The following is a 56,145-nucleotide window of genomic DNA, read 5'->3' as shown; positions in this document are numbered from 1 at the left end:
ATGAGTTCGATGAGGTCAAGGTAGCAATAATATATTCTGGAAGCTAAAATAAATCCAAAATCGAATTCTACAGGGCAATATCAAAGTGAACTAAAGCATACTTACAGTTACAGATGTGCTATAAGTTATCACTAAATCATCAAAACTTGAGATAAAGCCTAATATGTTATCACTGAATTATCAGAACTTGATATACTATATTCGATAAGGATGAAAATTCTGAATGACAGCTTTCATTACATAATTCTAGCCTGCAAACCAATTTGAAACTGATCACATATGGTCCAGCAGGGTAGTATAGATTATTTTTTCTGCTTCGTTTCAAAAATTGAATTGGTTATTCTGTAATAAGCGTTGTGTACCCAGGCAGAAAGCTCAGCTAAAAAAGAGGGGTAAGCTAAATACAAGAAAAAAAGTAATAATCGTATGAAGGACAATAATTTTTCAACTAGAAGAATTAAACCCCATAAGGAAATTATAGAACTACTGCACTTCTCATCTAATTAATGATTTTTAGATAGCTGCATACAGCTAAAGCGTCAAAGACTCAAAGCATTATGTAAATATGTAAACTAATATTATAGTAGAAAATTTAGGGAAGGTATTTAGGATTTACATAGATATGTCTTTGAACAAGCGAACCAGATGTTGAGGGGTGACGGGTGTCAGGAACAAAATGGCACAGAGCATCAAACCATTTACAATACAACTAGAACAGCTGATCTCAAGTACATCATTATTTGGCTTCTTGATGCCAACAACTTTAGCAGCTTGGAAAGTCTTGATTGAGTGTACATGATCATGACTGCAAAAAAGCATAACTGCATTCATTTTAGTTGTTCATAAATGAAGAAAATACAGCTCTGTACCAAATTTTATTCATCAACCCTGAGCAAAAACAATGCAGAACAATATTCACTTTGCCTCAATTTGTGACTGTTGCGGAAGTGTTACTGTTAAGATGTCAAAAAGGTAACACGGAAATTTTAATAGCTTAAAATGTGTGGCAAAAATCTGCTACATTGATTTTGTGAACTTCCTCATGAAAATTAGCATATAAACTCATAAAACTAAAAGTAATTAAGCACTCAATCCAAGATGAAAATTAGCATATGAACTCATAAAAAGTTAATTACATACTCAGTTTGCTTCATATAGGAGTATTAACAGCACATAGGAGTATTAACAGCACACTACAGTATACTAAGTTTGTGATATCTTATCATTTGAATATAAAAATTTAAGACACTGTGTTTTCTATAATCTAATAGGAGCAAAGGACCTGGAAGTGTTTGATATGTTTATAGACTATTTTGGGTACGGCTAAATTCAGTGTATTATCCTTAATTCAAGACCAATTTCTGTTATAGGACGAAAATGCCTTCCATATAATTTTGCTCTGGAAATGAACCAGTCAAAATACTAAAAATTGCTCAGTGACGATCACCTTGTGCTCCATTTCTACCAAGATCATATATGTGTGTTTGTTGAGTACTGGAGTGCAAATTTAATGCATTTCTTGCAGCAAGTCATAAGGTATTCTAATAAATAATAATAAGATCAACATGAACACGGTCTTTCCATATACCTGGAGTAATTTCAGCTGTATCAATCTTTATCAAATTCATTTCCATCAATTCTGTGAGTACAATATGAAACCTATGTGTAACGAATAGTTACTACTCTTGTGTGGCATTTACATCATCGAGATTTATCTAATCTGAATTAGAGTGATCATGTGTTTTATCTAGAAATAAGATTCAGAGAGCCACATCATACTGTCTATAATCATGATGCACACTGAGCATTAGAAACATCCCATAAGTTATCGTCTATGAAACAACTGTTGCCCTAATCTAATCAAACACCAAACTAGTACTTAGCATATAACAAAAGCATTGGAGCATACTGATTAATAAGTATATGTAAAATGGCATTCAAGTAGAAATAACTGAAGAAATGTATTTACATAGGCAAGTCTTAAGAAACGAACCTGATACAAAGGAGTCAGGTACAAATGGGGCATTGCACCAAACCATTCTCATTACAATCAGAACACCTGACCACAACTACATTATTATTCAATTGCTTTTTGAACCCAAGACCAACAACTTTAGCTTCATCATTCTCCTGATTAACTTGCTTAACCATCTTGCAACTCCCATTACACCGAAAACAAGGCAAGAACCTAACCCCACCACACATATCACAAACATACCCACATAACCTATTGTTCAATCTAGGCAACCCTTGAACCAATTCCGCAAACTTCCCTTCTTCAAGAATCCTCAACACTTCTTGAGCTCCACCGACATATCTCCCTTTTATAAAAACTTTCGGAGGCAAAGAATCCTCTTTCCCCTTCATAAGATCTCTTAGCTCCTCTTTAAACCCTCTATCCATTGAGATATCTCTCTCGCAAATACTAACCCCGTGTCCTTCAAATGCTGCCCTAACCGCATTACACTCCTCAAAAGTCTTCCTCACCCCTCTCAGGGTTGTCGTATAAACGACAACCCTACTACCCCCATTAGGCGGGCACAACTTTTCATAACAATTGTGCCCGCCTAATGAATCAGGGGTAGTTCTAACAACATTGTTAGAATTAGAATTCTCAAGATCTCTAAGCGGAACACGCTTAGAGGGTTGAGGAGGGGGAAGAGGAGAGATCCGAAAGCGAGAGCTACTACTAGTAGTTGTAACCTCATTCTCAATTAGGCCAGCCATGAGCTCCCAGGAATTAATAACTTCAGGTGAAGATGGTGGATCATCTTTCTTTGAAAGCACGGGACTGAGTGTGATTCGAGGAGGGGGCGTGGTGGTCGGATCAAGATTGAGAAGGCCATAGGTAGTGGAAGTGAGAGACACAATGTGGTGGCCAATCCCAATGGGGTTTAATTCATCGTTTTCATTGAGTAAATTTGTTGAAACGCAACCTCCCATTACAAATGGATATGTGAGGAGATTCAGGGAGAGGTGAACAAGAAAAGAATACAGAGAAACTGACAACTTATTTGAATAAAAGTACAACCAATGTATTGACTATATTTGTTTATTGAGTTGTGTAATAACTTTTCATTCAATTTTCGAATCTCTTGTCTGTTTGAATTTTTGGTTTTACCGCTCAAATTTTTTAAACACATTAATCTCTCTGTAAATTCTAAATTAGGATTTGTTATATCTCTATGGCTTTTTTATAAATATTTTATATTTCACTGAAAAATTAAATTCATATAAAATATGATAGGGATATACATTCTCATCGACATGGTCAAATTAAATCCGAAGCCGGACATTTTAAATTACATGTTTATTTTTTAAAATAAAAAATATTTCAACTTAGTTGTTCACTACAAGTTCCAATATAATGTTTTAAGATCAACTTTTTACCACATATTCATAAGATTTAATGATCTTTTGACCTTAACATTTGAAAGTGTACATCATTCAATCAATGTTTTAACGGGTACCTTTTAGGTTTTAATATATTGATTATATAAAATATTCCTCATATTTATCCAATGGGCAGGTAAAATTCACATTTCACATTAACGTAAAAATTACAAATCTGTTTTTAACTCCAAAAATGTAAAAAAACTCTATCATATCATTATTACCACTTAAAACACAAAAACAAGCTGCTACGAAAAGTATCTAGAATATGGGTGTAATCGAGCTGAGTCAAGTCGAGTCGAACACTGTCAAACTTGATTCGAGCTTGATTGAATTATCATTTTTTGCGGTGCGGCGATGCGCTTGCATGTGGTTTGGTGATAGGTTATACTCAATTCTACTCCCTCCATCTCAATTTAGATGGTCCTTTTGATAAAAAAAAATTATCTCAAAATTATTGAACCCCACTCTTTTCAATGCATATTTATCAACAATCTTCAATTCTTACCCTTGTTTATTTATCATTTCGAATGTACCATCAAGCTAATATTATAAAAAGTCAAGATAATAAATAAGGGTAGAAATGGAAAAAGATACAATCATTTAATATTTCTTAAGAGCATCTCCAACGGCGTTAGGTATAATCGTTGGCTAAATTGAACCTGTAAGACATTATGTAAAATTTGCTGAATCTGTAAGACATTGTACTTCAATGGTATTGGTTATATTGGTCGGCTATAATTTAAAAATAGAATGTTATTAATATTTTAGTTTGTTAAAATAGAATATATCAGTTTAATATGGTATTAAATGATGTGCAATCATCCTACAGATTTCTTACAGATATGTAGAGGTTCGACAAATATAGCCATTTATAGGAGGTTGGCTAAAATTATAGACAACAGGTTCATACGGTTGGAGTATGATTTTTTCAACATGTTGGCTAAATTTTTTATATTTAAAATGTCAACTTAATTTTTAGCTAAGAGGTTTGTATGGTGTGAAATGAAAAAAAAAAAAAAAACACTATCTAAGTCCGGATGAAAGGAGTATTTTTCTTTATTGGGCTTTGATTCGGAATCGGGGCCAATATGGCCTTCGGCGGGTTAAGGAGCCTGACTTGCAATTTGCAAGTTGCATCTCATACATCATTTTTATCAAATTTGTAAGTCTAACTTCTAACTTAAGAATTCTAACAAGAGAAGTTGAAAAATTCAACTTTTTTTTATTTATATTAGTTTTAAAAGACAACTCCTATTATTTTTTTGATATAATATTAATTTATATATTTAATAAATTCCTTATTATAAAATAATTATCCAACAAAATAAATTAAAAAAAATTTTCCATTTATAAATATTTTTTTTACTTAAAAGCAATACACAACCTTTTTTAAATTAAGTCAAATGACAAATATTACGCTAAATAATTTTTTGCAAATTTAAATTTAGTTTCTATTTATTAAAAAAAATAAAAAATTGATAATGAATAGTGTGAGGAGGAACCATGCCCATGCTGCATATGTGAAATTGTGAAGTGGATTTCAACAAACACACCGTCCCAACTCCCAACTCCCAAGCCCCCAACATGTTATTGTTTCAATAAATGTCGTTATGCTGCATCATCAAACACATGCATGCCTTAATATTCGGGATCCTTTAGCCTCATCATAAATATTTTTTTAATATAATTTAAACAAGAAGCAAAAATCAACAATAAAATTCAAATATGTTATTGAAACGAAATCAAGTGGCCGAGTTACAAATTTTTCACGGAAAGATGATTATAAATGGACATATACAAGTTAGTTAGATTTTTTTTAATATATTTGTGTACACAAAGCTGTCATTTTTTGTATTATTGTAGGTAAGCCACACATTTTTTTTTTTTGAATAAGCCACACATTTCAATTAGCTCTTTATGTAATTTTGTCATAATTTCAGTTAGCACTTTATGTAATTTCACCATGATTGGAATGCATTATTATTTATATATTTAGGCAATAAATATTATTTTGGAGTCAAAGGAAGTTTATAAAAATATCTAATCTATATATTTTTAGAATATAATATGTTTAGTAAAGTATAGTCCAAAAGAAGTACTAAATAAAAACAATTTCCAAATAATTAATGCTGGCAGGACTTGTAACAGTACTGGCTGCTAATGCTGCACTAAGCGCAGGAGATTTAAGACAAATTTGACTAGACCAAGTTTGGTCAAACATGAGTCTAACAAAAGTCCAAAGTTTCTGTTGATGCTAACAAGAAGAGCGTCAAACACAAAATATGCTCCAGAGTTGATACACATGATATGATAATACAGCTAAGCTGGAGCGTTACAACAAAACACTCATCTCAGACATACAATTATACAAATAATGTTGAGCCTGAGTTGATATAGTATAGTACATTAGTATTGCTGCCTCCTGAACACAACACGTGAAGGATGTAAAAGCTGCTCAGCATACTACTTATATTATATACGACCAAAACGGATTTTTTAGAAATATGTATCATAAATTAAAAAAATCAATCTATTTGAATATTTGTTTTTTACTTTGAATTGGAGATTTGATAGTAGCTTTTTAACTTTACAATTTTTTTTGATGTAACATATGATATAAATGAGACATAAATGAAACAAATTTATTTTGTTAATAATATAAGATTTAAAAAATTCTAAAATGATTTAGAAATTACACGAAATAAACGTTTCATACCAAATGTTGTGTTAATATAGGAGTATAATATTTACACTATTTTTGCATTGGTTCGAAATAGTTTGCATATCAAAAATTACGGTGGGAACTGCTCCTTATAAATTGTTCTTATTAAACATGAGACTGAGTGCTGACATAGTAACTCTCTCACAAAACTACCCACAATGTATATGTACTACCATGTATTCTGTTAACTTTGGATTCTGGTCTTGATGCACTCGTTTGTGTGTCCAATATTTTATTTGTACAATATTGAGCAAACGTTGTTTAACTCTATTTGCAGCTGTTCCTGGGACCAACTCCACTATTCCCCACAAGCACTCCAAATAAACAAAAGCAACTAAAGTTACTAGAGGATTTCTTTGATTTGCAAGACTTTGATACCTATGTCATGCACTCATGCTTATATTTTCATTAATGCGCTGCTTTCCTCCAAAATCATTTGACATGAAATTGGAGAATCGGCTGTGTTAGTGAGATGGTATCCAACTTTTAGAGCAAGTTCAACAGTGTCCTAACAAGTGTCCTGTAAATATAATAAAAAATAGTGTCCTAGCAATTTAGGACATTTTTTTGATACATGAACTCCAATAACATGTTTTATATGTGTGCCCTTATTATTAAACTAATAATTTATTTGAATTATAATTGGAGGGAAGTGTAAAAGTAAGAGGAGAGAAATGCATTGAAATGGTGGGAAGTTAATATTTTAATGAGAAAATTAGTTTAGGACATGTTTAGAAGTGCCCCAAAAATGAGGCACTTGTTGGATGTCCTAGTGGTTTAAGGCACCACTAGGACATTGTTGGAGTACATATTTCATCTATTTGCCTTATATTTTAACTTAGGAGACATTGTTGGACTTGACGCAACTAGTAACAAATTTTATGAATCTAGGCAGGGTTTCAAAGACAGACCCAAAGACTATGTTAATTTAACCAATCTACTTATCATTATAAGATGTCCGAAATGCTTGTTATTATAAGTTCTAAACTTGACTGTGACTAGCTATTTAGTGTGTCTGTACGGGTGTTGTTTTCTCTCTCTCTCTGCCTGATAATAACTAGTACTGCCCTTCTTTCTTTGTGTTTCCCACTCATTTCTCAAGTGTCCAAGCTGCATAGGTTTCTAACTTCTCCTCTTCTCTTGCCTTTCACCCCAAACTCCTTTTCTTTCCCTTTGTAACCAGTTCTTACCACTTACACATAACACATCACTCTCCCCATGGGGAAAAAAGGAGCTTCTTCATGGTTCTCTGCAGTCAAAAGAGCCTTCATGTCTCCAACCAAGGAGAATACCAAGAATTCCAAGAGAAGAGAGTCCGAGGAACCTAACCAAGAAGATGAACAAAAGGTTAGTTACCTTATTTCACTCTTGCCTTACCTACTAGTATTGCTTTGTTTTTATGTCTCAGTTGTACACCACACTTCATTATATGCTTAACATTTTTTTCCATCTGCAGAAGAAAGACAAGCGGAGATGGTTATTTCGAATACCTACTCAAAACGCTCAGCAAAGCCAAACCAAGACCGCAGCAATTAACATTCCACCAGCGAATCTCTCCTCATTCAATGCGGACCATAAGCATGCCATTGCAATTGCACTAGCACAAGCTCACGAAGCCAAAGCTGCCGCGGCATCCGTCCAGGCCCCCGTTGAATACATTACACTCACAAGGCCACCCTCGTATTCCCTTAAGCATCACTATGCTGCTATTATCATTCAAACAGCTTTCAGGCGATACCTGGTGAGTTATAATTTCTTTTTTAGTACCATAAATACTGTGTTCCATAAATTCATCAAAGTAAGATGTACGCAAACTTTACTTCTGCTCCCCCGAGAGACCCTCGGGTTTGATAGCGCAATAAGAATAATGAAACACACACAAAAGGTCAAATGAGGCAATAGCAGTGATAACTAACCGTTAAAGTTAAGGGAGAATTTAAGATTATTGTTTCTTACTGGTTTTAATGGTTGAAAAGGCAAGAAAAGCTCGACGTGCGCTTCAGGGAATTGTTATGCTTCAAGCATTGATTAGAGGACAGAACGTTCGTAAACAAGCAAAGATGACACTGAGATGTATGACGGCTCTTCTTCGAGTCCAGGCTCGGGTTCGTGATCACAGAGCAAGGCATTCACATGATGCAGGCAGAAATTCTATGTTTGCCGAGACAAACAGCTTGTGGGAGTCTGGATATCTACAAGATATCCGAGCAAGGAAGTCCCAAGTAAGTACTTTACAAATTACAAGTTAAGTGCTACGTATCCCAAATTATGTCCCGTAATTTTTTCTCCAAATAATGAGCTAGAGAGAAGACTAATTTTAATTGGATAGTTAATATGCATATAGGAGATTACATTATTATTAGTGTGGGTGGAACCAATCATACATTGCCAATTAGATTTGGGAAAAAAATTTGGAACACTTTTTGGGTACCTAGCATTTTCCTTATTATAATCTACACATCACAAATTATTGAATTACTTGGTATATTTCAGTCTAGAGAAGGAAGTAGCATAGTGGATAGCTGGGATGAAAGACCACATACAGTTCAAGAGCTTGAAGCTATATTGCATAGCAGAAAGGAAGCTGCTTTTATGCGTGACACTTCTATGTCTAGTTCTTTCTCTCAACAGGTACTTGAGCCCTTTGAGTTGATGCATAGGAACTTAAATCTTGTCTTAAATGTTAATATACTTGCACATTGCCTGACTATGAAGTTCTGGCAGTCTAGAAGGAACACGAGTATTGATGAGAAAGACGCGGGGGACAGAACAAAATGGCTCGAACAATGGATGGCAAAAAAGCAATGGGAGCTTAACAACAGAGCTTCCGCAGAAAGAAGAGAAGCCACAAGGACTACAGAAGTTGACACATGCAGGGCTTATTCTTACTCAGCTTCAAATGGACTCCAAGCCCAGTATATGGATCAATATCAAAGGCAGCCAAGCTCATGTCCCGTGGCTTCACCGCGCTATAGGGAGCCTTACAGTCCCTCTCATCATCTGCCTGTCACTCCTTCATCTAAAACCAAGTCATTGCAGGTGCGTTCAGCAAGCCCTCATCGCACAAAAGAGGACAGGAGGTACTCCACAGCAAATACCCCGAATTTATATTTCACGCCTCGTGCCAGTTTTGGTGCAGCTAGATACAGCACTTGTGGAAATGATGGTCCAGTTAGTGCTCCAGTGCCCAATTATATGGCTGCCACTGAGTCAGCAAAAGCACGAGCCCGATCACTTAGTGCACCAAGGCAGAGTCGCCCATCAACACCAGAAAGGGATCAACGAGGGGCAGCCAAGAAACGGCTATCATATCCAGTTGTTGATCCATGTATAAATGCTGGCATTGGAACAAGTTATAGTCAAAACTTAAGAAGTCCGAGTTTCAAAAGCGTTCAAGCTGGATACGTTGGAATGGGGCAGCAATCATGTTATACAGACAGCACTGGTGGAGAGATTTCCCCATGTTCAACTACTGACCTGAGAAGGTGGTTCAGATGAAGCTTACTGACTGTAGTAATTAGCATGTCGAAGTTAGTGATTTTGAAAGGGGTGAACCTAGTTTCACATTGCCTTAATTTTGCACTTAGGACTTATAGGTAGATGATATTTTGTTGTGCAAAGTGATAGTAGAGGCATTTGTGGGATGAATTGAGGTTTTGTATGTGGAATGTTTTTCTGCCTAAAACTCTTTTGACATGTTTCATGGCCTCTTCAAGTCGAAACTATACTTTTATTTGTTACAGTTTTGTGTTTTGTTAAGCCCTGATTTCATTAATAAAGATCCTCGGATATACACAAGCAATAGTATATAAGGCCCCAGGATAAAAACTTTTATAGCTACCCAAAAAAGATTATAATACCTACAGCTACAAGGGACTAAAGGAAGGATTTAAACAAGGACAAGGGAGTTCAGAACTTTTCTATTGGATTACCACATGACATCGTCGAGTATTTTAAAAATCACGGGAACCTTGGAGGCGTACTTCTCAGCTCTGCTCTTCAGATGTCAATAAGCTCGATCCCCTTCAGGTGCATGCCCATCTGGATGATATTGGTTGATTTTCATCGACGAGTTGAAGAAACAGTCCTGGGATAGGCTTCAGCACGTACGCTCATGGATACATTTAAAAAGGCATCTAAGATCGAACATATATAACTAGTATATATGGGAAGTTTTATACATGTTCTGTTCTGTGTGTGAGAATTAAGAACTGGATTGATAAAAGTTGATTGTATATAGTAGTAACCTCCTCAAATCTGTTAAAATTATCAGAAAAAAATAATTACATAAGTGAATTCAGTACTAGCCACATTTCAACAGAGCAAGTTTGGTTACAATGCAACACTTGACGTTTATAGACTCACTGATCTCCAAAGCAAACAAAAATAATGAAAAAGAAAAGGAATTGCACGTAAATCCTATCGTAGAAACTCAACACTTACAAACTCAACAATCTATACCTACCACTGCAACAAATTTCTGGGCAGTGATGACTGATGATCATATCTAAGCAACAGTTATTAGCGATAGAGGCCATCTTTAGCAACCTAGCTTGCTTTACAAAGAAAACACACATTATAAGGAGCTTTCCAACAATGAAATATCCAGTTTGATTCAATATGTCAACTCATAATTAGGTTGTTGGATCGGATTATACTCTTCTGCTTAAGTAGTATCATGAGCTGAGACTTCTGGCACTCCAGCTTTGTCCCAATTTGCCTACTCTTGGATCCAATTGCTCGAACCACTTTAGGAAATTCAACAAAACCTCTGATCCCTCGTTTGATATGTGGATTCTCTGCCTCCCCGCTTGAAGCTCCTCGTTGCACCCATTGCACCGCCTCACTCCCCCCTGGCTTATCATAATCACAACCGAGAGCATCTCTAGCAGTGCATTGACTAGTCGATTCTCCATAAAAAGTGTGAGTCACTTCAGTTATCTGATGCACATCTTCTTCTGCATACATTGGTGGACTCCTAGAAGGAGACTTTGTTTGTAGTCTCTTGATAGCTTCTAACTCAAGAAGTTTCTCTTCCAAAATGAACTTAGCATCAGCTAGTTTCATTTGCACCCTCTCTTCTCTCAAAACCTCAGCAACACGTAGCATCTTCCTCTCCTCCTGCAATTCCAGCTTAGCGCGACTAATCTCTTCTTTATTCAACGCCATCTCCTTACATACCTCAGAACAAACTCTCTCAGCTTCTTCTCTTCCTTTCTTCATCTCACACAGTTCCTTCACCAGCTTTTTATTGATTGACTCCACTTTCTTACGAGCCTTGCGCTCACGCTCCACATTAGCCTTAAGTTCCATGATCTGGGCTCGAGCAACATCAAGCTCGGATTCCATGAATGGTTTTATGAAGGTGAGATCCCAGAATGCAGAAGCAATTTTACGCGTTGAGATAGGGAGGTTTATACGATGACTATTGGGAGGCTTTTGAGTATGCGCTTCTATTTGTTCTTTCGGATGCTTATGTTGCTCAAGTTTAGAACTATAATAAGGGTTCTCGTACAATTTCCAGGTTGGGCTAGTGGAAAGCTCATCACTCGAACTTTCTTTGCTTCTGATCATCATCATTATCATCAAACTCTCCACTATTAGCCTTTCATTCTCAATATATGCTTTTATATCAATCTAATAAGACTTTTCTTGAGTGACTATGGAGCAAGCTTGGAATTTTGCATTCGCTTTTTCTTTTTCTTTATCTTTTCAGTTTCGTGTAGGTCCGATTATTATTTGCTGTCGTCCCAAGTGCTTGTAGATTGTAAAGGTTAAATGCAGCATGTGAACCATTTAATTCTCCGTGTATTATTTATTATCTGCGGTAAATGATAGAGGTAGCCTGTGATGAGTCTCTGTTTCTCTTAATCTGCGACTGCTGCAGCTAATAAAAAGCTTAAGATATCAGTAATCCTTAAGTAGCTATAGTTCGAGAGGGTAAGATGCACGCAACCTAGTTATAACAAGGCTAAAATCGACTTGAGACGGAACAGGTATGTAGAAGAGTAAACTAAGATGTGACAGACTAGCAACCTCTTTTGATGTTTTCAATCCCAATGTGAATCAGTCATTTTAGAAACATATAACCAGAGAGGATGACTCAAACTTAACATCATCTTTTTAGAACATTGTGGGCTCTGAGACCATTATACAAGAGTTTCTTTTATGTAATAATGCAATACAACTTTCTTTTATGTAATCATGAACATATTATTTAAAATTCACAAGGCTCTCACATACCAAGGTTTACTCATCTTCTCAATATAGAGGTTCTTTTAAGTTCGAAAAACAAGTAGACATTTGTCTGTCACGCCATACTGTAAACCTAAAATGATAATCTTCTAGCAATTAGACAATTAAGAAGTAATTATGATCTATCCTTCTAGCATTAAGAAAATTAAGATGTTATTAAATTAACTATATTATCTGTCATTTCGAAACCATATCCAGCTCAGAGTGCCTGTTCCTGGAGAAGACACCATAGGATATAGTTTACGATTTTCACATGTATGGTCTCTTATAAGCTACTTTTCCTGTCCCCACTGAGTTGAGGGCTTGCTCGTCACATCATTACTAACGCTAATCGCCAAGGCTATTACAATTGCATGCGCAATTTTCTAAATAACAAGATAAGATAAGATATTAACGAACAGTACAGCACTTATATGAGTAAATGTAAGGTCAGTCATCCGGTGATTAATTCTGTATACAATGCCTGTAAAACAGATAGATTGGACCATCAAAATGGACCACAGGTTCAAACATGGCCAGTCCTGCAATAATAATGGGTTCTGGGAAACAAAGAAGTAAAGAACTGACCAGCATTAGTCATTGCTCAACATATTTGCAACAAAAACCGAAATGCAGCTCTGGAAGCTGGTAGATCCATCAATCAAAGCCGCAACCTCAAGCAGCACCGACTACACGATATCAATCCGGTTTAGTATAATTAGTTACTCTGCAGATGAAATTTATAAAATTCACGTTCTGGATAAACTTACAACCTTTAATAACATCGTGTAATATGAAAAAGCAGAAATCATATGATGCATATTCTAAAGTTGCATACCTACAACTTTATAATAAAATCATACATATCAACAAACAACCTAACTAATGGATCACCAACATTGCCATTATAGAATGTTACTAATACCTGATAGCCTGGTGCATATCATGTTAATCATGATTCAAGTGAATGTTAGAGGTAATATTATACCAGACCAAAACAGATTTCTCAAATTCTGTCAAGGGCTTATAATTTTAATAGATGGCTACTGTTTTTACCGGAATTTAACTGATCAATTATAAAGATAGTCGAGTTTAACAGACAGAGGGCTTAGTCCTTACCAATGCAAAAGACTCTGTCAGCATTAGTAAGGGGATAAATTTATACATATATGAACTGATCTTTTAGGATATGGCTCTTGAAAAACAGAGCTGGACATTTCGAGCAAACCTCTTGAAAAATAAATTTTTTGTGGTATATAAAGAATTATTTGCAGACAAGAGTACTTGTAATCAACGTGTTGACTTAGATACTGCAGGAATACAAATTTATTTAAGAATAATAATTTATATTATGTTGCAAATCCTGCTACACAAGAGGACAATATCTTTACAATCTTCTGATAATTTGCTAACAAAAGTTAAGTTGTTGATGAAAAATAAGCAAGAGCTCCAACAAAGGGAGCGTTGATATATGTTGCAGGCTCACTCTGTTGATAATTATTTCGATCATCATTGAAGTTGTCATTATTATCAGGACCGCCAACAATAGCACCAACATGGATATTTTGATTTGGGGAGGAAGAGTAGAAGTACTGGAATCCATCACCGCAAGAAATGTGACCAGGCTTTGCGTATACTGATGGTAAGGAAGATCCCCTGTGGTGGACTTTCTGTGGATAATTATTTCCAAATCCAACCATGTACGACTTTTTTTGTGGATTATTGCCTAGTATGTAATCAACCTGCTGCTTTGCCAATGCGCGGAGCTTGTCTGCTGCAAATGTTGCTGATCCACAATGGGCAACACCGTGGCTTGTATCCAGATACTTGGCATATGTCAAAAGAAGTAAAGACGAGGCTGTAACATATTGAAGATTGCTCCCTTGCCCTTTGTATAGAAGTCCCCCTGAAAGCCAGATGGATATTATGAGCTCTGTATTACTAAACGTTCATAGATATATGGTCATAGTAGCAAATAATAAGAAATTAATGTGAAAGTAGCTCACCTGGGGTATACTGGGCCTGGAAATTAGGCGATCCTGGAATCAAAGAACAGATATAATTGTCGGAGTGTGTTTTGTATAGCTCTAGGCCTTCTATTCCTGTCTCTAGAAAATTCTGCGTGATAGCCAAGAAAATAAATTATTCACAAGGTTTGTTCTGAGCTTAGAGATTTAATAGAAAAACTTTGTTGCTTAAACAATACCTTTGAAAGAAGAATCTTGGTTCCAGGTCGCTTGTCATCCCAACTGAACGAATAATCATCATCATCAGCACCTTCAACATGTCCGTTGTACTGAATGTAACTCAAATATGTTGGATTCTGTGTAGCTTGATAAATCCATGATGCTCCCCATAATAGCTCATCCTATTTGAAAACCAAAAATAGATCAATAACTTTATTTGACAGTCAATTGTAAAAAAGTTACTAGTTGATCTTTACTTGAAATCCAGAGTATGAGCAGTAAAATGGACAGACTACTGAACTCAGTGAGCCACTATACGATCCCCTATATTTGTCTGCAAATTGAAAGACCTGCATGTAAAAAGAATGCAACTCTGTCATGACGATCAGATAAGAAAACTTCAAATATCAAGTGTGGTTTTGAAGAGAAATTACCTTTATGGCAGTCTGAAGTAATTTTTCTGAATACGAAGGATCAGATTGTTTAAACACTATCGATGAGGCTGCCAATGCAGCAGCTGTTTCTGCAGCAACATCAGATCCTGGATTACTAGAAGACACCTTATAAACATCTCGTGATGTATCCATGTCCTCAGGTCTCTCCCAACACGAGTGATCATGATAAGGATTACCCACCTGTTCATATTTTTAGTAAAGTCTAAAATTAATAAACTCTTCAGCTTCAAAATGAATGAAGCTATTCACCTATTGGATACATGCTGATGTTGATGTTTTCTAAATTAACTGTAGTTAAACTAAAAAGCCCAAAACTTCATTAGTGTAAATGATCCGTGTCATTAGTTGAAATACATGCTGAAAAGTAAAAATTTCTGACCCCCAACTTGATTTTCAATGCAATTACACAATTGACAAGTCATGACTTGATTAACCCGCATATTATCCAAAATGACACTACATTAAGTTTTGGCACTACACAATTGAAAAGTCATGACTTGATAGAACCGTTTTACGAAGACCACCAGAAACCCAAAATTGTTACGATGACATGAGATTTTTTGATGCTCAAGTCTAACCAGGTAAAAATATAATAATTTGAAGTATGAGTTAGCTCTTACTTGAACATAGAGTGTATCAGGAGTCGCAGTAGCTGCTTTCAAAAGATAGTCCGAGCCCCAACGGACCGCAGCTCTAGCATTTTCGAGTTGATTCTGCATGGAGCTCCCAAACTCTATTACACTCCAAGCCAACAACGTTGTTGTAAAGGCCATTGGCAAACCAAACTTCAGATTATCACCAGCATCATAATATCCTCCAACAAGGTTCACCTTCAAAAGATTCACAGCCAAATGAAAATACCATACAATAGTGTGCAAAAATATACTATGCATGGGTAGTTAGTGTGTGTTTTTATATTACATTAGCAGCAGAACCATCAGACAATCCTGAATCAGCCCGCCATTTTACGCGCTGGTTTGGAGGCAGTTTCCCTGACCTCTGGCCTTCGAAGAACAACAATGATTTTTCGAGAGCACTAGAATAATCTTGAGGACTGAAGCCAGATTTTTCCTGGGCACTAGAAAAATAATAATCTTGTGGAGTGAAGGCAGATGAAAAGGCCAATGAATACAAGAGCATGGAAAACATGATTAGAGGACAAAGATGCAAAGTGGCCATTCTTTTTCAAATGTTAATGTGAAGTAGATTATTGCAATGGCTAGTAGGAGGCTCAAATGGTGATAGTATTACTTTGGTGGCATTGCGGAATTTATAGAAGGGATGAGGTGAATCACGGGTGTTGGAGATGCACCAAATCACATACGTTCACATTTTTTCCCTAAAATTGTGCACATTGCTTGAATTAGTGAATTTTAATTATTTTGTTTCCATATACAATTCACCTGCTTAAATTAATCATTTGAAAAAGTACAATCTACTTGTATCCGTTTGGGGTTTTAATAGACTATTTTGTATTCATGAAATTCGAGAATATTCGTTTGAGATTGTTTAAAATTCATTAAAATTTTGGAATATTCAATTGAGATTTTATATCATGCTACAAAATCTGGTGGTATTTAATCGGAAATTTAAATTATGTTTTTAAATCCGATGGTATTCAATTGAGATTGCTTAAAATCCATTAAAATCTGATGGTATTCAAATGTTAAAATCCATTTAAACCACACTTTTAAACAAAATCTTAGCGATTATAAAAAATGAAATATTATCACAATAAATAGTAATGTAATTTTTTTGAAAGTACAACTAAACTAATTTAACGAACACTATATTTAAATTGTAGTAAAACACATAAGGGGTACGTAATATGAATCACAGACACCAAACCATGGCTACTCAATTTCCTCTTGCAATTGTTCATTACATGAATTTTTTTGAGAACACACATTACATGAATTATATACATGATAAAGTGAGACACGTTAAATGTGTTTCGATTTCACATGTTTAAATTATTTTACTTAGTAATGCCTTACCTTTTGGTTTTAGCAATATTTTATATTTAATACATGGTAGTCTGTATATGACTAACGTTTTACTATTAAATAATGAGATTTTCACTTATAAAAAAGTAAAAAAAAGAAACAATGATATCACCTATTAGTTTAGCGAATGAGCTATACTAACCGCATTTTGATATTGAGGAAAAAAACATAAAAAAGATTGCAAAAAAAAAAAGTTTACGCTTTTCTATTTATTAATTAAAGAGACACATAATATTAAAAAAATAAAGGAAGCTTTGCTAAAGTAGAATTTTGGTTATATTTATTGTCTATCTGTACAAGTTGAATAAATGAGTGATTAAAGTTACAACCGAATTAGTTTAATTAGTTTGTGGTGGTAACAAAGAATGAGCTTCACGGGATCAACGACCCAAACTAGTTGCTCTGTTGGAAGTTTAATTACTCAGCCAATGGGTTCTGTTATATCTGTTATACCATCACATGCAGAGTCAAACAAATGCAAGAAATAAAACTAATATTCTTAGTTATTTTCTTCGAAGAATGAACGCTGGCGTAATTAGAGGATGTGATTAGTAATTAGATGATGTGATTAGCTCACGAGTTTAATTATGCACCAATTTGTCATAAACGGAGATGACAAATTTGGAGGCGACTTTGAATAATTTGGAAATCCTAAATTCTTCTTATTAATATATAGATTATATTAACCGAATGTGATGAAGATTTTCTAAACTTTATGTGCATGGATTGAGTGTTTTCAAAGACATTCCAAATTAGTTGCTTTTTTGAAAATGGAAACAAATTTTGTTGGACTTGGAACAAAACTTTGGCAGACAATCACCCAATTGTTTGATAGTTCTGTTATGCAACATCACGGTTTGGCGCCTCTAAATTTTTAGCATTGACGTTCCAACAGTGAAAAGATTTTTCTGTATTATGATATAAATGTACACGTATAAATAGTTTTTACCTGTAATTACTATTTTTTACTTTAGAAGCTGTTCAGTCACTGGATTCATGTCATTCATAGTTTGTTGAAAGCTTTAAGAAACAATCGACTTCTTTATCCTGTAATTTTTGGCAATTTTTTTTCATCGGCAGATTGTGTTTTAATTTACTACGGATTGGTTATGAATTATGAATCAACTCCAAGATTACTGACAAGTTATAATCAGTTCCATTTAAGTTAAGATTTGAGTAGTATAGATCAAATTTATTAAATGTCTGGATTTCATTTTTATAAACTATTGTTGAGTATTGGTAGATAACCCGAATTTTGTCCCAATTTTTCTCTGCTAAATCACACGATAATCACGAGTCTTGTTATTACTAATTGTGAGTAAAACCAATTATATATAGCCACCTAAGATTTGAAGAAAAAAAACTAAACACAATTGGATAGCTCAAGTGGTTAGGGTTTATCCTCTGCTATAAACCATATTTGTAAAAAAAAAAAAAAAAAAAATTTGAGTGCTTAACATTTCCCTGAACGAGGGTTGTTGAGAGCCGCTGACAAATGCCAAAAGACGGAATACAGATCCCAAGATTTTGGTGTAGATGCCAAATTTTATTAAAAACTATAATATGTTTGAATCCGAATTATGTCTCGATTTTTTTTTCAAATGACGTGGTTGAGTGATTTATGTGAGATGTTTTCGAACCAATCAATACATTTTCACAAGTTGTGAATAATTTTTTGGGCATTTAGCATTTTTTTTGAAAGAACTTAAAACAAAGAGAGACAGAATATAGATATTGATATCGAATAATGTTGATCTTTTAAGACTAGCTAGAGTCATTTCGAACAATTTCTTGAGTCTTTCCTTACAGGACTTCGGACATTGGACACAAACACATTCTCTGGTAAGTCTCTGGAATTATCGTTCTTCTGACTACCAATAGCTGTGTTGTTTACGTTTGTACAACATTCATTCCATAAATCAAGCAGCAAAAATGGCTCACATATATGCAGATAGTCTGCTTCTTTACGGTATAATAACGTAACGTACATGTATTATGTATTGTACCAAGCGTATACATACCAGCAACAGTTTCTGGCCTCGGGGCCTCGCCTCAGGGGTTGTTCAAGTGAACAAGGAACAACATTTTGTGCAACTCTGTTGATCAAGCTCTATTGTCAAGCTGTGTAATTGACAGGTCCTCTTGCCAGTTGCATATTAACTTTTACCGTATGATGTGTAATAGGTTTTTACAGCTCGGATGACTGTCGTCGAACAAGAGGTTCTTCTTAACCTTGTAATTTTGGACAGACAGGGGAGTTGACATTCGCAACTGGACCTGCAATATCTTGTCATAGTTAATCACAGATATTTCCAAAAATATTTTGTTGAGTAAACCGATCAACAATTACGACAAACTGAATTCACATGTACCAAAGACCTTCTGGTCGTGAGGTATCGTTCTCACTTCCCATACAGAGCCTTGTCGAAGGCAAAATGGGTGCAAGTGTGTGCTCAATTTTTTAAATAAAAAACTCACATATATCAGCGAAACATGGTTGTTGGGCCACTGGATCCTCTTCAAATGGAGGCGGGACTTGGCCATACACCATCTCGCAGCTCATATCTTCAAAATCTGCACACAGGATTGTTGTTAGACTTCCTATAGGGATTGAGCTTTATTGTTCATTAAGTTTGTTATGTGTTTTTTGTGCACTGTGTTTTTTGTTTTTGGGCTTGTAATTATGTTTTCAATCAATGATTATGTAACAGATAAAGATGCACGATATCTTTTCCAGTAATATCAGCCACTGACAAACAATAGAAAAGCATGGCGGGTTCTTACTTGGTATCATAGTTAAAGGAAGCCCAAATTCGTTGGTGAAGAAATCTTGAGTCGGAATCTTGCACATGTTCACACACTGTCCTACACATCCGCTATTTTCCAAGTATCTTCATAGATAGATGTCAAATTTCAATAATCAGTCTTCGGAAGCTTGTATCAGACATAAAAGGCATAGCAACATTTTGCTAAGACTCATTCATGGTCGAACTTACAAATCTAAAAGCATTTGCTAAAGACTAAAGTACCTGCATTTCTTTATAAGCACTCCGCTTCTTTGCTTCATCCCATTAATCTCAACTTCTACAACCTAATATATTATCTCTATTAGCAGCGAGGCCAAGCATTATACGATACAAAAGGAAAAAACTGCTACAATTCAAAGTACAAGAAATTCCAGTGATTTGGCAATTTAGGTATTTCCATGCTGTTCTTTAAATTCATCAGCTTGACTATCATATCAGTGGAGGAGTGAAAAACTAAGTTATAAAGAAGCAAGTTTTTACTTCTAATGTCTATTGGACCATCCCGAATCTCCTAAACAGATATATGGATTACAGAGATACCTTATTTATATCAGAAATCTCTACACCCTTAAATTCCTTGATCCCACTTACGATAAAGAAAAGAACATAAGGTTCATGCTTCAGCCAGTATAGGCCTGTAATTTTCGAGTGTAATACTACATTGCTGAAAGTGTATTCAAGTATTGTAGGTGAGATATCAAAGAGCTTACCTCAGACGGCCCAACTAGCCAGTGGAAAAAAGGTACAGTCAGAGCAGCATTGAACTCCTCAGCCCATCTGGTTGGCGGGAACAATTTTCTGAACTGCAAACAACCGAGCAAAAGAATGTCTATATGATAAGCTCGATCTCTTAATGGCTTAAATTAAAAGATTTCAAACTGATTTACTAAAGACAAATATCCATAAATCAATTGCAGCAGACATCTGATCTGTGAAATCGATAAATGTAGTGCAGTCAATTCAGTAATGGACTTTGATAGTCGAAATCACACAAATCTTTGTATGGTTTAGCAATGAAATCAGACGGGACTTCTTATTTTCACAGCAGATTTCATAATGTTTCATAATTCATACTTTTCTACGCTTTGGCTAGCACAACATTCAACAAAAAGGTAAAAGAAGTACATACCGATATTAAGTTTTTACGAAGCATAAATCCTAATTGAAATGAGAATATAGTGAATAGAAACACCACCTGAGCAGGGGCACCAGGAGGAAGCATGGACAAGAGCACTTCCCTGACCACTTCTTGCTGCTGCATACGGTTTCTTCCCTGCATTACTCTTCTCGAAACATCGACAAAACTATCATAATCATAATCGAAAAAACCCTTTTCCTTCTTGTCTAACTGCTCTTTATTCACTGCCGCAAACTTCTCCATCTTCCTAGCAAAAAGTGTCATGAACGCCTTCTCAAAAAACCCATCATTGTACTTGGTCTTCTGTCCCATTGGCGCTGGCTGTCCCGATGGCTCAGCTATTCCACACCTGATTCTCACATTACCTCCACTTCTGCTACTCCGTCGATGGCCTTTATCAAGGCCTCTTTTTATAGGAAATTGTACAGCTTGAATGCTTGAAACCGCCATGAATAAAAACTATTCAAACTGATAACCAACTACTATAAAATTATTTAAACCGTGTTTACTTCAGCTAGACAAGAAGGAAGATGCATGCTGATTCTAAGATAAATATTAAGAGGGAAACGATCAAAGAAAACCCGAGTTACTAAATAGAAAGTTGTCAAATTTCCTGGGTTAAACGATGGCCATAAAAGCAAACCATATCCAAGAGCTTTATAGGTTGTCATTCTAGATCATATATATTGTAAAATTACTTTAATAACCTAATATTTGAAACTCAGTTCCATTTTTCTTGAACCACAATGTGGCAACAAGTGTATTCTGTATTGACTATCGAGGGCAAACAGGGGCGTCCGGGAGCATTAGATGGAACTGAGGTGAAAAACATGCCACGCCTGGGCCTATGTTAGGCCACCATTCCCCGTTCTTTATTAACACAACTGGTTCAGAACATACGAATCTTATTAAGATACTGCATGCGTATGTCAAGAACCAGTACACTTTTATTAAATACCATATAGTATATTTCACACTTTATATCAGAAACTTAAAATATTACTAGATAATTTCTTTGTTCACATCAGATGAAAAAAAATCACTGCTTCATTTATTTTATAAATATTAAAGTAAATTAATATGCCAGTATTGCTTCTTCTGATCTTCTCATAAACAGGCAGTAATGTTTCTACTTAACACACAGGGTAAATGTACAGATACTTAACATCAAAACTAAAGTGAAGCATTTAGAGAGCACAACTCTGATGGCCACAAAAAATGCTACTCCCTCCGTCCCCCTCAATTGTTTACATTGAAGGGGGACACGGAGACCAAGATAATGTATGAAAAATGAGTAAAGTTAGATGAAAAGTGGGTAAAGTGGTGGGACTTATCAATATTTAATAATAGATTTGAGATAGTGGAGGAATGTAGTGGGTGTAATAGTAGTTTTTATTGTTAAATATGAGATAGTGGGGGAAGATAGTGGGTGTAATGATGGAAAAACTTACTATTTATGGTAACGTAAAGAAATGAGAGGGACATCCCAAAATAGTAACAGTAAAGAAATGAGAGGGACGGAGGGAGTACATATTTAAGCGGCTTATAACACATGCTGTCAGGCTCAGAGTAGTATATTAAAGTATCATTATGCAGCTGAAACAGGGTACAAAATACAGATGACCCTTTCTTATATTTTGAGTTAAGAGTAACATTATGCTGCTGAGGCTGGGTACAAAATTCACAAACTTCTAACTAGCGAGTTTCGTTATAAGCAGACTCCAGAACACGTGAAAATTCTGCACTTACGGAATGCAATTACACATTTTTGGCAAATATGGTAGCTTAAAAATACTACTCTGCAGCTTCAGCTTGATTTGTAGCCTCAACCTGATTTGTAGCCTCAACCTGATTTGTAGCCTGTACCTCTTTGGCAGCGTCAGCCTGTTTTGTAGCCTCCGCTTCCTTCAACTTTTCCAATGCAGATATACGTGCATTCAAGGAGTCATGCAGGCTGTTCACCTGATATAAAAGCAAAACACAAGGTTCAGCTTGTTTTAATTTTAATTTAATAGGTTAACCTCAGCTGCTTCTAAGTTAGTAAATTTCGATTACCAAGGAAAATCAAAACTATAATCTTTTGGATCTTAATCATCTACTGTATTAGGCAGTAAAATTATTTCAAGTGTAAGACGACATGCTAATTGCTAAAACACATCTTATATCAATACAAAGCTTATATCCCGTACAATAAAAATTACTTAAATAGTTTAGATTTAAGATGTATATAAATAGCTATATAATATCAACTGTACTATTTAAAAAAAAGTATTTTTCTATTATATATTTGATTGTCAAGTATCATCCTCTTGACCTTTCTTATTACACATGTATTGTTCTTTCTACTTGCATTAACCGAAACATGTGTATTTCTCAAGTTTCGAACCGTCACGTTAACAAAAACATGGTATATATCAAACTTTTTTGGTAGTTGCTAATGTCAATAAAAATTTGAATCTGGACCAATTATCAGGGCCATTTGGAGTAGCTTAAAAAAAAGGCTTATTGCTTATAAGTGAGAAGTTATTTATAAGTGAAAAGTGACTTTTAATTTATGTGTCTGGATAATTTTTTTGGTATTTACAACTTATCAGGTATAAAAATATAATTTATAACAATAAAATATTATAAATTATCTTTTAGAGTCGTCCTATACATTTTTGTAAAATAAAATTTCAAAAATGAAAATAAGTCACTAAAAAAGATAGGTTTTTAACTTCTCAGATTCTGACTTAAAAGTCAGAAGTTGACTTATAATTTTTTTACACAAACGGTACGAATAATCTGATTCAGATTTACATGACAAGAAGCTGAAAAGAGAAGCTTAGCTAAACAGGCCCAATATTTTTACAATCCGGACCAAGTAATAGAAGTAAATTTATCTGACTCTATGTTTTTGGCAGTACAGCGACGACCCAAAGTCTCTCTTAGGCCTATTGTATGAAGAATACAATTTAACCCACAAAGAGCAATTAACTATAAACCTTAGCATCTCAAAATGGCATAAAAATTCTTACTTCTGCAAACATTTAATCAGAGACGCATTGCTGGAGTATGTTAGCTGCAATAATTCCAATTAAGACCATATTATGTCAGACTATCAGAGACACACTGTGTAACACCTATAAGCTCAAACTATTAGGTCATTCTAAGTCATGGAAATGGGATTGATATCTCCTCTCATGCGTGTAGGCATTAGTATCCATACACTCACCAAGAAAATGGATCAGCAAATCAATTTGCAACAAAAACGATCATGGTCCACAAAATTCGGGGCATGCTATTAGTTAGGAGGAACCAGCATACCTCATACTCTTACCGATCTATACTCAACAATAATGCATAACTTTACTCTGTGAATCACTAGCCATCAACCCCTTGTGTCACATAAAGGTATACAAGGATAAACTCCTTGCATTGCTGTATATCTGAGCAGAACTTTGTAACATCAGTTCCATTATGCTCTGTTCGGTTGGAAGGAATGGACTATGGTTGGAATTGAATGACATTTGTACTATATCATGGACATTTATTCATAGATTCATTTATTGCTAAACTCCATTTATACATTTTTAAACTAATGCTCAATCCCATCTATTTACTAATAAAGCTTATTTCAGCTAATCATATCCTTAACAAAATTCATAATATATTTGCACTTCTTATCTCCACACTTCTTTCGTGTTTCTTTTTCACCACTTAACATCCTTCACTCTCTATTTATTTACTTTTATCTCTCATCATATTCTTTCTAACCAAACAGAGGGTAATCGTAATAGTGTCTACAGTATCAGAACTGATTAAGGAATTAACAATGCGTTAGCTAGGAATTGGGATGATATCACAATCTAGCAGAACACATATTTTCCAAAACTAGAACTAGTGAATCAACAAAATACCTTGGTGCAAAGTATATTACTTATCTTGGTGGAACTTTACTCTCTTTGCAACTCTTTTTAGTAGCGGAATGCTGCAAACGCCACCAAAAGACACCACTACATCCAATACTCTTTCCAATTATTACTTGACCGTTAAAACTAATGAATAGCTTACTCTGTCAAGCATTCTGCATGTAACCATTATGTTATATGAAGGAATATGGGTATAAAGTTGGACCACAGGTGTATATATGTGCTGACTTTTGTAATATCACTAGCTTTTGGATATATTGGCTATAAGGAATGGAATAGGAATGGCATTTGTACTGTTTCTTGGACATTTAATCATAAGCCACATACATTCATTCTTCATCTCCGATCCAGCATATCTTCAAACTAGAGCTCAGTCCCATGAATTACAAATGCAAGCTTATTCTTTCTTTAAATTCTCATCCATTACAAAATTAGTTGATAAAACTTGCATTTATTTTCTACACACGTCTTCCATGCTTCTATTTCACCTCTGTTTTTTTTCAAATATCAACCCCATTCATCTCAATTAAACAGAGCACTATAGGTGCGCATATTAAAAACCCCACTTACAGCACCAAAACTGATTAGGTATTATTTATGCGCTAGCTGGTATGCTTCTTCATTTTAGCTAAGAACATATCAGTATTACAATCAAAACTATTGAAAACCAATTCAACAAAATGAAAAATCCATGATAAAAACATGGCTTACTATTAGTTCGCGCAGTCAAACATAATATGCTCATCTAAGATTTTAAAGTATCATTTCTGTTAATTTAAAAGCTATATAATTATCTAAAACAGGACATAAATATATATTGCCACCTTTATTCTGAGTGTCCCATGCAATCCACTCAGCTGTCAACTGTCAACTTAAGTGCTGTGATTAATATATAGGATAGAAACATATATATATATATATATATATATATATATATATATATATATATATATATATATATATATATATATATATATATGAGAGACTTGCAGTACTTGTCATTCTCTATGGAAGTGACCTAGAGAGAAACCTTGCCTAGTGATTGAAAAACAAGTAACATACTTCTTAAGCTCTTTTAAACAAAGTCTACTCAACCTCATACAAGTCAATCTTGGTTTGAAATCAATAGTAGATAAGCTTACTTTCATTAATCATATGCATTGTTTTGTCAGCGCCATTTGAGCTTCGGCTTACTTATTGGCTAAAAACTATCTTTAGCTTTAAAATCACAACCCTCCTATAGAGTCAGTCAAAGTCCACCTAATGATCAATCATACAGCATTGTCCTAATCTTATTTCCAATTACTTCAAAAACCAAGCTCGAGTCCCTTAAACGTAAAAGCTCACCTAAACTCATGTCAGACAAAACCCACCAATTTCGCTAAATTACACAAAACTTAAATCCTTTGAACTCGTTCTCGGGTTCTCAAGCAAAATCACACATACCAAATTCATTATCAGCTAAATGTATACATCGTACAAATCAATAATAAACATTCACTTAGCAATTAGTCCCATAGTAAGCATAGATATGTTCCAATCACATCGACATTTCAAATTTAAGGGGTTCTCGAAAACCACCCAAAAAAAAAAATCAAGAACCAGCAGAATTTCTAATCACTTCACTATCCTAAAATCATTTCAGGTCAAATTGAAGAATCAAGAAAGATTAACAGACATATTAAAAAAAGAGGAAAAATACCTTGTGGGAAATGGATTGATGGGCAGCGGTGTAATCATTGTTAAGAGTATAAAGTCCGGCCACCGAAGCCACCGCCGCTCCGGCGAAAAATGATGCCAATCTTACCCTTAGAACGTACCCCATTTTTCTTTTTCTTTTGTTCTTAGAAATTGAAATAAAATCAAAGGTCGTCAAAAGTTTATTTGAGTTGAAATGTAATTGGGCCTTGGATGGTTTTTAGTGACGCGGGCTTAGCTTGTGATGGGCCATTATGTTGTCCCGGTATATTTGGGCCATTCCATTTGATTTTTTCCGTTCCTCTGTCTTTTGCTTCCAATATAAAAAGTCTGGCTTCGCATTCTCATGTAAAAAATCACAAGTATTTATAAAAAAGTTGAGAATGATAATTTTAGTTTCAGATTTTTTTTTAAATAGTTTAATTATTTATAAATTTTATTTTACTTCTAACTTTTAGTACACTTCTTTAATTTTTTCAGTAGTTATTAGATTCGGATCGATTTGTACCTTGTGCAACAATACAATAAATTAAATATTTGTATTTGAGGTTTTTTTTTATCTCAAGCAATCATAAGAAATTTAATCAAAAACCTTATCTATTTAATTTGTTTTACTAGTGTTACAACTTACAAATGACATTGCAAATCAACCTTACAATACGATATACAAAAATTAATATGCTCTAGTATCTTGTTAATTTGTTTGCGAGATCAATAAAATGGTCCCTCTATTTGGTATACAAATTATATGTTCACACAATTTACAACCAATATAGTACATAAAAATCCTAGTACATGTACATCTAATAACACATCTTTAATTTGCGGAGCCTAAAACTTTAAATTTTACAGTAAACAATAACTCTACTCGTTACGCTTGTCATTGACAATATTATCCTAAATTTCTAACTCAAATATTCCAAAATAAGGGTTGATTTGATTTTTTGCATATTACTTGAGATATAAACAAAATATATACTTATGTATTATATTTTAGTTCTTTTTCTTAATAAAAATATAAATACTAAACTTTTATTCAGAAAAAAAATTAAATAATATAACATAGAACTAAAATCGTAGTCTCAAATTAAAAAACAACACTTATTTTGACACGGAGAAAATACTTAAAAGTTCAAATTATGTTTCATACAAAAATTACAATGTAGCATGTAACAGATGATAGATTAAGGAATCTATCTCTCTCCTGTGAGAAACCACAAGTTGATGTCTTGATCAGCTATATATTGTGGGATGACGAATTGAGTCCAAAGTATTAAAGTAGTTGAACAACAATTTCGCTGAATTCGCTGTAAAAGGGTCCATAGCAAATTACTCCTAAAAACAGGACCATATATTTAAGCATGTTGCTCTCCTAAACTTTAATCCCTCTAACATAACATAACATGATTCTGCAGTACCTTTTGCATACTTGATAAATTTAGCTTTAAACCTCAAAAACTAACGTATCTGACATTGGTAAAACAGTAGAAGTGGATACTAGTGTATCCATACTAACTAACCAGATGCCTCATAAATGGTGGTGCATGGACAACAGCACATCATGACCTCTCACTTTCTCCCTGTCTAGCTAACAACTATTCAGTGAAAGCCTGCATTTATTTCTTCATGTAATATTTTAGTATTGTATATGTTGTGAACTCTAGAGTGGTTGAGTACTTATTACATCATGGAGTTCCATGCATATACATCATATATCATAGATGCTACTATGAGCAAAATTGGAAGCCGATGAGGTTTTACGTCTTAGGCTGGATATAAATCTTACTGTTTCATGTGGACAACATGTCACAACTCACAAGCTTCATATCTGTTGTCCGTATAATGGTTTATTTGGATGAAAAAAAGTTAGACTGGGAGGGTTTTAGATTATTGAAGAATTCGATCATCTAAAATTTCATATGTTCACAAGGTTGATTTTCCGTTCTCATATATAGTGAGATCTTTTGAATTAGATTAAAAGAAGTGCCTTCTTACTTAAATTAAAAAAGTAGAGTAGTAGTGAGAAGTAAATGAGTTAATAAAGTGTTTGGAAAAAAAGTATAAGTTGTGAGAAGTGCTTCTACTTATTAAAAGTGCTTCTAAAATGTGCTTCTACTTATAATTTACACAAACAGGTCCAGAAAAGCAAAAGTCAGAAATAGAAGTTCAATACTCCCAAATAACAAGGGGAATTTGATTCTTCAAAACAAACGAGCTAGCAAAATAACTAGTGAGTAAAAAAAAAAAAAAAAACAACCTAGCTAGAATAGATCATATACATGTGTGTGTGTATATATGTATGTGTATATCTATATTCTCCTATCTATCTTCTCTGTGTTGGTATTAAAAATGTATAGGTCAATGACCATATTGATGCAAGGACAAGAGTTATGATTTTGGGTTGGTAGTCGTTGCCCTAATAACTATATATGCTCCTATACGTATTAACAGAGCGAGCTACTGTCGAGACTTTCTTATTGTGCTGCCGGGAATCCAGCTGATTTTCTCCGCATGTCTACATTCTTTCGATTCAAATTACTAAAGCCATACAGGAGATCATACAACAATTTCAAAAATATATTTAAATTCTCATAGAAATTGCATACAATTTATGCCGTTTTTGTATATATCGTTTTTAGTCTTTTAGAATTCGTTCACCAATTCTCGCATTAGAAAAAAAAGGTAGATTTATGCCTCTATTCGTGATTATCTTTTTCTTTTAAATCAAAGCCAATAATTAGAAATAATACTTATATATGTAAGTGCTGTAGGTGAAAATTGATGATGGTTTGACCTTGCCAAGGTCTAACTCGGAATGGGGCGTTTCAGAGCATGCAGATCATCAGTCAGATTCCTCTGCTTGTGCTCAGAATCAGTGTGACGAGTTGACTTTCTTAAAATAATTTAGCTGCTATTCCATCTTGTTCTAGCTGGTGTTCATTACTGCACCAGTAGTTAGAGCTCAGTGGTTTGATACGAGTAATTTTTATGAGTTGACTACATTGTAAAGTTATAATATTGTTGCTCTTGAAAGATCGACGAACGTTCAAATTTTCTGCAACGTGTATGCATTTTTTGTCCATCCGAGTAAAATTATATTTCTTTGAGTCCGTTCGAAGTATAGATGTGTGCATGTGCAATGAAGAGATTGTTGCTCTCGTATTTTCCGTCGAAATGAAAAGATTGATTTATAAGGTTGTGTTCACTTAAGGTGAATGGAATAGGGGGGAATAAAATGAATTTTGTACTCTAAAATGATGTTGATCAAAGAAAATCTAAATAATTTTCATTTTTTCAATCATTCCAGTCTTATTATTTCAACTATAACCTTAACCCACATGTTTTGGAAGGAATGTTCATTCCTTTCTACATCATGTTTCTTCACAATCTTTCTCACAAGAAATTTAACTACATTCATATTTTGTCACTATTATTTCATACATTCTTTTTTCTCCTTAAAACTTCTATATAATTTTTCATTCCATTCTCCCCTCATTACATTTCATAAAGTGAACACAACCTAAGTCTTCTAGTTCAGCATCGAAGCACATAGATGCATTTTTAAGGTTTCGCTTCGAAGTAAAGATGTATTTTCGTTACAATCTTTTTTGATTGAAATGTCGCGATACGTACAATACTATACTACAGAGGATCTCTTTTGACGGCATAATATATCCAAAAAAGATAAAGGAAAAGATGACAGCATAATTAATGTTGCAAATTGTAGAGTAATTACAGTACTGTAAACAGTCCTATGTAGCCATATCTAACAACAATCACAGCTATTAATAAGTACTATGGCGGCCAATATTTCTTCACCCGGAGCCGCCCAGCGGAAATTTAAGTGCATAAGTTATTAAGTTGTTGCGAGTCTAATCGAGGGCCAATCATAAAAGAAAAGAGCGATCTGTTATATCAAGAAAAGTCTGAGAACTCGCATTCACGCAGCATGTGTTAAATCTGAATTAATATCTGTGTCGCCGAACGATATAGCTAGCAGGCTAGATGTTTTCTTGGAACCGGAATCGGGGAAGTGAATCTACACTTACTATTATCGTAAATTGAAGTAACGGTCCTTGTCTGACTCTGACCGTTAAAGTACAAACTCTTTCCACCCTTAACTGGAATATTTCGAAATGCAGTGAGAGTATAATTTAAATCATGACATATTAAAAACATGATTTCATAGCCAAAGCAATTTACGGTTTTAATGGAAAACAGAGCATATAGTACAGTTATAAGTTATGATTAATAGACTAATAACATGATATCAACACACAAAAGGTGATACATGGACACCGCGCAAACATGCAAAGCGCGACATTGTATTATGCAAGCAAACTAGTACATCTAGGCTTAGTTATAAATTATTTTAATTTCGAATTACATGATTAGCTAGGCATTTCGATCGCATAATAAAATTTGGTTTCTTTTCTTTATATATATTAATGCTATTATTATTTATAATATTTTTAAGAACATCAATTTTATTATACAAAAAAAATGTCGAAATATATGTGTAAAAATCAAGACAACTGATAAAAAATTGAGTATGTTTGCACGCAGAGCTAGGAAGATCAATATGCTCCAAGTAATAGAAAACTTTGGTATTTATACGTAAATTATCTTCACTATAATGAAAGAGAATAATATACTTTACCAGATACACAGTTTTCTGAAACCCCCAGATTCAAAAAAAACTATTAATATAATTTTATGTAAATATAGCCTTTATTAATAATTATTAGAAGTGTGATTATATTCCCGATCTTTGATTGATCATTTCAACTACACGAAACTATATATTAATCAAAATCAAATAATTCATCTAATTTCACGTACGATACAATTAATATTAACCAAAAACTATGTATGAAATTAATTATAATATAAAAACAGATAAGCGTATTTGGATTTATGTTGGTCCCTTTCAGGTGCATGTCTAACTATATGGGGAATAGTCTACTAATCCTTGAATAACGTTATGATAAAGATTTTTTGTTACCTACCAATGGCGGCTTTTGATTATGTTTGGCCACATAATTGTACATATCAATATCAGATTAGAACTGTGAGAGTTAATGATTTCGGTGGATGACTAATTGAGCACCTATATTGTCGCCTGATTACAGTAAGCTTGTGATGATGGGATGTGTTGATTGTTAGTGACCAAGTAACCAATTCGGTAGTTTTGCTATCACTAGTGTGAATTACGTGCTTAGAACTATAGCACAACTTGACCAATTTGGCCGACCATGTCGCCTATGGTCTAGGAGATTGAGACTCAGTTTTTCATCTGTAATGTGACATGTTTAGCTTTATTCTTCTGATTAGGTCATAGAATCTCTGTAATGGGAATATGAGATGCTACTTGCATGGGCAATTTGAATGATCGATAGCGTACAATGAAGAATGAGTCCGAATATGAATGTTGCTATGTTGATTACGATATTGATTATGATAAGTTGATGGATTATATTCCGTCCATCCATTGGCGCCATAAATTAGGAGGTTCGTTTACAGGATTATGTCTGTTTTTCAATTAATTTTTCACAAAGAATTTACTATTCTAGATCGATGGCTTGGACTATTTCTTCAAAATAGTTTGATTTTTTCTGATAATGATAGGTAGAAATGGAGTAATGTTTTATATTCCCGCAGTCGCTAAATCCGATAATTTGACTAAGCTATAATAATAATAGATATATTTACAAACCATGCATGCTTTCTTGAGTTAAAACAAATGGACAATCTTAGAGGAATACGATGATACTTCTACGTACCTTGGGGCTCTTCCATTATTGTTGGTGGCGGCGATGACCAGAGTTAACTAAAGATTAAGCGTGTGGCTACCACCTAAAAATCCTAGTACCACTTAAAAATTCGGCTTCTGAATTAATAAGTTAGAAACACCTATATATATGTATCGTTTATGCAAAAAATCAAAAAGTATTTATAAAAAACTAAGAATACTAGTTTTAGTTTTCGGATTTCTACTTCTTTCTCTGAACACTTTATTCACTTATAAGTCTTAATTTGTTTCTAACTTCTAATTAATTTTTTAATTTTAAGTAAGAAACACTTTTAAACTCACCCAAACGGTCAAAAACTCAAAGATACAGAGAAAACCTGATCAATATGTTTATCGTAATTAAAGAAATGACATTCATAAATTAGTAGAACATGATCTAACAAATAAATAATTTGTTGAAGTAATTTAATGTTCTTTATTTTAATTATGTATATATTCATATTTGTACTTGGTATTTTTTCTAATTCAAATATTGACGTGTTTATATATTTTATGTAATGTCTTTGATATATAAAATATATAAAAAAGACGAGGCTTTATATATGTTGCTCAAAAGCCCTCAAACTATTATAAGATATTCCCTCCGTTTCTTATTACCTTTTCTCTTTGACATGTCGGGATTGTTCATAACATGAGAAAAATTATTTATTTACGTCTAATTTATAAGATGTACTTGAGCACTTTAATACAGTAAAGTTTGTATATTTAATGCTAATACAAAATTAAAGATATTAATTATCAAAAATGTGTGTTGACAAACACGATAAAAACAAACAGGAAACGTATACGGAGGGAGTATAACAAAAAAAAAGGTTCCATGAATAATATTAGTAGACTTGTTGAGGTTTTTTTCTTTTTTTTTGCATATTTTATATTAGAATACAAAAGATATAAATAAAGTAGTACATAGAATACATAATATTGAAAAGTGACCGGTGTGTGAAATAAATCTTTTGACAAATATTGTTACCTCCCAACTGACCTGTAGTGTGAATGAAATTTCGACTTATTACATGAGTAGTTATCTTAAAAGTTATAATTTAAAATAAAATTAAATTCTAAATTTTAAATCTGGACAAACAATCTCAAAATTTAAATACCATATAGTTAAAAATTTTAATTTGTACATATAACACATTTATAGGACGATTATTTACAAAATTTAATACTTCTACCGGCTTGTTTTTCTAGTCCCCTTTTTTATTTTGTTGTCCCGAAAAACTTGTGCACGTTAATTGCATTGAGTTGCATTTGGTTGCAAGCTACTTACCGTTATAAATCGTATTTTTGTAAAAAATAAAAAAAGGGTAAAATTACAAAAAAAATTCAAAAAATGTGGCAAGTTTGATAATTATCATTACATTGTATAAAATGTGAATTTTGACATATGAACAGGAAAAACCGGACGGGAGAGTGTTATATTCTAAAATAAATTTCAATGATTCCATTAATTGCTTCATCATGTAAAATTATGATAATTTTAAACACTATTGATTCGACATGATTGTTAAATAATTTATAAGTCTGATAGTGTATAATTCGCCGATAGAAAAACATGACATGGGCTAAAATATAGTCCCTGTTTATTTATTAAAAGCAGACACTGATTATCCGTTTGTGTAAATGAGTGGAAGCGTTTTTTAAAAGTTCAAAATGATAGTTCTCTTCCGGACTTTTAATTTTTTTTTAAACATTTTATGAACTAATTTACTTCTCATTTCTAATTCACATATTTATTTTTAATAAAAAATTACTTTTTTTAAAGTTATCTAAACGGTCCATAGTTTTTATAGTAAGAAAGACGAATGTAGTTGTTTATAGCTAGTTATTAGATATAGCCTAAAACTTAATGCGATTGATTCAAAAAAACATATGAACCTGAATTCGGGTAACTGCAATGTGTGGTTACGAAACTTTTCTCCGTGTATAGCAAACATTACTTGGCCGGAGATAAAGGAAAAGTATCCAAATATCATGTGTGGTGAAAAATGTATGAGTACAAAATCATACTTCTAATTTTGAAGGATACTTTCGAGGAGAAAGACCAGACAAGCACATCCCATTCTCTCTTCGAAAGAAATTGCAACAATTTGATTCTTGCATGGACCCAAAAAGGACCACTTCTTAAATTTGGTTAATAGAAATACTTTGTTACAATATTATCTATCATTTCTCGCATTTGCCCTACTAATAATGTGTTAGTTTAATTTAAATGGAATCTTACTGGCATTTCCCGTACTAATAATGTTTTAGTTTAATTTAAACAAACCTTACAGCTGGGTAAAAGTTTTTGTACCTCACTATTAATTAGAAATATTTCAGTACACCAACTGATGTTGAAATCCACTTAAATTATCATGATTAATAATGATAATATTAAGTACATTATTAATCTTTTACCCTCGTTTAATTAGTTTGTAGTTTTAAATTTAACTTTGAATTTGAAACATTTGATTATTTTGTAGTGATTATTATCGTGTAATTTATTAAATATAATTATCAAAAGAAATTAGTTCAAATTTATTAAGTCCGAACAATTAGCAGAATAAATTAACAGATAGATCAGCGCGGTTGTAATATTGAATACTCGGAAGCATTAATATTAAGAGGTTGTGAGTTGTGACGGTGGTGAAAGAGGTTATCTGCTTAGAGTATGGGAGTCATGTGGACTGTGGCCTACTTGCAATAAATACAGAGGAGGTTTAGGGTTGGTCGCTCTTAAGTACTATTTTACTACTTTGTCAAACTATGCACCCATAATAATTGTTGTTAGGCTACCTCTGCTTTGCTCTTAGTAACTCTCGTAATTAACTTCAAACAGAAGCCCTAATTTTTTAATTAACATGTCGTCTAAACTAATGACTTTTTTCCTGTCACTGTTACGTAATCTTGTAAATCCTTTCCTTCCTTTCCTTTTTTCACCCGTAACATAAACAGGTTAATGGTCATCGGCTTCCAAGTTTAATTTGTAAGCTATCTGAATGAGGTTTCGGCAGAACTCGAAACTCAAAACCGGATCTGTGATTCAGTTTCGACCTGATTTTATTATATGGGTCGAGTTGTCGTTCAGTTTAATTTTTCTTGACAAGAAAAAAATTGTAGTTGAAAATTAAGGAAAATATTAATTTTGTGCTGCAGAATATAGTTCTCGGATAGTAGCTAGGTAGTGTGTAAAATTTCAAAGCAGTGTCGTTGTTAGAAATCCGTATGATAAAAGGTTAAAAATTAAGAGTATAGTGCATGGGAATTTAGAAGAAGATATGAAAAAGATTAGGAAAACTTGTGAAAATGTGCATGGTTATATATTGGATCATAAGAAACAAAGGTCTTTCTTAACAACTACCACCTACCAGTTTCGCTAGGCCAGCCGAGGATTTTAATGAAACAATGAATTTTCTTTTACCTGTAACCCGTCTGCGTACGTGTTTGGCCAGATCACTCTAACCCTTATTTTCTCGCCACTAAATTTAAAAAAAATAGGACTTCAACTCACACGCTTTCCTCGTATAAGAGGCCGGGCAAAAAGCAGTTTGATTATTTCCATGACCCCTTCTCCAGAAAACCTAACAAGATTTAGTCAAGACCTCTCCCCCACTTCCACTCTCTTGCTTATAATTAGTCTTCGTTAATCACCGTTTATATAGAGGTGAAGCACCGAACAAATTATATCAAGATTATTTCGCTTATGTTGTGACATTTACGACTAGTTTGATTCTCTGGACTCGAAACTCGAAGCCCAGGAATCGTATACATCTCCTAGTTAGTAACACTAGCTAGGAGTGTTGATTTGTCGGAAACTCTTGATTTTGGTAGTGGTGGCCTGGCTGCAATTGGTAGTAGTACTTGTTTTTGTTTCGATTAAAATGGCCGTCAAGGACAAAACGTTGTCGGTTTTGATGTTAACAGGGAATTTCGTGAACGAGTTTGTAAGTTTTATTGTCTTTTCCATTCTTGATGTTCTTGATTTCCTTCTCTGTTACACGTACAAAGTTGTCGACTTCATTGTCGAGGCCGAATGGAAGCCTTGCTACTGTTCTTCGGCAAGGAAGGCGATTACGAGCAGTGGCAACATCTTGGTCTCCGAACAAGGAGAGTCGAAGAAAATTGTGTGCCTTACTTCTTCCAAGCTGCAGCTCGAGGAGATCTCCGACACTCTCTACACTCGTTCATCGTTGGTCTCCGAGGTGTCCAAGACCACGGTCTCTCGGCTTAAAGTGGAGACAAAAAATGTGATACAAGATATGAATAAATTCAAGAAAGGCCGATCCGCATTTACTATCAATTCCACCATCATTGAAATGCTGCAAGGTAAAATTGGAGGTCAGAAATCTCATACCTATCCGAGATGGTCAGATTGTGATTGCCAAACTTGTAATGCTTGGTCATCTTCTACCTCTGACACTCTCTTTCTCAAAGCTGAAGGACCATTAGGTAATCATAAATTTACATCTGTTTCTCCTACCTGTTTTCTTCTACCCAATGCGGTGACGCCATGTGTTTTTCATTAGATTTTGCTGCAGAAAGTGAAGTTTATGTTCGAGTTTAATTACACTATTAGATACTAATGAAATCTCTTGATGTTGTTTTTTTATGCGTTTCAGGTAAAGTTGAAGAGGATGTGCTTTTCATTCACGGCTTTATATCATCCTCCGAGTTCTGGACCGAAACCCTGTTCCCCAACTTCTCAAAATCGACGAAATCGAAGTACAGGCTTCTAGCATTCGATCTGTTAGGTTTCGGAAAGAGTCCGAAACCACATGATTCATTGTACACCATAAGGGAGCATCTAGAGATGATCGAGAGATCGGTTCTTGAACCCAACAATGTTAAATCATTTCACATAGTAGCACATTCTTTGGGGTGCATTCTAGCTCTCGCTCTTGCCGTAAAATATCCCGGCTCCGTCAAATCCCTAACTCTCATAGCACCCGTAAGTTAATTTCGTTTCATTTCCTAAACAACCTGTTTATCCAAATATTTTTTAAAAAAATACTAATGATAATATTGATATGATTATGATCGACAGCCGTACTTTCCGGCACCAAAGGGAGAACAAGCAACACAATATGTGATGCGTAAAGTGGCACCGAGGCGAGTGTGGCCTGCGATTGCATTCGGCGCTTCTCTTGCTTGTTGGTATGAGCATATTAGCCGAACCATTTGTCTTCTGATATGCAAGAACCACAGAATCTGGGAATTTCTCACCAAACTATTGACCAGAAACAGGTAACACAAGTCTCCTACATATCTACACACTGAATTTTTATTATGTTAATCCAATAACTATGTTGGCGTGTTCACTATAACAATAAATTAATCTTGCCAATACGCACCGAGTGTCGCAACATAGTCAGTCCTGGTAGCTAGCTTTATCCTCTAGTCTCAACTATTTTTAGGTTTGCTTTCTATATACAAACATTTACACGATAAAATCTTATTAATTTTTTCATTTTTAAATAATTTAAATTCAGATCGGTTCTCGCGGTATCATGTCTTTATAATATTTGCTAAGAAAGTCTACACAATTTTGTGGTACCAATGAAAAATTCAGTTATCGAATCAGAAATAACATGAAACGGGACCATGCGGCTATTAGCATAGTTGTATCTGGGATATATTGTGAAATAATGGCAACACTCTTAATTTTATAATTAATTTAGCCTTAAGTAACCGCTTAATACGGCTACTGCATTTATATCGGTAGAGTATATGGGACCTTGCCACAACACACAATCAAGTCCCTCAAAGTCGTTCGTCATTGAATCAAGCTGAAAAGACCTCCCTCTACTTTCTTTTATTTCAGTTTGTAGAAGACGGTTGGATCCATATATTGATGCGTCATTACTATATACGTGTATCTTGTTTCCGGAACTTATTACATCCCATTATTATATTTATATTTCGGACAGGAGGGTAGACGAGAAAATGAATATTAATTTAAATATTTAATAAAAAATTGTATTAAAATATTCATGCCAGTCGGACCAACCGTCGAGACTTATAATTCACGTAAGAGCTCCCTTCTTCTTTACTTTGCCCTTGTTAAAGACAAATATCAAAAAGAGAAAATTCTTGACGTATCGATTGTTTGTTCTTCTGGATATTAATTAGCAACTGATTGTGATGCTAATTAATTAAATATTACGAACTCCCTGGGTTAAGTTTGATGTGATATGTCTTAATTAATTGCGTATTTATATCAATTAGTTGTTACAGAGGAATGTTAAAATTAATTAATTTCTTACATGGGATGCATGCCATCTTGAAGGAGTCATAAATAATTTACTCAGGGTCATACATCAGATGTTGATACGTTTCCTTTGAAAACGATTTTAGCAACCAACTGTCTTCTGTTTTTCTTATAACTCTCAACATTCAACAGTGCAAATTTTATCTATACTACTATTTATGCACACGTAATATTTTATGCGATTATGATTTTTCGAATTTTAAATGTTTTGACCGTATATGAACAGGATGAAGACATACTTGATTGACGGATTCTGTTGCCACACACACAATGCTGCATGGCATACTCTCCACAATATAATCTGCGGAACTGCTGGCAGAATGGGAGATTATCTAGATTTCGTTCAGAAAAACGTAACATGCACCGTCAATATATTCCACGGCAGAGATGACGAACTGATTCCGGTCGAATGTAGCTACAATGTGCAGTCTAGGGTTCCTCGTGCCAACGTCAAGATTGTCGAGAAAAAGGATCACATCACCATTGTTGTGGGAAGACAGCAAGCGTTTGCCAGAGAACTCGAGAAAATATGGAATTCTTCAAGCGGTTGATTAAAAGAGTGAAACCGGAGAAATTAAGAAACTTTTTGTGCTCTAAAGGGTGTACTGTCATTGCTGCTCAGAAGATAAGTCTACAAGTCGATCAGCCAACATAAAAGTTTTATCCAAACAAACCATTCAAGGAGATGGATAAATGAATATAATTGCTTAGTATATATATAATGGATGGGCAAAGTTTGTATCTACTACTTTCTTCATCATGTGTGAAGTTTTTTTTACATAGGACAAAATTGATATTAAGATGTCTATCATTTTCAAGTTGATGCTTTAATTATAAAAATTTATTTATATGTTCCCCTCTTCTTTTCTTAGACCATACCATTTATATTTGTTGACACTAGGCAGATAAATAACATGAATGAATGAGGGGAGGAACCAGGGGGACAAAGAGTACCGAAGCCTCGACATCACTGAAGTAAATCTTTTTCAATTTTTTCAGCCCCGAATATTTTTAATATTCTGGTTCTACCACCGTGAATACTAGCATTTCAAATATTCCTCATAAGCTTGACTATGATCCATGCAAGTGGGTTGCTGCTAGATCTGTATCAGCTTAATTGTGAAAGTTATTAATGAACATTGCACAGCAGACTCACAACCATAAGTGCTGCTGCTACCATTGCTCGTTTCTTGTTCCATTTATTTAATGTAAGCTCCTGTGGTTCCATTATTGGCCACCTTGCCACTATAAATGAATAATGAAAGTTCAGACTTTCTTCATTTTTTCTGACTTGCACTTGGCAGATCTGCACTGTAAGACTTAAGAAGGTAGTACTTGTTTTCTCAGCCCATGAGTCATGACTTACCAAACTACCAAAGCTTGCACACTGCACACAGACAGTACATACATAAAAAAATGATCATGTGGACTCAATTTGGGTGAGAAAATCGGAAAACAAGCACCCTTTCTCCCCTTGGTGAATTTTGAGTCTTTTAATATATAATACAGAAAAAGAATACTCTGCCCTCAAATTCCAAGTCCAGAATGCTAAAATACTGTGGTCTGTGTATAGTAAACTAAGTCACATTTGTGGTTTGGTTGAAATAATCTTACAAAACAAGAATTTATATTTATTTCCCATCTACTAATTTCTAGATTTGAATATTTTCATATATATTTAATATCTTTTTTAAAATATAAGTGGCTTATTTCTAAAACTTAATTTATGGATCGTTTGATTTAATTTAAAAGAAGTGATTTATTACTTAAAGTAAAGAAGGAGATTATAAGTGACAAATGAACTTGACTTATAAGTTGTTAAAAGTTTTTGGATAACTTTTACTTAAATCAATTGAGTGTTTGGTAATTGCTAGTCTTTTTTTTGTCTTTCCTAGTGATTTGCAATTTATTATGAAATTTTTAAAATTTTAATATGTAATAAATTTATTACATATTAAAATTTTAAAAATTTCATAATAAATTAAAAATCACTAGGAAAGACAAAAAAACTAGCAATTCCTTTCACTTCTAACATCTTAAAATCTTAAAGTATTAAATGAGATCCGGAAATACTTAAAATAAGCATCGTCAAACACCTTTTAGAGAAAATCGTAATGTTAATGACTCTCCTTTCTCCATTTGTTCGTTTGATTACTTTCCTCAATTATACGTAGTTTGTAGTACCTAGCTAGGTACACAAGTTCGGTGTTTTTAACCTCAAACCATCGCCTGCGGGGAATAAAAGACGATCGATAACTAATCTAGTCCTGCAATTTAGATTATTATATTTTTCATGTATAGTTTGTAATATCATACTGACTTATTTAAATAAGTAGTTATAAGAAAATAATATTACAATTTAGCAAAAAAAATAAAATATTATCACTATACTATGTGTATATGATTGTTTGACGCTTGATACAGACACGTGACGAGCTAATAATACAACAAGGTTTGTTGTCGGCTAACCTAATTTAGGAAGCTTTTAAAAGAAAGTTAAATCTTGACTTATCAGTACTGCATGTTTGTCATACATCCTTGATCACTACATTGGACAACATAATGTTGTTGAAAGATACAACCTAACAGTTTGCTAGCTGCATATGGGGGCTTGGCCATCACAATAAGTATTGTAATAGTCTTTGTCTTGCTAATAATGAAAAGAAAGGAGGAAATGGCGCCATCAAAACAAGATTATCAGGTTAATCGAGAGACAGATTAAATAAAAGAATAAAAATATCTTATTCTATGTACTTATAAGTTATAACAAATAAATAGGAAAGAGACTTCTAATAATTATTAAACACTAGTATAAAATCGAAAATCTGAAATTGATCTCAAATCATGTTATTCGAAATCAAATCATGTTTCCTACTGCAATATTAGATTAATCAATCGTTTTATTGATCGAACGGTACTAGAAATAGTGTAAGATAACTTGAAGCATCTCTGATTTCAAAAAAAAAAAAGAAACTTGAAGCATCTCTAGTGCTTATTAATAATAAATTTACATTAATCCTGCCCATTAGTGATTCCTTTTAGCCAAACTAAACCTGTATAACACCATTTTCTACACGTGGGTCAGCTTTTATTACCATATATTTTAAATTTATGTTTTATATTGAAAGTTACAATTTTTAACAATTATAAATCACTTGAACATAATTTCATTATTTATTTTTTCAAGGACCATAATTTATTATATAATAATCTAATTTAGATTAGAGGATCCACATCCTTGTACTTTTGAATACCTAGAAGGGCCACAATGTTTAAGATTTAAGCCCAAGTTTGTGTGTTGAAGCACAGTTTTGAAAAAGGGAAATATTAGAAGTGTTGGGTCCAACTTACTGGGCCTCAGTTCTAAGTCCAATCTATTTTCTTGGACGTATAGATTTAGAAAATTCGCATGACCTGACCGGCCCAAAACTCTAAGCATTGAGTCCTGAGCAGTGGACTACGGGTAGGTTTATTATTATGGAAAAAGTATCAGAGTGTGGGTCGATAAAGTCATTTCGATTTGCAGCTCATCAAGTCTAATTAAAACATTACGGAAAGATTAGCATTATAATGTTGAATATGGTAAAAAATGTCGCTTTAGAAGAGTTTTATCATTTCTAAAAGAGTTAGTATTTCCTTTTAGTTCCTATTTATTGATAGTGATTTATTGTTCCTAGTTTTATTTTTAATAATCTTTATATTCACTCCCTCTTTTTTCAAGTTTTTCCTCAATTTTGTTACATTGTTTACATATTAATAAAACTTGAATTTGATAAAATAATACTAATTATAAAAAATATAAAGAGAAATAATTATTTAAATTATCGATTACTAACCTGGTTAAATTATTCTTGATGATACTAAGTTAACCTCGGTCCGGGTAAAATTAAAAAAACAACACTCATAGTTATGGAGCTTACGAATTTAAGAAATATTTATAATTTTTTCAGGTATTATATTAAAGTGTCCATCATTTTAAAAAAAATTATCAAGTGATTATAAAACTTTTACGGATACTCATTTAAGATACTATAATTATTATATATCACTTTGTTAACAAAATATAAACAAAAAAATTAACAAAAAAATGATGTGTTTGTAATAATATTTTTATATTTATTTGTAATCTTCGTCTCTTTCGAATTTATGTGTCTCACGCATCATCTACTTATAATTTGAAATGTACTAAATTTACGTTAAATAATTTTTAAAATTTAATATTATAATATACTCTATCTGTTCTTTTCATTTCTTAATATATTTTTTTTCACTGTTTGACACGCACTTTTATGCGCCTATAAAACATAGTTTTATAACTTTTTTTTAAAATTTTCTTTTTTTAAATAAAAATTTAGACACTAAATTTTTAGTCGGAAAAAGAAAATTTTTTACAAAAGTTATAAAACTATGTTTTTTAGGCGCATTAAAGTGCCGCATCCCGCCCCCTAGGGGTGTACACGGTTCGGGTTGGCCGGTTTACCGGAATTTAACAACCCAACCCAATTAAATCGGGTTATCAAAATTTCAAACCAACCCGAACCGTGTAAACCCTAAAACCAAACCAATTTGTAGTATTTCGGTTTGGATCGGTTTGGATCGGTTAGTCGGTTTACTAATATATATATATATAAATTTGAACAGATGCTCAACTCTCCCGTGCATACCAGTATAATCATATCAGACTACTAGGTAAAACTGAAACATGTATAGCTAATAATTTAAATATTTCATAATAAATTTTTTGATATATACATGTTAAGAAACTTTAACTTTGGATGTCCCCTTGTATGTTTCAGTATGTGTCTTAGATTGTTCTGGTAGTAATATGCAGGGTCTATGTAATAAACTAATAGGTTATAGTAATGGCTCCTATGTTGTTTGGTCGTTGATGTAGCTACTCTCTTCTAAGATGTGGTTTTAATAAATAAATTTTGCTTATAAAAAAATATATTCGAAGTGCTGGGCTATGCATATATATAATAAAATATTTTATTTTTTATTCGGGTTGGTTTGGTTCGGCCAAAAAAAACTCAAACCCATAACCAACCCAATTAAACCGGGTTTATATTTTTTTAAACCAAATACATATCGGGTTCAAAAAATTCGGGTTGGTTTGGTCGAAAAGTGATCGGTTCGGATTGGTTCGGTCGGTTTTACCATATCGTGTACACCCCTACCGCCCCCAATGTTAAGAATTGAGAGCGACGGAGGGAGTATATAATAATTATAATGATTGAAATGAGTATTCAAGGAAATCGGATCTTCATTTAATACTCCCTCCGTCCCATTTTAGTTGTCACATTTCTATTTTTGTTGGTCAAATTGACCAAGTTTTGACCAAATATTATAAATCACTTTTTCATTATTTTAAAAAACTGAAAATTACATCTTAAAGTAGATTAAAAGTTTTTTCCGGTGGCATATTTTTTTTATTTTTTCAATTGATAAAATATTAATAAATTTCAATCAAACTTTGGTCAATTTGACCGGCACAAAACCAAATGTGACAACTAAAATGGGATGGAGGGACTAATTTTAACGAGAACGGTGGACATCCATATATAAAATCCTAATATTTTCTGAGAATATATATTACAGAAATTTGTTGTTTTTTCGACTCTTAGTGTGAGGGTTTGAGATCAGAAGTTCATCACTTATTTTAGTTAAGCCACTTCTTAAGCCAATATTCTTTATAATCGGCCTCTACAAAATAAACAATAATTTAGCAACTTCTTTTAAACTCATTCAAGTTAAGTGAGTGTTTGGTACGGGTTTATAAGCCCGGCTTCTGAAATTATAAGTTAGAAATACTTATTTGTACCGTTTGTATAAGAAGTCAAGAAAAGTATTTAAAAAAAACTACGAATGCTAGTTTTTGTCTCACACCTTCTACTTATTTCTCAAACACTTTTATCACTTATGAGTCTTAACTTGCTTCTAACTTCTATTTCACTTTTTTACTTTAAGCAATAAACACTTATTTTAAGCTCACCCAAACGGCTCCTAAATCTTTATAGTAGTATGACACTTGTGAGGTTAACTAAAACCTGCAAGTCTGATGTCTGTCTCGGCTCATAAACAACTTTTTCTTGGCAAAATAAAATTCTGTAGGATCATATATAATTTTCTCGGAGTAGTATGTTTCGTACAACGTAATACGAAATCAGTTCGATAAGTACAAATTTGTTGATAATAATGAAAATATTTATGATTTGAGATTTCTAATTATATACGTACATGTCACTTTACTACATATTCTCACTTGCACCATATCTACGTAGATTGATGCTTAGTTATTAAATTTGCTGCACTAATTTTGCGAGACAATTTAAAGAAATCGATAACTTTATTACATGCATGTAAAAGCCAAGGCAAACATGATACAGAAGAAATGGAGATGAAAAAACACCCACAAACATACGTGCCCTAATTGACTAAAATATTTAAAACTACATTACCCCTGATCAATTAATTAAGTATTGCTCTTCGCGGGCGAGGAGATGAAGGTTGGAGCTATGGAAATTTAGCTTGCAGATGATTAGAACTATGTGGCGTATACATAAATATATGTATACATCAAATCTGCAGAGTTCCTAGTATTGCAGATTTCAAACCTTCTTCATCTGTTATACCATCCGGAACCTTAATCACAACATCTTGAAGAATGAGGTCTTTAACACTGGACACACTCGCATGATGAACTCGGAACTCTAGAATTCTCAGTGCATCCATTAATCTCGCCCAAGGGTAGTTTATATCAGGACTCTGGACATGTATCATAGCCCGTGACCCGAGAATCTTGATGTCGACTTCCATCTGAATCCTTCCGCAACTCAAGAGTAAGGATCTTGCACCAGATGCATGACTTGTAGTTGAAATGCTTTGAATGAGACTGGGATCATTATAAAATGCATCTGTAATATATCTTGATCTTCTCACCTCTTCGCGGAGCTTTCCATCTAATTCTTCCACTTTTGACTTGAGTTCGTTGATGTATGTGACTGCATCTCCTAGTAAAGATGCTTTGTCCATTCTTGACACGTTCGGAACCACGCTCCGAAGAGCATAGAATCGGTGGTTGAGCTTTTCCCTGCGCAGTCTCTCGGCTTCCACATGGGTTTGTGCCACTTCTCTCCCTGAAGATGTTGTTGTCCTTCTTAATCTCTTGTTAGAAGACCTCAGATTCATCAATGTCGTCTGGTGGCTATCAAGAAGGCTTTCGGATTCAGAATTGCCTAATTCTGGAGATGATTGCGCGATTTTTAGTTTTTTTCCAACGTTTTCTTCCTCCTCATTCGAGTTAGTACTCTTTATATGTTCTCTTGGAAATCCAGCATTCATATCCAAAAAAGATAGACCTCGGTTGGGATTTTGATGAGTACTGGAATTCGGTGGACAAGTGATCATGTTTTTATTGTCAGGGCCGAAGACAGACTGGGCTAGGTGGACCAGACCCCAGTCCTGTCTGATAACATTTGAGGAACCTAGCTCAATTATCCCACAAGAAGTGGGAATACAAGCTAGTGTTTTGACTCCATGAAGATAAGCTTCTTTGGCTCTTTCACATGCATTGAACTGAAGCTCCTCGTCACCCACCAACCATTCGTACGAACCAGAACCGAATGTACGGCTAACAATGTTATCATCTCCAACCACAAATGACCTTGTCACCGACACCATAAAAAACCACTCGCAACTTGGAAACTCACTGTCCACAAAAACACGATCACCTCCGCTTGTTCTGGAGTCAGCGAAGAGAGATTGAATCCCTCTGATAACCTTTCCCCTCTCGGACTCAAATCCGAAATTACTAGTATTAGAACCCCGGAATTGGCCATCACCCCATGACAACACAAGGCGGTCATCAGTGGCATTGTGGTTTGAGGTTTGCCAAAAGATGTAGTACGTCCACCACTCAGGCCGGTTTTGGAGAATGAATTGTAGCCGCTCTTGAATTGTGGGTGATGGACTGCCATGACAAGGGAATATTGATGACGAAGAAGAGGAAATTATGTCTTCCATATATGTGAATTGATTAGAGGAAGTTAGAGAGATTGGAGATAGATCAAGATGAACTGTTTGATTGAGGTAGTACTGTTGCAATGAAAGATGTTGTGGGCTTTGAAAGGGTATTCAGGTGTATTTATATAGGGATTCAACCGAATAATACTAATAATTGTAAATTTGTAATCATTTTTAAAAGTTTATGCAAAGTTCATATACGGACTATGATACTTTTTGCAAGTCTAATGATAATGATTGCATCAACTTAGAGTGCATGAAATTAATAAGCGCAATAGAAATGCAAATAAGTGAGGGTATATTGTTGGAAAAAAATTCGAAAAATTGCACCGGAAGGATAGTTATTAGACAATTTTTTAAAAGTGAAGAAACTAACTTTTCTTCAAAAAAAAAAAAAGGTGAAGAAACTAACATATATACTTGCATTTTTTAAAAGAATATTAACTGCCAGCAATTTAGCAGTAGGATAGTGAATGAGTGTCTTTGCGGACTTGCTATACATACACCTTCCAGAAGTGTTGGGCGTGACAATTAGGTATGTGGTCCGGGCAAGTGCCTTGCTGCATCATGGAGTGGAGGTTTGACGTATGTTGACTAGGGCACTGATATGTAATGGCTCATTATAAACCTCTCGTTTCTTATAACAATTTTAACCTAATCTGTATTTGCACAAGTGTTGCCGTGGCTGATTGATTTGCCTCTAGCTAGCCACGAACGTGTCATGTTACTCGGATGTTAATTTCTGTGCTTTCAGTTACTTGATTGCAGTACATTTTATTACTATGACGAGCTATTTTTATCGACGCATTTGCTTAATTAATTGACTAGGTATTTTATAATATACTTGCTCATTTTTTTTGGGTTGTTTGGTTTTGATATTACGATGAGTCAGTGTATGAAGATAAAAATAAACTTAACAGTTGTTGATTACTTTATTAGGTTAAATAACAACATTTTTCTCTGACCAGTCCATGTCATGTTATCATTTAATTTGTTACTGTTCTAATATGCCAAGAACTATTGGTTAGTTTAACAATTAAACACTGTATTCCTTGAGAATTACGTTATGGACTCTAATTTACATACAATAACTAGAGCTATTTGTATAATTTCGTCACATGTAAAATAACAATCGAGAGGAAAGTAATTCTTTGTTCCTCATGAGAAATGGATAACATTTTTGTCAACTGGTTTCAAAACTGGACTACAATCAGCATAATTCATATAAGTTTGACCCGAAACGGATAGAGTTGTGAGACCATCTCCAACTCACTATCTTAATTTTGTCTAATTAGGTTTTAATTTCATCGATATAGAAGACAGTAGAGAGAGTAATAATTGTTTTATTCAAAATTATTTAGGGTATTCAAAATTATTTAAGGTGAAGCAGGGCTGGTGTTAGGTAGGTGTGGCGAGAACGGGGCGGCGTCGGGGATTGACGGTGACGGGATGGGTTGTGATGGGGAGGTTAAGCAACCGTGGGTGGTAGCGGTCTGGTATGAGTTGAATAGATGTGAATGGAAGATAATCACCAATTAATAACGAGTTTAGTGATTCTGTTCATACATTTAGTGATTGCTTGTATATTTGTACTATGTCGAGTCTGTATTTGAGCACTTGACTACATATATATACATATGTGTATATTAAAAGAATCAATTAATCCTAATAATAAAATTATAATTTATAGAGAAGATTTATTAAAATCTTTATCATGTTCTGCAGCTCGACGATGACTCGATAAATCTGCCCTACTATTTCAGAGCACCTATCACTTTAAAAACTTTGATTTTTGTGATTTGCATGATCTATCTAGTTAATTTTAGTTCCAAACATATTATTTTGCAAAATACGAAAATTGCATCAAGTTGAAAGACATTTTTATAATTATCTTCAGAAAATAGTAAAATTATAAAAAAAAAATCTGACATATTTTTGATAAATACACTAAAATAATGAATCATGGGTCAATTCGTAGCTTAATTATATATAGGTTATAATAATTACGTATACCCTGGAAAATATGAAAATTTGAGGATAATAAATATCGTACTTCAGACGCCCACATTTGAGTACGTGGAGCCGCCTATTTACAAAATGACAAACATTTTAGTCAAAGTACAATCATACCAACCTAATCATTTTCGCAACAACTTGATCGTAAGGTCTCCTTCTAGATCGAGCTGCATACGTAGTTACTTAAACATGTAAAGATAAGAAGTCTCTTGCGATGTGGTGAAGCCTGGTTGATCTGCTAATAATTGATTAGCTGTGGCCTGAAATTATGCAGAAGAACGGTGCAGTTGTCTGAGATAACGACTGATTTCACTGCAAAACAACTTTTCACCATCATAAGTCCGGTAAAATGTCTAACTTCAGTGGATAAGATTTCATTTTATCACCGGCTTCTGAAACTAATGAGTACGGGACCATGGAAAAATCCGGACTGTGACAGATACGTTAAAAAAGCAGTCTTAGAACACACTTGATGCTTATGCGTACAGAAGATATATGATTTGTGCATGCATTTGTGTGTGGATGACCTAATTGACGCAGGATAATTTTTTGAAGGCCCTAGCCGAAGACAACACGATTATGTGAACAGACTGTGAAACGAACGCTAAAACGATGGTACAGTTCACGAACTTATAGTGTGTTTGCCGAGGCCCGGCAATTTTCCATGTTTCAAATCATGATAATAAATGTCTGATAAAGAAGTTATAATATTCACTCCGTTTCTTTTTTCTCTTCTTATATTTGATATTTTAGGATTGTTCATAAAATGAGACAAATTACTAACTTAAGTGTAATTTATAAAATAAATATAGTTGTGAGTGATTTTGTTTGATTAGTATTCACGAGTACTTTGATATGCTGAAGTTTTTATATTTAATACTAATATTACAAAATTAAAAATATTAACGATCAAAGGTATGTGTTGACAAACATGATCAAAGATAAACGTGAAACAAGACTAAAATACTCCCGTCCCTTTTTAGTTGTCACTTTGATTTTTTGCACGGTGATTAAAAAACATACTTTTATTTATTATTTTTAATTTTTTTTTCTGAATTAAAGTTTATAATTTATATTTTTATTCATGAATTTTTTTAAAAAATAGTAAAAGTATGTTTTTCAATCATCTTAAATTACGTGCAAAAAATCAAAATGACAATTAAAAAAGGACAGGAGAGAGTTCTAGAGTCCAGAGATGCTCTTGAGGGAGCATTCCTTCAAGAAAATGAGCATTTTGTGTTGAGGTAATTATTTGCTGAACAAGTACCGATAAACATTATTTCGCGTGCCTAATCAGTCTGCGGAAGGTACGGCACTTACATAACCCTGCCTTGTTTCTCCATGCGCGTACAGAAGAACAACAACCAACAAAGTTTATGGATTTTTGGGAACCTCATAATAAGGGTAGAGAGGATCAAATTAAATGGTACGGTTCCAAAGTAAAACGACGAGACTGTCTGTGGAACTTCACGAGCTCCAAATTTTAAGCCTTTAATGTTGGGTTGGACAATGATTCATGTCATGTTCAGCCGAAAATATAATGATTTGCTTCCGATCCGACACTGAAAAGTGTGTATATTTGATTTCTTCTTTTCTTTCTAGAGCAATCTTCAATTAATTAACACGTGATGACAACAATCGTATAAATAAGCCCCAGGCATCACCCCTGTCCAAACTGTGATTGTTCTTTGTTTTTCTTTAAACACCAGGAAGTTAATTTTAATCATGTTCAATATTGCATGTACATATAATAATTAGCAATATGTCAATCGAAATCAATTATTTTTATTGGTATAATATTATTTTTGACTTAAATAAAAGTATCTCCACTAAATTTTAATTTAGAAACACAAAAATTATACAATATTAAATTTTATTATGTAGCGAAAATATCTGAAAACGATGATAAGTAAAGCTACTTTTATCATGAACAAGAGGGAGTACAAGGAAGAATAATATCTATGGTTTATCTCAATAACCTTTGTAATGACCACGATGTATAGAAACTCGAGTTTTATTTGAACAATATTTGACTTGTCCTCGATATAGATATATAATAATATAATAATAACCGAGGCGAGCCCAAGTTTGAATCGATTAAGTGCAAAATTCGTACTTCTTTCACTCTGTTCATAATTTGTATATATATTTTTGCTAACTTTGAAGATTCATATTCTCTTTTTTCTTATGAATTTTTTATTTGATAAGTATACATTGATGACACTTTGTGTGTATTTGAAAATTGAAACGAGTATATGATATAGAGCAGGGTAAAATGGGCAAAGAAAAGTTGGATAGCGGTCTGTTTAAGTTGTCTGTACATACCTGGCCCAACTTTATTGGGCTAAAGAGGGAATTCTTCGATAAAAATATGAATAATTCACAATTCTTGCCTCGACCCCCAACCTGCCAGATCGATTTAAGTCTTGAACTAAATTTTACAATCTTTTTTATTATTTTTATTTGATTGTTAAAGGCTAAAGACTGCAACAAAGTACCAATCTTTTTAACGGACAGCTGCTAGTGTTTCTTATTCTGGAATGCTCCTCTTTTCTATTTACGAATGCACATTATAGTTTAGTTCAAACGCGTGACAACTGACAAGCATTGCCCTTTTAACAACTCATGCATTGCCACCGGCTATACAGCAGATAAACACTACTCGCAATTCAGTTAAAGTGACCAGTGTTGGGCCAGCTAAGTGATATTGTCCGCTTTGGGCCTAGCCCGCACGGTTTTGCTTTTGGACACCTCCAAAAAGCCTCGTTCGATTGGAGTTGTTCTGGCTGCTTATATTCTAGTTTTCTGCCCCTCCACAAGTCCTACGGAAATTCGTCGCACAAAACTAGCCGCATGTTTGGTCAAGTTTATTTTTATTTTCGAAATTTGATTTTATAAAATTGTATTGGATCACTATAAAAGATAATTTATAATATTTTTTATTATTTTAATATATTTTATACACCAAAATAATTATTTAAACATATAAATTAAAAATTACCTTTTACTTAAAATATAAGCCGAAAAAACACTTCTTTGAACTAATAATATATCGACTCAGTCTGGTATCAGCCTTGTAATATCTTCGTACATAATCAAGACCTATATTTGAATTCATAATCAAAGTAACTCGTTGTATGGTGGTTAATGATCTACAAATGTCCATATACGAATTGATCTGCCTTCTACTTAGAGACCTTTGACTGCTACTGTACCGAGGCTTCGACTATGTTATGGCCCATGCATGCCCATAACTATATTTGAAAAATGAATTTTCTTGAGCTTTCTGACCTAATGGAAAGCAATGCTCAATCTCGACTGGATAATAAACGATTTGAGGATGAGTCTGGTCAGAAAAAAAATGAGTGGAGACGAACACGAATTCTTATCAAGCTGATCAGCGGTGCGCTAATAGCTGTAAATATGTGGAGGCTTGTGATTACAGAACAAGAGAAATTTCAGTCAAAGCTCAATCATATATAACAAGATTTTAAACGTAGGGTCACCTTCTAGACCTATTTAATATGTTCACATAAATCTAAATATGGTAACCAAGAAAGAAAGACCTGTAAAGATGTGGTAAGGTCTGGCTCGGGGAATGATTAATCAGTTGTGGTCCGATACTTCACTGCAACAAGTTTCGAAAACCGTCATCCTGAAACCCTCGACCATGAATGAATCAGAAAAGTGATACTGCGAATTATTGTTAAAAAGAAAGCTTAGCACACATGCACTTGTCCCTTGATGCAGTGATGCTTACAATGTTATACAAAAATGTTATGTGCATTGTGTACTTCTGGAAACCCTCTTTTAGGATCTTAAGAGTTCTGGACTATGATGAAGAGATCAGAAATGTGATACATTCGTTATAAGCTTACCACGCCTGCAGGCTGCACTTGTCCTTTGATCCTTATACTCAAGAAGTATATTCATTATGTTTAAGAGTAAAAATTCAGAGTTGTGACCAAAGATTACAACAATTTTTAAAAAGTTGGCTAGAGTTTCAATTCTAAAAAAGATGGTCAAATTTTGGCTCCGCATTTTAAAAGTGTGGCTCCCGTTAAATATCACTAACGGGAGCCACACTTTAAAAAAAAGGGGGCAAACTTTGGCCACTTTTCTGAGAATTTGAAACTCATTTTCACCCTTCTGTTTGTTACTCCGTTGGTACTCCCTCCATCCCATTTTAAGTATCCACTTTGCAATTTTCACACATCTTAAGAAACAATTAATGTAATGTTTTTATCATCATCTTTCCACAACTAATCAACTTAGTTTTCATACATATTAATTACGTATTTCATTAATTATTGTGTATTGGACCTTCTCTCACTTCAAATTACACTATACATTCATAATGCTTCTAAATATATTTATGAGGGGTTGTTAGTTGTATTAAATACTATATTGGAATTAGTATAAATTTTACATGGGTTAAAGAGTATGACACATATTTTAGGAATTTTTTTTTTGGCAAAGTGGACACTTAAAATGAGATGGAGGTAGTAACATTTAACGGGAGCCACACTTTCAAAAAGTGGAGTCAGAATTTGCCACCTTTCTGAGAATTTGAAACTCTGACCAATTTTTGAAAATTAGTATAAATTTTAGCCACAACTTTGAAGTTTACTCATGTTTAAAATGTATCAGCCTAATGTGACCTAAAAGATGTTCGTAGGTATTATTGTTACTCCAAGATCGTGTTGGTCTTGATTATTAATTTAGTCTTTTTGAATTACAATCTATTAAAACTGAAACTTCTAAATATATAAGACAACCAATAACCACCGATTTGAAAATTTAATTTATATATAGAATCTTATTAATTTATTTTTATTTTAATTGTGTAAGATATGACTTTAATTCAATGAGATAATTAGCTTATTCAAGTTTGTACTCTAATTAGATTTGTATATATATTAAATTTAAGTTGTTGTGAAACCAATTTTCTGCTTTCTGTGCAATGTTTCAGACAATTATCATTAGAATACTGATGAAGTAATAATATATATTTCTGTCAAAAAATTATGTTCATGTGCAGCATTATTCACTATCATTACTTGCAAGACTAACAATGTTAGAAAACAAAATAGTATCAATTTTGGAACAGTATTCTTGCTTATAAATATTAAAAATAGGTACAATAATGATTATTTGCAGTAATACTACAATGACCACACTGCTCAATATTTAATTTTTTCGTCCTCTAACTAAAATATTTAAAATCATGGTAGGATGGTATCCAGGTTATAACTTTCTGCCTGCATTACCATGCAGAGGTCTAGAAGAACATGTGACAGGCGCCTATGCCCGTGCCCATGGGTGATCAGGCCACTTTCTGTTTGCATTCTAAATAATTCGTACAGGTTAGGAGCGGATTTAGTGAGTGAACACAAGCTTACGCTGCCTGAAAGTTTTTTAGATTATTTAAGACCATTTTTTATTTAAAATACTGAATTTTAGTAAACAAAGTTAATTTAAATTATCATTTCAACTATCAAGTTTATGCTAGGTTTTAAGTGTTTTGAATTCCAATAATTTAAAGTTTCAAGTTGTGAAATTGATAAAGATGTAATTTAAAACACAAAAAAAGAATTACTTATTTAAACATTTTTCAATATAATCTTCAAAATTTTAAATACTTGTGTAAAAACAAAATTAACATATATAATTTCAGAAATTATTTTAATTTTGAGGACTTAAACCCAACTCACACGGTGTATTAATCAGGACTTATTAAACTTCTATGCATGCAGACTAAGGATTTGTTAGGCTACACTTCTTTTACGTGTTTGTGGACTTCTTTTAACATTTTAAATTGTTTTTATTTTAATTTAAATATCGTTTGATAAAATAAGATATTTTGGATTTTTTAAACCACAAACCGTAAGAGGCCGGGTATATGCGGTAGAATTAATATTTATGGTTTATTCAATAACCTTTGTAATGACTAAGACGTATAGAAACTCCAACTTTATTCCAACATTATTGGAACTGTCCTCGACAAAGATATAAAATATAATAATAATAGAGGCGAGTCAAGAGCAAATTTTTTTTTAATTTGTTCATATTTCTTTATTTTGATGACTTAGTAGGTTCATATTTTCTTTTTCTTATGATTTTTTTATTTGATGATTGTAGGATTGATGACACTTTTTGAGTATGTGAAAATTGAACCCTTGTCCAACAGATTCTTACTTTTTGACACTCATTGTGAGACTCTTATAAAATATCTTTTCACAATTACTTTTTTTTCTTAATATTTTTAGGTTTAAATTTTTATTAGAAGTAATTGAAAAAAATATTATGAAAAAATATGTTACAGTGAAGATGAACTACATGTTGCGAGTAAGTTATACAGAGAAGGGTTCAATGGACAAAAATAAGTAGGATGGACTGTTTAAGTTCTCTGTATATACCGTGGCCCAACCATATTGGGCTACAACGGAGATTCTTCGAAAAAATACGTTCTTGAATTATCGGTCCATAACATGAATTTATGCTTAGAAAGAAAAAATTGGCTTGTAAAATTTAGTTCAAAATCGAAACCGATCTGGCAGGGTTGGGGTGAGTTGAAGCAAGTGTGTGTGAAAATTATTGCAAAGGACAAACAGAAATTATTTGATTGCTTATTTTGATTTGTGCGTGTACTTGTTTTGATTTGTCCGTTAAAGCTAGAGACTGCAACAAAGTAGCAATCTTTTTAACGGAGAGCTGCTTCTGTTTCTTATTCTGGAATGCTTCTCTTTTCTGTTTACGAATGCACATTATCGTTTAGTTCAAACGCGTGACAAGCATTACACTTGAACAACTCACGCATTGTCACCGGCTTATATTGCAAATGAAAACTCGGGAAATTCGGCTCAAAATGACCAGACAGAAACTGGTCGTGCAAACCTAGTACCGTTGAATTTATGTATACGGACAGAAAACTCCAAACATATTTCAATATTTTCATAAATTATGATTCATAAATTATTCTAAATTTTTTTCTTTTAATTAAACTTTTATTCAAAAATAAAAGATTTAAAAAATAAATTACTCCCTCGTTTCAATTTACATGTCCACTTTTAAGAAATATTTTTGTTTCAAATTATTTGTACACTTCAACTTTCAATGCAAAATCATATTTCCAAAGTCAATTCTACTCCACATATCTCTTATTTATATTTTCTAGATCAATCTCACTCCACATATTTTGATCATTTAATGCAATCAATTTGTTAACATCCACTTTTCTTAAACTATGTGGTTTTTTTAAAGTGGACATCTAATTTGAAACGGAGGGAGTATAATATTATATTTTATCAAAACTTTAAAATTTGTGCGAGAAAATAATAAAAAAACTTTAAGGTGTTAGAGGCAGGCCTAGACGTTCCTCTTGATCGTCTTACCCAAAGATCAGCCTTGATAAGAAGACCCAAATTAATTTTATGTTATATTTCACAGTAAACAAGCTCTCTGTAGACTTACCCTAATATAACAAGCAATT

The 56,145-nt window shown here is 33.5% G+C and overlaps 8 protein-coding genes across 10 annotated transcripts; 2 read left to right on the top strand and 6 right to left on the bottom strand.

Annotated features, from left to right (window-relative positions):
* Positions 1-457: 457 nt before the first annotated feature.
* On the bottom strand, positions 458-2,943 carry LOC108206956 (uncharacterized protein At5g39865). Of its 2 annotated transcripts, none has more exons than XM_017377411.2 (2): positions 1,994-2,943; positions 458-821 (listed from the first exon to the last, which is right to left on the bottom strand). In XM_017377411.2, exon 1 carries the CDS (start codon positions 2,941-2,943, stop codon positions 2,008-2,010), a length of 936 nt encoding a protein of 311 aa, XP_017232900.1. In that variant the 3' UTR covers positions 458-821; positions 1,994-2,007. The 2 variants fall into 2 exon arrangements, with proteins under 2 accessions (XP_017232900.1, XP_017232899.1); XM_017377410.2 differs by having other exon boundaries at positions 458-805.
* A 4,154-nt stretch (positions 2,944-7,097) lies between these two features.
* LOC108206873 (protein IQ-DOMAIN 17) lies at positions 7,098-9,860 on the top strand. Of its 2 annotated transcripts, none has more exons than XM_017377302.2 (5): positions 7,098-7,465; positions 7,578-7,859; positions 8,095-8,340; positions 8,612-8,749; positions 8,843-9,860. In XM_017377302.2, exons 1-5 carry the CDS (start codon positions 7,337-7,339, stop codon positions 9,614-9,616), a joined length of 1,569 nt encoding a protein of 522 aa, XP_017232791.1. In that variant the 5' UTR covers positions 7,098-7,336; the 3' UTR covers positions 9,617-9,860. The 2 variants fall into 2 exon arrangements, with proteins under 2 accessions (XP_017232791.1, XP_017232790.1); XM_017377301.2 differs by having other exon boundaries at positions 7,100-7,465; positions 7,575-7,859.
* A 495-nt stretch (positions 9,861-10,355) lies between these two features.
* On the bottom strand, positions 10,356-11,820 carry LOC108206633 (protein BRANCHLESS TRICHOME). Its single transcript, XM_017377000.2, has one exon. The coding sequence runs from the start codon at positions 11,702-11,704 to the stop codon at positions 10,742-10,744; it is 963 nt and encodes a 320-aa protein (XP_017232489.1). The 5' UTR covers positions 11,705-11,820; the 3' UTR covers positions 10,356-10,741.
* A 1,857-nt stretch (positions 11,821-13,677) lies between these two features.
* Positions 13,678-16,244, bottom strand: LOC108206741 (endoglucanase 1). Its single transcript, XM_017377131.2, has 7 exons — positions 15,915-16,244; positions 15,614-15,823; positions 14,973-15,173; positions 14,796-14,888; positions 14,559-14,720; positions 14,359-14,470; positions 13,678-14,258 (listed from the first exon to the last, which is right to left on the bottom strand). Exons 1-7 carry the CDS (start codon positions 16,170-16,172, stop codon positions 13,771-13,773), a joined length of 1,524 nt encoding a protein of 507 aa, XP_017232620.1. The 5' UTR covers positions 16,173-16,244; the 3' UTR covers positions 13,678-13,770.
* A 2,489-nt stretch (positions 16,245-18,733) lies between these two features.
* Positions 18,734-21,571, bottom strand: LOC108206753 (beta-carotene isomerase D27, chloroplastic). Its single transcript, XM_017377148.2, has 6 exons — positions 21,002-21,571; positions 20,517-20,609; positions 20,029-20,090; positions 19,784-19,890; positions 19,478-19,573; positions 18,734-19,276 (listed from the first exon to the last, which is right to left on the bottom strand). The coding sequence occupies exons 1-6, from the start codon at positions 21,392-21,394 to the stop codon at positions 19,227-19,229; spliced, it is 801 nt and encodes a 266-aa protein (XP_017232637.1). The 5' UTR covers positions 21,395-21,571; the 3' UTR covers positions 18,734-19,226.
* Positions 21,572-22,514: 943 nt separating this feature from the next.
* Positions 22,515-26,717, bottom strand: LOC108206683 (uncharacterized). The gene is made up of 2 exons (XM_017377063.2): positions 26,558-26,717; positions 22,515-22,906 (listed from the first exon to the last, which is right to left on the bottom strand). The coding sequence occupies exons 1-2, from the start codon at positions 26,678-26,680 to the stop codon at positions 22,739-22,741; spliced, it is 291 nt and encodes a 96-aa protein (XP_017232552.1). The 5' UTR covers positions 26,681-26,717; the 3' UTR covers positions 22,515-22,738.
* A 9,139-nt stretch (positions 26,718-35,856) lies between these two features.
* Positions 35,857-39,471, top strand: LOC108206206 (probable lysophospholipase BODYGUARD 3). Its single transcript, XM_017376428.2, has 4 exons — positions 35,857-36,796; positions 36,967-37,295; positions 37,392-37,591; positions 38,842-39,471. The coding sequence occupies exons 1-4, from the start codon at positions 36,229-36,231 to the stop codon at positions 39,164-39,166; spliced, it is 1,422 nt and encodes a 473-aa protein (XP_017231917.1). The 5' UTR covers positions 35,857-36,228; the 3' UTR covers positions 39,167-39,471.
* Positions 39,472-44,995: 5,524 nt separating this feature from the next.
* LOC108208374 (transcription factor MYC1) lies at positions 44,996-46,716 on the bottom strand. The gene has a single exon (XM_017378905.2). The coding sequence runs from the start codon at positions 46,635-46,637 to the stop codon at positions 45,192-45,194; it is 1,446 nt and encodes a 481-aa protein (XP_017234394.1). The 5' UTR covers positions 46,638-46,716; the 3' UTR covers positions 44,996-45,191.
* Between the last annotated feature and the right edge of the window lie 9,429 nt (positions 46,717-56,145).

This window comes from Daucus carota, chromosome 2 (genome assembly GCF_001625215.2).
Source record: "Daucus carota subsp. sativus chromosome 2, DH1 v3.0, whole genome shotgun sequence".
Lineage (NCBI taxonomy): Eukaryota > Viridiplantae > Streptophyta > Magnoliopsida > Apiales > Apiaceae > Daucus > Daucus carota.
This window is presented reverse-complemented; position numbering and strand designations above follow the sequence as displayed.

What these genes read in the sequence shown, in the direction of transcription:
- LOC108206206 (XM_017376428.2), top strand. Translation starts at nt 36,229, where the DNA reads ATGGCCGTCAAGGACAAAACGTTGTCGGTTTTGATGTTAACAGGGAAT. An exon ending in CAAAGCTGAAGGACCATTAG is followed by an intron (nt 36,797 to 36,966) that starts GTAATCATAAAT and finishes TATGCGTTTCAG; the next exon opens with GTAAAGTTGAAGAGGATGTG. An exon ending in CCCTAACTCTCATAGCACCC is followed by an intron (nt 37,296 to 37,391) that starts GTAAGTTAATTT and finishes TATGATCGACAG; the next exon opens with CCGTACTTTCCGGCACCAAA.
- LOC108206956 (XM_017377411.2), bottom strand. Translation starts at nt 2,943, where the DNA reads ATGGGAGGTTGCGTTTCAACAAATTTACTCAATGAAAACGATGAATTA.
- LOC108206741 (XM_017377131.2), bottom strand. Translation starts at nt 16,172, where the DNA reads ATGGCCACTTTGCATCTTTGTCCTCTAATCATGTTTTCCATGCTCTTG. An exon ending in CTGATACACTCTATGTTCAA is followed by an intron (nt 15,174 to 15,613) that starts GTAAGAGCTAAC and finishes AAATATGAACAG; the next exon opens with GTGGGTAATCCTTATCATGA. An exon ending in GCTCATACTCTGGATTTCAA is followed by an intron (nt 14,721 to 14,795) that starts GTAAAGATCAAC and finishes GTTTTCAAATAG; the next exon opens with GATGAGCTATTATGGGGAGC.
- LOC108208374 (XM_017378905.2), bottom strand. Translation starts at nt 46,637, where the DNA reads ATGGAAGACATAATTTCCTCTTCTTCGTCATCAATATTCCCTTGTCAT.
- LOC108206683 (XM_017377063.2), bottom strand. Translation starts at nt 26,680, where the DNA reads ATGGGGTACGTTCTAAGGGTAAGATTGGCATCATTTTTCGCCGGAGCG. An exon ending in ATCAATCCATTTCCCACAAG is followed by an intron (nt 22,907 to 26,557) that starts GTATTTTTCCTC and finishes CTTTTATATCAG; the next exon opens with GTGAACAGCCTGCATGACTC.
- LOC108206753 (XM_017377148.2), bottom strand. Translation starts at nt 21,394, where the DNA reads ATGGCGGTTTCAAGCATTCAAGCTGTACAATTTCCTATAAAAAGAGGC. An exon ending in GTGCTTATAAAGAAATGCAG is followed by an intron (nt 19,891 to 20,028) that starts GTACTTTAGTCT and finishes CTATCTATGAAG; the next exon opens with ATACTTGGAAAATAGCGGAT. An exon ending in ACCATGTTTCGCTGATATAT is followed by an intron (nt 19,277 to 19,477) that starts GTGAGTTTTTTA and finishes AAGATATTGCAG; the next exon opens with GTCCAGTTGCGAATGTCAAC.
- LOC108206873 (XM_017377301.2), top strand. Translation starts at nt 7,337, where the DNA reads ATGGGGAAAAAAGGAGCTTCTTCATGGTTCTCTGCAGTCAAAAGAGCC. An exon ending in ACCAAGAAGATGAACAAAAG is followed by an intron (nt 7,466 to 7,574) that starts GTTAGTTACCTT and finishes TTCCATCTGCAG; the next exon opens with AAGAAAGACAAGCGGAGATG. An exon ending in TCCGAGCAAGGAAGTCCCAA is followed by an intron (nt 8,341 to 8,611) that starts GTAAGTACTTTA and finishes GGTATATTTCAG; the next exon opens with TCTAGAGAAGGAAGTAGCAT.
- LOC108206633 (XM_017377000.2), bottom strand. Translation starts at nt 11,704, where the DNA reads ATGATAATGATGATGATCAGAAGCAAAGAAAGTTCGAGTGATGAGCTT.